Source organism: Cucumis melo, chromosome 3 (assembly GCF_025177605.1).
Source record: "Cucumis melo cultivar AY chromosome 3, USDA_Cmelo_AY_1.0, whole genome shotgun sequence".
Lineage (NCBI taxonomy): Eukaryota > Viridiplantae > Streptophyta > Magnoliopsida > Cucurbitales > Cucurbitaceae > Cucumis > Cucumis melo.
This window is the reverse complement of record NC_066859.1, coordinates 8087987-8160075: the sequence shown is the minus strand read 5'-3', so window position 1 is coordinate 8160075 and position 72089 is coordinate 8087987. Positions and strand designations below refer to the sequence as shown.

The window sequence follows — 72089 nt, the reverse complement described above, 5'->3', positions numbered from 1 at the left end:
GGCCTTCAATACTAGAAGAGTAAGATTTACACTGACAACTGGTGAAAAGTTTTTATCAACTTTATTTTTCTTCGTTAATTTCAACTGTTGAAATATATTTGATCAGGTAAGTGTACAACGTAATACGAGATCAATGATGACAGTACAAAAGTTCGATTCATCTGAAGAATGGGAAGAATTCAAGGAACCAATACCTAACTTTGAGGATACCGAATTAAGAGCAAACAAATTATTAGAGCATATGGGTACAACAAAAGACAGATCAGACTATCTTTGGTACACTTTTAGGTAAGTTATTAATGATAAATCAAGCAGCTGATTATGCTTGAATTCAATAAAGTATAGTTGGAAGTCAATGAATTAGTTCAATTGTGTGTCTTGATTGGAATGCAGGGTTCAACAAGATTCACCTGACTCTCAACAAACATTTGAAGTGGATTCTCGAGCTCATGCCTTGCATGCATTTGTCAATGGGGATTATGCAGGCTAGTCTTATCTTTCTTTTTATGGTTGAAAATTGAAACTCGAAGAAACCACAATATCGAGCATTTTAAAATGGATGTTTTATAGGCTCTGCGCATGGAACTTACAAAGAAAAAGGTTTCTCTCTTGTGAATACTATTACATTGAGAAATGGCATCAACAATATCTCATTGCTCAGTGTAATGGTTGGGTTACCGGTATGAATCTTTTAATCTTCCCTTCCATAGTTGATGTCTTAACGCTGATAGGTAATGCACCCCACATCTTAGTGAATTCTGATAGTTTTAATGTGAAAGGACTCTGGAGCATTTCTTGAGACCAGAGTTGCTGGACTGCGAAGAGTGGGAATTCAAGGCGTGGATTTCTCAGAACAACCATGGGGATACAAGGTTCATTAATTGTTCATATACACTTGAAACTGATGTAATATGCAAAAAAGTACACAGCCGCAAGCAAACACTTAAAACTAACCTCTTGTTAATATTTTTGCAAACAATTTTGCAAAGGTTGGCCTATCAGGAGAGCAATCGCAAATATTTTTAGACACTGGGTCAAGCAATGTTCAGTGGAGCAGGTTAGGAAACTCTTCTCAGCCGCTCACATGGTACAAGGTACTACCAATAATCAATAGCAACTATCTTGAATTCAAATGTTCACGAACTGACCTTTGTTATTGTCATTCATTGCTAATCGGGCAGACTCGGTTTGATGCACCTCCTGGTGATGATCCAATTGCACTGAACCTTGGTTCCATGGGGAAGGGTGCAGCTTGGGTTAACGGCCGGGGCATTGGCCGGTACTGGGTCTCCTTCCTTACCCCAAAAGGGGAGCCTTCACAGAAATGGTAAATAGTTTACTCACCTTGATATTTAGTGTTTATATCATACCTTATGTCTCAAATTTCCTACCCCTAGTTTCCTCATTTTTGATACAATTCTGTCTCTCGTTCAATCCAGGTATAATGTACCGCGTTCCTTCCTCAAGCCAACTGACAACCAGTTGGTTATTCTCGAAGAAGAAACAGGAAACCCAGTTGAGATATCTTTGGATTCCGTTTTGATTACCAAAACATGTGGGCAAGTGTCTGAATCACATTATCCTTTAGTAGCTTCGTGGATGGGTGCAAAGAAACAAAAGGTAAGAAGTGCGAAGAACAGAACCAGAAGGCCTAAGGTCCAATTAAGCTGCCCTAGTAAAAAGAAAATCTCCAACATCTTATTTGCAAGCTTTGGTACCCCATCTGGTGATTGTCAAAGCTATGCTATTGGAATGTGTCACTCGCCAAACTCCAGACCCATTGTAGAACATGTGAGTTTTCTCCTGAAACACATTAGCATTCTATAAAGAAAGTGGTATCTTGAAATTGGATTCTGGAGCATTTTTTGAAAATCTTGCTAATAAAAGGCAATCAAGACAATAGCTCACATGAAAATTGCATTGTGATGATTCAGGCGTGTCTGGGGAGGGTCAAATGCTCAATTCCAATCTCAAGTCTGAACTTTCAAGGCGATCCATGTCCACACGTCACGAAAACATTGTTGGTCGATGCACAATGCACGTAAATGATTGAATACGCCTAGCATGAAGTACATGGCATGATAATTCACAGTACCTTTCAATATATAAATAGCTTTAGCAATAATCTTTTCTCCATTACCACAGCTTATTTCATTCTTTTTGGAGTCCTAGAAACATTTACACAATAATTCAGTTATTAATTGATTCAGTCAAGTCTCAACAATGAAATATAACCACAGTTCTCTTGTCACAGAAAATCAGAACTTTTTGCAACTGAACATTCCTAACATATTAGGATTGAAATGCTGCAAAGAGAATGGAATGTGAGACTTCCCCAAAACTGGCGATTAAATTCTGAGTTCTTCCTTAAGGAGGAAACGCCATCAATGAGCCAAAGCAAACCAAAAGATTTAAGTACTATATTCCTATCGAAAACTTTGCTCGTAAAGAAGCAAGCAAAACTCAGCATTAATCACATCAATCATCTTTTAGTATCCCACATTTACTAGTAGTTTGTACTTTGAACAAACCTCTCGCATCTTCATCTTTGATCTGTAACAACTATAGATCTTGCTCTACAAGAGAAACAGGATTTACGTCAACCTGGAAATCCTGAGACCAACTAAATATAGCTATTCACATTGATCTATGTTACCAGCATGTGCCATATCTTTCTGCTGCTTTGTAGATCTTTTCCTTTTGGTATTCTCAAGAGTTGCTGGTAAAAGGGCCTTCTGTTGAGGCAACTCAGCGACGAAAAGCAGAGTTTGAGCCCATCCAGCGTATTTTCCATACTTGCTGACAAATGCCTCAGCCACACGATTGCAAAGCTTTGGTGTTAGGCGTGCACCAGCAAGCTCAGGAACAAGGTACCTTGTAGCAATCTTTTCATCCCAAACAAGAAAAAAGCCTTACAATCAACTTCCAACAGAACCAAAATCGACATAACTAAAACTCATCCAATAATGCCTACAATCCCAAATCTATATCCACTTCTATTTATTTGAACACAGACTTCTCCCTGTAAGCAACATCTTTCTTTTTTTCAGCCCCCACAGAAGAGAATGATGAAAGTTCTCAAGTTCAGACAAGCAAAGCCCCTTGGGTTTATAAGAATGAAACTTATATCATTTTAGTTCACATGAAAAGGGAGATACTACCTGCCAGACATGTGTGTCAACAGGAATGGCGTGGTGCTGGTCAAGAGAGAAGAGAGCGACACAAGCTGCTACCTTTGGACCCACGCCCGGTAAAGTAGAAAGGGCTCCAATCACCTCTTCAAGATCTGAATCACGAAGGGACAGAAGCCATTCTGCACCTCCACCAGGTTTTGCTTTCAGTGCATTCACAGTGCCAATTATGTATTTAGCCCTGCTTATTCACATTAAGCTATCAATAAAACCACCCATACAGCATACTGCCTATTCAATGATCACGGGCAACAATCATTTTGTTTTTATTTTTATGTATTCAAAAACTAAGCTTATAAAAACTATAACTACCTATATAGGTTCCTTGCATTATGACGAAGCCAAAATTTTTAAACTTAAAAAAGCCTATAGGTTTCTTACTTTATTTTCTTCTTCCTACCAATATTTTCAAGAATCAAGGCATGTTTTGAAAACTAAGGAAAGTAGTTTTTAAAAATTTGTTTCTGTTTCCTGAATTTGGCTTAAACCTCAACATTTTACTTAAATATATGAAAAACATAAGAAATTGAGAGGAAATAGGCTTAAAAAACAAATGGTTAACAAATGAAGCATAAAGTTTTGATTTTGGTTTTGATACTTTGGCTCAGAAATCCAATGTGCTCCGAAGTCTGAAGTGATGAGAAAAAGTTCATAAATATCCGAGAAAACAACCAAAAGCAGAAAACCAAAAAGAAATTTTTAAGATTGATGATAGTGTGTGCACAATGGAGCTCTCTTACTTTCCCTAATGAAATGATATTTTTAACATTTATCCTATGCTGACATAACTTGTACTTTTGGTTTCACTTTAGTGTCCTATATCATCTCAAAGTCATAGACTCATAGATATTTTCCTTCCTACAATGTGGGAAGCGTTCCCATCCTCACAGATAGAGCTAATGAAATAGAGAGATTAACCTGTAACCAAAGCCTGCCTCTCTAAGCTCAGCCTCAGAGACCAAGGACAGCCTCTCCAAAGAAGGGAATTCATGGAAATCAAAACCTCCAACATTACCCAAATAATTCCCGAGTGATGAGATGTAATCCACCATTTTAGTGATTCTCCCAATATTATTATTGGAAGAACACAAAAACTGAATCAAACATTCAAGTGGGTCTTGCCTGAGAACTCGAGCCCCCTCCAAATGGCGAGCCAACGCATCGAATCCCGGATCAGCCGCCGAGAATACCTCCCAAATGGAACTCAGGGAGATGCCGGCGTTAAGGAAATCAAGTAATGCCAATCTGGCGGCGGCGGAGGAGGAGGTGGATGTAGAAGAAAAGTGAAGGCAATATGAAACTTCGCCGTTTGGAAGATGGTTGAGAGAGATGAGATGAGAGCCAACGACGCCGGTGAACTCAAGGGGGTTGGTTTGTTTCCAGCGGAAGGTTTGGCCGGTGGGGAAAGTGAGAGGCAAAGAGAGGTCTGATCTGGTGAGATTTAGAGAGACCCAGTTGGAGGATGATGGGGATTGGGGGGATTTGAGGAGGGTTAGGGTTTTGTTTGGGTTTTTGGATGAGTGGTGGATGGAGACAGTGGTTGGTTTTGAATGGGAGAGTTGAGGGGTAGGGGGAGACGGCGGCGGTGGCGATGGCTTTGTGGAGGGAGTGGAGGGTGGAGTGGGTTTGAATCTCTTCGTCATTAGAAGGAGGGGTTTGAATGACAATGAAGGCATTTGGAGGGTTATGAGTGGTGGTTTCCCTTCAAATACTGACCATCAACGACCAAACTGGCTCTTGAAATATGTGAAAATTGAAAAATGTTGAAAACGTCGGATGTTTCTATATGGAAAAACGTAATGATGATTTTTAAAAAATTAAAAAATAAGCAATTTACACGTTTGTTAATGAGTTAGAATGTTTGATAATTGTATTTTATCTACAGCAATGATGGTTATTTTCTTTTCTTATGTTTCATCGATTTTTTAAGATAGGATAAAATTGTTAGATTCACTAATTGATATGTTGAAATATCAACATGTCAACATTTATCTAATACTATAAATACAAAATCATAATTTCAAAAGGCAATGATCAGAATATGCTCTTGTTGACAATGTTAAATAGTTTGAATTTCCCTACTGAACTAATCTTTTTTTTTTTTTTTTTTTTGAGGTGGCATCAATATCTCATCAAACTCTTTGATGGTCACTTTTTGTTCCAAATGTTACAAGGTCGGTCATTTTTTTTTATAAAGATATTGAATTGCTTAATGTTACTAAACAATTTGATAACGATATCTATTTTACTTCTATTTTATCTTATCTTCATCGTTAATGATATTTATTTGTTATATGATTGTTGTATAATTATTATTTGATATATTAATAGTTACTTGATTGTCAATAATATTGATTATTATCTTGTTGCAATTTGATTACCATGTGATTGTTGTTTGATTATTGTTGTTGGTGGATTAGAATTATTGATGAAAAATTTATTGACTGTTAAACGTTACAAAATTAAATTTTTGACCGATATAACATTACGAATTAACTTTTTTACCGTTAAAAGTTACAAAATTAATTTTTTGACCGTTAAAAGTTTATTATAATAAATTTATGACGTCTCGCAATTAAATTCTTTTGACCGTTACTGATCCTCCACCACTATATATACATCCTTCAGTTTTCATTTCTAGACACAACAAACAATCTTCTCTCAAATTCTCATTCTCTTAAAAGTTTTCCGAGTTTTTCTTTTTTTAGTGTTTCGGTTTCGATTAATTTCTGTGCAAAACTAATTGACGAAAAATAGTTGTTTTATCTTGGGGACGATGAGACATAATTCTATTTGCACGATTCAGAGTAAAGCCGCGAAACGTCTTAAAGAGAGCGTGTTCCGCGACTCAGCCTTTCACTAATCCAGTTTTTGTTTTGCAATCTTTGTTTCTTTTAACAATCTGTTCAGTTGCTGCCTCATTTCTTTCATCATTATTTGCTGGACTTGGACGATTTTTTGCATTGAAGACCAAAGTGCAACAACAATTTTAAGACGATTCTTTTCTGCTGTGATGGCCGGACAAATCCAATCCGGCTTGATGTCTTCTAATCTCAACCGTCCATTCTATTTTGAAGGAGCACACTTCAAAAGGTGGAAACAAAAGATGTTATTTTTTCTCACGCTGAAGAAGGTGGCCACTGCTTGTACTATTGAAAAGCCGAAGGTTTCAGAAAAAGATCCTACAGAAGAACAACTAAAGAACCTCACCACCTGGATAAAACTGACTTCATCTGTAAGAACCTAATTCTTAATGGTCTTATTGATGAACTATATGATTATTATAATACCATGACTACTGCAAAAGAAGTACGATACTGAGGAAGCGGGGTCGAATAAGTACACTGTCAGCTGATACCTAAGATATCAAATGACTGATGAAAAATCTGTAGAGGCACAGTCACATGAAATCCAGAAAATAGCCCACAAGATTATCAGTGAAGATATGTCACTCGATGATCAATTTCAAGTTGCTGTTATTATTGATAAATTACCTCCACTGTGGAAGGATTTCAAGAACACTCTAAGGCACAAAACCAAGGAGTTCTCACTGGAAAGTCTAATCACGAGGCTAAGGATAGAGGAGGAAGCAAGGAAACATGATAATAAAGAAAAGGTGAATGCTATCCCTAGAAAGAAGCTCACTACAGTTCTAAAACTGAACCTAAAGCCGAAAGAAAACAAGATGAAATGAGGATCCAACAAACAAAACAACCCACAGTCCAGAAGTATGGTACAAATTGTTTGTTATAATTGTAATAAGTCTGGTCATTTAACTAGAAATTGTAGAAATTGGAGTCATCCTGCTGCGTAGGCAAACCTAATAAAAGATGAATTAGTAGATATGATATTTGAAATTAATGTGATTGGGGGTATGAAGGTTGGTGGCTAGACACCGGTGCATCCCGCCATGTCTGCCACGTCCTCAGTCTTTTTAGATAATATAATGAAGTTAAGGATAAGAATATCCTTGTAGGAGATCATCACACAATCAAGGTGGCCGATATTAGAGAAGTAGAACTGAAATTCACATCCGGCAAGACGCTTTTGCTGAAGGAAGTTCTGCATACTTCAGAAATTCAAAAGAATTTGGTCTCCGGATATCTCCTCAACAAGACTGGATTCACACAAACCATATGATCATACTGTTGGGAATGACTATCATTGTACTATTTTATAAGAGTTGAAAATTAATAATTGTTATTATTTAATATATTTTATAACTAAAAAACAATAATTCTTGTATATATATATATATTTTTTTTTTCATTTATTTATTTATTTATTTATATATATATTTAAAGAAAAGTTTTACAGTAATCTCTTTCTCTTCACAAAACAAAACCCTAATTTCTTTCTCTGAGCGTTTTTCATTCTGATTCTATTCCCAACTCTTACGAGTGCACGCTAGAGTTTGGAAGTTGTGTAAACCTTGGGGAGCAATCCGGCATATGCGATTTAGCACCGAGGTCGGGCCGAATTTTTCTTTCAAAGCAGTGGTTCGACATGGCACAACAACGATGATCAATGTTTGTTTTTCCAACAATTTGAAAACAAAATTCTCAAATGTTGATCAAATCTGGAAAATTAGGGTTTGCTAAATATGGAGACAACAAATGGCACTTCTGTAATTAAGTCCATCGTTCTCTTTAGGTCTTTTTTATGGAGAAAAAGAAGGGGGGAAGAGGTAGCCACAACGCAAAATAGAAAAAGAGAGAGAGAGGGAAAGCAACCAGAAAAATACACTTCGATTGATGGCGTCCGATATTGAGCCAACGGAGAGGAAGATGTTGGCATTGACAGTGTTTAACGGCAACCAGGTTGTCGACGGTAATCTATGTACAGAGAGTTTATGGCATTGAACGGCTATTGGACGAAATATTAACATTGAACGGCGGTGAGTTCAGCTGTGACGTTGGTGAGTACCGATGTGTCGTTTTTTCGGCGTGTTTATCACGGTGAAGGGGGCTATTCTGCCGTGGCTTCTTTAGTTGTGCGGTGGTCGTTCGACAGTTGATCGACAGAAGCAGTTTTTTGGATTGATTCATCCAAGAGATCGGTACAATTATGTTGTTCAAAAGAAATTTTGCTGAATCGTAGCATGCCAATATATTTACCAGAATCTTCAACTCACCAGGTTTTCATTTCTTCTTTATTATATCAACATATTTTTTTCTCTATTTCTTATTGATCTGTGATGAATTGACTTATTTTCTGGTTATTTTGCTTAAATTGGTCATACTCTGATGGTTACTATTTGAAGATGTATATTGTTTATTGAGAATTTTGATGATTAAGGTATGTTTTAATAGGCTTTTTAAGTTCTCAAAAAGTGCTTTTAGGTGCAAAGACAATAATCCTTTCAAGCATCAAATAATCCTTAGTTTCTCAACCCTACCTTAGTTGCGAAAAAGATATGAGTTATGGATGTAATTGCAGTTCTTGTCGCCTTTGTGGTCTATGATCTTGGTCCTGCTGAATTTTATTTTTAGAATGGTTTATTAGAAAAGAATTTAAAAGAGATAGATGAAACTGTTTATATTCAAGAGATATGTTAATCATTTATATTGATCGATACAAAATTTGGAGAGATAAATATTGGTCTAATTAACATAACATATTAAGCTGAAATTGTTTGTTTAATGGTTATGAAATGATGGAAAGTCGATAATGCATGTGTTGGACCAAATAATTTAAAAGAAAAATGTCCTAAATTTATATATGTGATATACATATTGATGGTCGGGTTCATAAATGGAATTTTATGATTTCATTTCACATTTAGATCTTTGTGTTGTATATTTTTGTGTTTTATAATTCATAAAAGACTTTCCACTCTCATTCTCTTTATTTTCAATGTTGTCTTTAATGTGGTATGTTTTAATAGATTTTGTTATTTTGAATTTATTCTAGAATGATTTGTTGGCTAAGAGTCATTCAATTGCAGGCATGATTTAAGAGGCTTGGAAAGAAAACTCAAATGAGTAAATTGATGGACTAAATTTAGGTTGTTTGTCATTTAATGTTTGTGATAGAGAGTCTAAAACCTACTAATTACATGATTGTGATAAAATATAATTTGGTTTTGATGGCCTTGTTACATAAATAGTTCCAATATGGACAATCATGATTTGATTGGTAATTTATTCCATAAATTTAATTTTTACATATAGTATAAGAATTAGCTAGTTTACTTCTAAGCTATAATTGAGGATGACATTTTGTATGTATATTTGATGAGGATATACTATAGTATTCTGTATAGTTTGACAAATTTATGTTGTAGTAATGAGTGCTATTGTGATGATTTGAATATTCTATGCACTCTTGGATGAAAATAATGTATGACATGAATCATGCATAACATTAATTAGAAATAGAAATTCAATTAAACAAAAGGATCATGAATACCTTAGAATAGATTTTTGTGAATTAAATGGATTTGTTCATGAAATTTATTCCCCTCAACAAAATAGTATTGTTGAACTTTAAATATATTCTGCATTTAAATATTTAGAAGTGTGGGGGAGTCTAACTAAGGTAGCATATCTTGTGTTCAAGAAATCTTCAGCATGATTGAAAACCCTTGACTATTGTTTACTGATTATATTCATAATAGTGTTGCATATAGATTTATATATTTAAATCAGTTTGTGAATGTTGAGACGTTGTTGTGATCTACTTGAGCATGTCAATTAGCATGTTAGCATGGGTAGAAATGTATGTCGTATGTGACAGAGTTATGCATGACTTACTTCGTGAATTGTTGATTAATTTGGTTGTTAATTTTCATGAAATTGAAAGTATTACTATTAATTGTAATCAACTTTGGTTGTACAACATTATTTGCATATTACTATAGTTTGCTAGTAGTATGAAAATATGCAAATTCATTCTTTATGAATCTCATTGGATCTTATGAAAACTTAAGATATTGTCTAAACTATTGAATATGTAATATCTTATAAGGATACATGGGAGACTTATACCCTAAGGTGTCTCCAAATTAAAGTGGTACCAGAGTCGTGTTGTTATAGTTTAGCCTTGTTGATATAATTCTAGGTCGAACAAAGGTATAGTGGAACCTTAAAAGTAGTCACAGTTTTATCCATGGTTGAGCTCTATTGAATAGGCAATATGCTCTAGCTAGATAGAAGTTAGCCTAGATAAAAGTTTAATGGATGGATGTCTACTTTAGGGGAGGTTCAGTTGGAACTTTGTTCGAGGGGAGGATCGTTGGGAATGCGACCAAAGTCTCACATTAGATAAAGAAACTGATCATAAGTACATAGGTGTAACTTTAGACTAATGAAAAATATTTTGAATCAAACGTGGAATTTAGAATGTTTTGATTCTTATTCTCGTACGACCAAATTAGCCACTATAGAGCCTTAAAAGGTTTTGTAGCTGTATGTGGTCTTCTAATACATCAAATGTATATAAAGATGATATCCCTCAATGGTAACTTGGTATAGTCAAATTTCTTTGTGGTCTTAAACTAGTTTCTGAAAGTTTGATGAGGAAAAAACATTAACAACACTGTAAACAATGTCTCGAGTAGTGAATTGTTGATATATGGAGTTTATTGTGTGATTATATGTTTGTATGTTGATGTGAAAGATTTATGTGATACAAACATAAATGTTAGTAATGCTATAAAGTTATCACATCTTGAAGTCATGAAAGATTTATGTGAGACTAATGTGATGAGTTTAGTATTATTGAGAATGGTTTGATTTATTTCAATCACACACTGAATACTATTAAAGAGATTTTAATAGTTTGATAGTGCTCTTATGATGCTAGTAATGAGCCTTAAGGAAAGTAAATGAGATAGTATTTCTCAATCTGAATATGCAAAGATTAACTGTACAAGACATGTTGTTGCATATGTTGTGAGAAGATTGAGTATATATAGACATAATCCTGATTAAGATTATTTTATTGCTCTTCGTCATTTATTAAGATATCTTAAGGTTATAATAGATTTTGGTTTGCATTGTAATTATTGTTTACCATACTAAATAGGTAGACAATAATAGTGTATGCAGACCGGGTAACTTAGAATGGCGAAGTAAGCTTTACTAGTGGATATGTGTTCTTAATAAAAAAAATTGTACCATTATATGGGTCCATTAATATGAATGACATAGAAGCCTAGTGGGAGATGTACCATTGTGAGGGGGCCTCTATACCAGTATATCTGTATTAAGATTCATACACAGTTATAGGGTATTGCCAAAAATAGTGTATTATGGTAAAAGAAGACAAATTCATCTGAAATATGGAGTTATGAGATGATGGTTGAATGAAAGAATTATCTTCTTGAAGTATGTGAGGTCTGAGGAAACTTGTAGATCATCTCTCCAAAGGCCTAACAAGGAGAGAGTAATTCTAGAATTTTCAAGTATGAGACTCAAACATTTAATGGTCCATAGCCCTTTATTTGGGTGGTCTATTGCGATAAGCTTGATGGTCCATAGCCCTTTTCTGGGTGGTTTGCTGCGGTAGACTTGATGGTCTATAGCCACGTATGGGTAGTCCTTAGAAATTGGATTGTTGCCCCACCTCACCACGCATCAATTCGAATCGAAAGATATTGATGTTTAAGTTTATACTTCTTTCTTTGTTCAGAGAAAATGCTTTATTATTGTTTTAACTAGATTACAATGGTAGCCATTCGTGGGGGGTTGTTGGGAATGACTATCATTGTACTATTTTATAAGAGTTGAAAATTAATAACTTTTATTATTTAATATATTTTATAACTCAAAAACAATAATTCTTTTATATATATATATATATATATTTAAAGAAAAGTTTTACAGTAATCTCTCTCTTCACAAAACAAAACCCTAATTTCTTTATCAGAGTGTTTTATCAAAGTGTTTTTCATTCTGATTCTATTCACAACTCTTACGAGTGCACGCTAGAGTTTGGAAGTTGCGTAAACCTTGGGGAGCAATCCGGCATATGTGATTTAGCACCGAGGGCGCGCCGAATTTTGCTTTCAAGGCAGTGGTTCGACACGGCACAACAACGATGATCAATGTTTGTTTTTCCAATACATACTTGTTTACTTTAACTAAAAATAATGTATTTGTTGGGAAGGGTTACGCTACTAATGGCATGTTCAAATTGAATCTAGAAATTAATAAGATTGCATCTTCTGCTTACATGTTAACTTCTTTTAATGTTTGGCATGCTAGACTTTGTCATGTTAATAAAAGATTAATTAGTAACATGAGTAGGTTAAATCTTATATCTAAGTTATCTCTGCATGATTTTGAGAAATGTGCATGTTGTAATCAAGCTAAGAGAACTAAAACCTCGCATAAGTTTGTAACTAGAGTAACAGAGCCTTTAGAACTAATTCATTCTGACTTATATGAATTTGATGAGACTTTAACTAGAAACAGTAAAAGGTATGTAATTACCTTTGTAGATGATAGTTCTAACTACACTTTTATTTATCTGCTTAAAAATAAAAGTGATGCCTATAAAATGTTCAAAGTCTTTGTAACTGAAATAGAGAACCAGTTTAATGAAATAATTAAGAGACTTCGTAGTGATAGAGGAACTGAATATGATTTAGTTGCTTTCAATGAGTTTTATAACTCAAACGGAATAATACATGAAATTATTACGCCTTATTCTCCTGAAATGAATGGAAAAGCAGAAAGAAATAATATAACTCTAACTGAACTTGTCTTATCTTAGAACTTGAGGCTATCTAGCTTATGTTAGAATACCTGATCCAAAAAGAAAGAAATTAGCAAGTAGAGCATATGAATGTGTCTTCATAGGATACGCTGAAAATAGTAAAGCCTATAGATATTATGACTTAGAAAACAAAGTAATCATAGAATCAAATGACGTAGATTTTTTCGAGGATAGATTTCCTTTTAAATCTAGAAATAGTGGGGCCCTATATAGTCAAACTAGTGGGGGCTCAAGTTCCAGTAGTCTACCTTCAATTAGGATCCAAACCCTAGACAAGGAAGTAGATCATGAACCTAGAAGAAGCAAGAGAGCTAGAACAATAAAAGACTTTGGAGAAGACTTCGAAATGTACAATGTAGAAGATCCAAAAGATCTAACAGAAGCATTATCCTCAATAGATGCCAATTTATGGCAAGAAGCTATCAATAATGAAATGGACTCTCTTGAATCCAATAAAACTTGACACCTAGTTGACTTAACCCCTGGATGTAAAGCTATAGACTGCAAATGGGTTTTAAGGAAGAAACTCAAACTTGATGGATCAGTAGATAAGTATAAGGCTAGATTAGTAGCAAAAGGACTTCTTTGATACTTTTTCCCTGGCCACTAGAATCACCTCTATTAGAGTGTTGATATCTATAACTGCCCTGAACAATCTCTTAATCCATCAGATGGATGTTAAAACTGTTTTCCTAAATGGTGATTTAGAAGAAGAGATTTATATGGAACAACCTGAAGGTTTCATAGTTCACTGTCAAGAATCCAAAGTTTCAAACTAGATAAATCCCTCTATGTACTAAAACAAGCTCCCAAGCAATGACACGAAAAATTTGACAACTTACTCGTGTCAAAAGGATTCAAAGTAAATGAAAGTGACAAATGTATCTACTATAAGACTGAAGGTAGGTTATGTATTATCATATGCCTATACGTAGATGACATGTTAATCTTTGGATCAAACTTGCACGTCATAAATGATGTAAAATCTATGTTGATTGCAAATTTTGACATGAAAGACCTAGGTGAAGCTGATGTAATCTTAGGCATCAAAATTACAAGAACTGAAAATGGAATTTTCTTAGATCAATCTCATGACATAGAAAAGATTCTAAAGAAGTACAACTACTTCGATAGTAAACCAGCTTGTATACCTTATGACTCTAGTGTAAAATTATTCAAGAACATTGGTGACAGTGTTAACCAATCCGAGTACGCTAGTATCATAGGTAGTTTGAAGTATGCTGCTGATTGCACTAGACCAGAAATAGCTTACGCTGTAGGATTACTATGTAGGTTTAATAGCAGACCTAGTCTAGAACATTGGAATGCAATAGAGAGAATAATGAGATACCTTAAGAAAATTCAAAACCTAGGATTACATTATAACAAGTTTCCCGCTGTACTTGAAGGTTATAGCGATGCTGATTGGAACTCCCTCTCAGATGACTCAAAGCCTACAAGTGGCTATATTTTTAATATAGCAGGAGGAGCTGAGACTTGAAAATCCAAGAAACAGACAATCTTAGTCTAGTCAACGATGGACTCAGAGATGATAGCATTAGCTGCTGCTAGTAAAGAAGAAAGCTGGTTTAGAAGCTTGCTATCAGAAATTCCCACATGGGAAAGACCGATACCAGCCATACTAATCCATTGTGATAGTACTGCAGCTATCGCAAAAGTTCAAAATCGTTACTATAATGGTAAGAGACGACAGATACATCGTAAGCACAGTACCATTAGAGAATTGATCACTATTGGTGCAGTGATAGTGGATTATGTACTATCAGACGATAACTTAGCTGATCCTTTGACGAAAGGACTCGCTAGAGAAAAGGTTTTTAAAACCTCAGAAAGAATGGGACTCAGTCCTATTAAAACTTGAATTACTGTGAGGTAAACCTAACTTGAAAGACTGGAGATCCCAAGAAACAAGTTCAATGGGTAATAACTGATCACAAGCAATATGATAAGAATCATGCTAAATATTTAAAAGTCTCATTCTTATGGTTTAGTGATTAACATGACATTTTGAAGCGTATGATGAGGCTAAACTTTGTTCTTAATGAAATCTATACTTAATATCAAGTAGGGTACCTAGCTACAAGAGTACTCTTGATAGATTCACCTTTGTGAATGTGAAAGTGAGAGTCGCTTCCTATGGAATTCTGGATAGATTCCTAGAGCATTTACTAAACTAGGATATACGTTCAAGGCCATAAAGCACGGGCTATTTTATAACTTCACTCAAATAATATTGTGTGTGCGATAACGTTAGAAGTAAAGTTCAAAACAACGAGTTACTTTACAATACTCTAAACTATTGTCACTACGTAAAGGTTCAAGTCATCAGACACCTTTACTTAAGCACAACATTATAGAGACAGATACTGCTCGATGAAAATGTTTTTAAAATTTTTCAAGTGGAGGACTGATAGTAAAAAAATTTCAAGTGGGGGATTATTGGATGAAAAATTTATTACCGTTAAATGTTACAAAATTAATTTTTTAACCGTTAAAAGTTTTATTATAATAAATTTGTGACGTTTCACAATTAAATTCTTTTGACCGTTACTGATCCTCCACCACTATATATACATCACTCAGTTTTCATTTCTAGACACAACAAACAATCTTTTCTCAAATTCTCATTCTCTTAAAAGTTTTTCTAGTTGTTCTTTTTTTAATGTTTCGGTTCCAATTAGTTTCTGTGCAAAACTAATTGACGAAAAAGGGCTATTTTATTCTGGAGACGACGAGACATAATTCTATTTGCACGATTCAGAGTAGAGCCAAGAAACGTCTTAAAGAAAGCGTGTTCCGCGACTCAGCCTTTCACTAATCCAATTTTTGTTTTGCAATATTTGTTTCTTTTAACAATCTGTTCAGTTGCTGCCTCGTTTCTTTCATCATTATTTGCTGGACTTGGATGATTTTTTGCATTGAAGGCCGAAGTGCAACAACAGGAATAAAGGTTCGCAGAGTCAAAAAATAGGAGAAGAAGACTGAAGGAATGAGCTCAAAAATAGATTGGGCCTGATCGGCCTTGGCCTAGCATCCTTAGCCTTAAAGTATGAAACCCCAGCACGCTTAGCAAGAATGTTGGGTCGATCGATCTTGACCTAAAGAAAATATACCTGTAATTTGTCCAATATAAGATAAGGAAAGAGAAATCATGGATGAAAGTTGACTTAAGGAAAAGAGCAATGGAACTTTGAGCCAAAATAGCCCAATTAGCCTCACCCTCAGCCAAGGATGAGTCCATGGTCAACTTTCTCTATTTAATGATCAGGGTATACTAAGACCTATTTGGGTCGTGAAAAGCTAATGGTAAGGTTTGAAAGTCCAAACCGGCCTGTTTATCCTTACCCTTGTCGAAAGATGAGCCTGGATGAGGTCGAGGCTGACCTTCTCCATTTAGCATGTCATTGTCCATTCAAATTAAGAGATATATATCTTATTTAGGATTAGGAAACTCATATCATAATTTTAGTTGAACAAAGATAAATTTCAACTCTAATTTCTTATAAATACACCATTTATGACTCCATATGAGGTAACTTAGACATCCGACTTATTCTATATTCTATAATTTTTTTTACTAACTTAGGCATTAGAACTTTTTTTTACAGGTCCTCTCTTCCCCAAATTACAAATTCAATTGTTGGCATCACATAAGGGTTGGGTGCATTTTTCCTTTACCAAAATGTGACATCAACAGTTTGGTGTTGTCTATAAGGACGAGAGTGATCAACTAAAAAAATTGAGAATCTATGCAAAATCAAGAAAATAAAGGCCACGGTTGTTTTCTTCCGATAGAAATATTAGAGAAGAAACTCTTAAGGCGAAAGTCATGAGTGAATTTAGGCAAAAGTCATGGGTGAATTGGATCCCCATAACTAAAATCAAAGGAAACCATGGATGAATGAGTTCCACATAGTCAAATCAAATGTAAGCCAATGAGTTGAAAAGTCGAAGTCAAATTCTGTTAAAACAACGAAAGTGTTAACAACTGTAACTGGAGATATGTTATGTACTTAACAACAGAAGATACAACAAGAGACGCAATAAGTAGAGACAGTAGTAACACAGGACATTGGTAACCCAGTTCGATGACACAACATCTACATCTAGAGGATCCATGACCTGAGCTATGAGATTTTATTACTTTGAGAAATAAATCATGGGTTTAAATGTTAGTTTACTAAAGACAAATGTATTGGCACAAATGATTTTAATGCACTTGTTATGACATGTACATGATTTTTCAGATAATTGTTAATTGTGAAAACCTAACAATGTTTTGCAGGTCTATCATCTCATGTGGTAGAAATGTCTATCATATTAGTATTAAAAAAATCCAAAAAACCTTGGCAAAAATCGTTATGTTTGGTATTTTCTTTTTATCCTCTACAACATGGATTATTTGTGGTGATTGTTAATCAGGTAAATAGATCCATTATCAACATAAACAGTCTCCTCACTCTGGTTCAATGTGCATCTTGGAACTTCTTCATATGGACCTTATGGTTTCTATGCAATCAGAAAGCCTGAGAAGTAAATGGGATATTTTAGTCGTGGTTGACGACTTCTCAAGATACACTTGAGTGAGGTTTCTCCAAGAGAAATCAAATGTTTTTTTTTTCAGTTTTTTGAGCTTTCTGTCTTCGAGTTTAGTGTGAGAAAGATCTGAATGTGTGCGGATTCAAAACGATCATGGAAGAGGATTTAAGAATGCTCAGTTTGTAGTATTTTGTAGTTGGAATCCATCATGACTTTTCTACCTCAGTCACCACCACTATAGGGTTTTTGAAATAAAGAATAAAACTTCAAATTGGCTCGTGCAATGTTACATGCTTAACACACACCATTTCATTTATTGGGCAGAAGCTTTCATCGCTAGGTGCCTATTTAAGACAGGTAGTGTTGAAAGCTTATGCCTACCATTTCACTTGGTGTGACAGTATAAGCTCACCAAGACTCTTTATTGTCTTAAATAGGCACCTAGCGATGGTATAACTCAAGAAAAGCTAGTTGACGACATTGTATATGTGGGAGCAGGCAAGACCTTATTCTTTATGAAATCTCAAGAACAACTAGTTGAAGACATTGTCTTTCGAGGGATGTCATAGGAGATGGTAGAACTCTTTGTGAAACAAATGCAGAAGGAATTTGAAATGAATTGTCACATCCTGTCCTAATACCGCTTCTTGCGATCAGATGGGGGCGTGTCGCCTAAATACTCATCGCGTACCTCTCCACAAGATGATGTGTTGAACGCCTAGTAAGCGGAACATCTTACTCAACTTGTCATTTCGCAAAGACTTTGCCTTGAATTTGAACTTTCTTATTTTAGCAAAAATTTACAACTTTTGAACTTTGCTCCGTCACCTAGTACGGTTACATAACATAACTCAATTTTAAATATTAAAGGACAACCTCAAGAGATATTAATAAAACAATGGAATACATAACTTCTTCTCTTTATTAACTTAACACCTTTATAAGGTTATGCGTTAAAATTATATTCTTTTTTCTCGTGGAACATAAAACTAAAACTAAACCTTGACCCACTTTTCTTCCTCCCTGCCAACATTGCTTCTTGAGGTGGAGTACTTATAGGTGTAAGGGCCCCTTCTCATCCTTCTCTTTGATCGTTCAACAATCTATCTCAAGGACAAGCTTCAGAGCTTCCTTTCCCTGACTCGTAGTTCTTTGACTCTTTTGTTGACTCTTGCCTTACCAACCTAGGTAGCACTCCCATTTCTTCTAAACTGAGCTTTGGGCATTAAGGAGTGATGACTTACCAACCGCCTCCTTAAATGTAAAATAGGATGAAACGGCTCACACGCCGTACAAGTCTACACAACCATCTCCTTTCTTACTTGGCTTCCACACCTAACTTTCATTCCTTACTTGGCTTCAACACCTAACAAACCTGGGGAGAGAAAAAATTTAAAATGTAAATCAAAGACATATAGTGTATTTGGATTACATTTTCAAGTGTTTAGTTTAAAAAATAAATTATTTTGAAAAAAAATTAGAGTGTTTGGAACCTATTTAAAACTATATTTTTAGTGTATTTTAAACAATTTTCATAAAAATGAGTTTCTTGAAAAACATTTTTTTTAAGTCAATCCAAATGGACCCTTAGTGAGTGGTGAGTTTAGGAAACACTCTTTTGGGGGATACAACAATTTGGATATAAGTAATATCAAAGTCCAAAAGGTAAGTATATATATAACAAATATATATAATCTCATCATTTCACAATCACAGGTTTTTCTCGCATCAAACATGGTCACAACTATTACAAGGATTCCGCATGATTCACATTATCGAGCCATCTTTTCTCATCATTGGAACCTGGGATTCTCTCCTCGCCTGGATCTGGGATACAATTCAAACAGTGTCTCGCGAGTTTCCTGGAATTTCGATCAGTGTCTCATAATTCATTTCTCGCCATATGGACCTAGGATTCTCCCTTCGCCTAGACTTGGGATACAAGTCAACCAGCATCTCACTAGTTTCCTAGGATACCCATTTGGCAATCATTTTCTCGCCACAAGGGTTTGGGATTCTCTCCTCGACTAGAGTTGGGACACAACTCAACCAATGTCTTATTAGTTTCTTGAGATACCCACCCATATCTCGGATTGATCTCATCACCACACAATACACTAACACCATCATAACAAATGTTAGTTCCATAACATAGAATGACATATCATCATAATACCACTTAGATCACAAGATTAAGAAGAGATATAACAACACAATACTCAAAAGATACTTCCTACAAATGTAAGGAACATAATATAACATTTGACATATACATGAAAATCATCTGCATAGATATCTATTGTTCATACGAAAACCATTTGCTGAAATACAAGTTTATGAGAATCATTCACAAATAGTCATTTATTTGAAAGGATCGTTTCAAAACAATCATTAGTTTAGAACCATTCAGAAACAAACATTCGTTTAGAAGAATCATTCACAAACACTTAGGACTCCACTTTTCCTATTTACTTTCAATTTCTTCTCTACCGTTCAACTCTCAAAATTTCCTTTTTGATGAGTTATTAGAGCGGTAGCATCTTATGTTCCCTTTTTCTTTCGACATTTGGTCCTATTTATAGTGACCTTTCACATCCATTGGTCATTTCCATGCTTTATTTGTGTCACCCTTTCAATTCGTCGCGTTTTGCAGCCAACCCGAACTTGACACATAAGTCCAGCGTCAGTTACAAATAGACACTTTCCTTGAGACACCTACCTTATCTCTTTGGAAAGCCAAACTTCTTGTCTTCTAACTTCCTTCTTGAAAATTTATAAAAACATTAACTTCGCCTCAGTGAATTGTCCAATTATTTGCTCGACATCCATTTTTTCAACAGTATGCCTATCTTATCGGGACTACACTTAGGTGTAGGCATTTATTCCCAGATAATTACACTCTTTGACTAACCTTTAGCTTTTGTTGCATGCTTCTTCATCGCTAACTAAGTCTCATCGTGTAGCTTTCTTTAATGTGATAGCACTTGGGCTTACACGCTTCTTTTTGCATCGTCTCTTCTCCAATCGCATCCCTCCTCACAGAATGCCTCTCTTTTACACTTAGTTAAACTTTCCTTTCTTAGTGGAGCTCTTCTTCAACAAGATTTCCTTTTGGATCAGGGCCTCACATGAATAGGGTTGGAGAATTGTCTTACATTATGGGATTTCAGATAAAAGAGCTAGATGATGGTATGTTTTGTTGGAATTTGTATCCTAAAACTCATACTTTGTTATTTGATTTAATAAAATGTATTATTGAATGCTATAATCTTAAAACCAATAAATTAAGATCCTGAGGCTATTTTAATGAGTTTTTCATATATACTTGAACTTTATGTAGAGACATAAACATGGATTAAGTTCAAGTTAGTAGCCCAAATGGTCTATAGTGTATGAATAAGGTTGGGCACCTTATTCTGAAAAAACACTATGAGTACGACCCGCTCCATAGTAAATACAAACAATGTAATCTTGAATCGTTCATGTAGAGACATGGGAGTAGGGGCATCCTATGTAAATGGTTTACATAAGACTGGAACCACGAAATAGTCACTTTAAGTTATAACTTCATAAACTATAAACTGACTATTTCATTTATGATGACCCCGGTAACTTGATCTTAATCTTGAGCTAACTATGAACTTCTGTTCATTCGGTAGTATCCTTAATCTGCATAGGTGAGGGCAGCTCAACATCACTGGACCAATAAGCCTCTCATTTCAGGGGTAAGTCCGAGTGGATAGCTAGGGACATAGGGTGCAAGATGGAATTCACTCCTACCCACTTCTGGGATAGTAGATAGGTTGTTCCCTTAAGGACTGAATCCAAGTCTTGAACAAGAGGCCCCACCTTGTTATATCAGGTGGACAGAAATATATCTATAGTGAGGGAAGTGCAACTAAGAGTCTTTAGTGGAATGACTCTTTAGTTAACGAATGTTGATTAAGCTTGGTCTAAAAGAGTTTAGCCAGTTAATCTCGAATCGTTGGAGCCCATGAGATAGGTCCATTAGGTTCCCCTACTAGCTCATATGGATTCAACTAAGAACAAATATGTTGAAGTAATTCGAATTGTTCGAATTAAGAAAAAGAGAGAAACCGACAAATATATAAGATATAAGTCGGAAGATATAAACTTTAAGCTTTGTATTTAAATATGATTTAAATAAATATGAATATAGATTCATATTTAGATGCTTGGAAAGTTTTGAAGCGGTCAAAGTTGTAAAAGTCAACATGTTGACTTATGACTTTGAAAAGAAAACTTTGACCGGATTTATATTCAAATATGATTTAAATTTTAGAAAAATAAATGTGGTTTCATACTTGGGGGGTTAGAATTAGTCAAGATGGGTAATATAGTAAAAAGTCAAAAAGTTGACTTTTGACTATAAAAAATCAAAGTTTGACTTTGACTTAATTGGTCAAATGACTAAAATGCTCCTTTGACTAATTACTTTACTAATTAAAGGTTAATAGGAAATGTGGCAGATTATTGTGAATTTGAAGCCATTAATTCCATTAAGAGTTAATGAATTGATTAGGTGTTGAACATATATGAAATAAAATTGCATGTAATTTGCATGGATTTTTCATATAAAACTTCTCATTACCGAATGAGAAAGATGGATGATCTTTTTTCTGAAAGAAAAGGAACACCTAAACGATACGCTTCCATCTCTCTCTAAATTTCTCTTCACATAACCGAGTCCCACAACTTCGTTCTTAGAGCATAGTAGGTCAGCTTGGTGGTTGTCCTTGTTCGTGATTTTCAGGCAGAGAGGAAGCGTTGGATCAAAGAAGAAGTTCAGAACTATAAAAGATAAGTTCACTTTTTACCTTTTATCCCTTTCGTTTAGGTCCATCGCATAGCATGTGCATGTTGCCTTCTAAATCGTTTAGATGCATATAGAGTAAAGCATGATCTATTTCTTCCGCTGCTGCATGCCTCTTGTGTTTTTTTTTCCATCATGTTTATCTCCCAGAGTAATTATACTAAAAGCACTGTCAAAAAGCTTGGTCTTAGAAAGGTCATTGTTAAACGAACTCCAGGTCCCATTCATGCTAAAATCTTCAAAGAATTTAGGTAGAACTTAGGTTGATGAAAAGTTCTACAGAAGTATCTTTGGTAATTTATCGCATCTAACATCTGGCTGACAGAATTTCCTTCGTAATTGGTTTATGTGTTAAATATCAGTCATGTACCAAATTTAGTCCTTGATCAGTGTAAAGAGGATCATCAAATATATAAATGGCACAAATGATTATGTTGTTGGATTTTGCGTCCTAAATCAAGTAGTTTGTACTTTGTAAAAACATAATTGTTTTCTTTAATGAAATAAGAAGTATTTTATTTGATCGACACTAAATGCAATCCAATAAACTAAGATACAATGTTATATGATGTGACTTGAATAGTATGTGGTAGACATATGAGTGATTCATGCTCAAATTATAACCTAAAAGGTCTACAATAAACAAATAAGGTTGAGTGCTTTATTCTAATAACATTGCGGATACAACCCACATTACTAGAAAAATAGACTTTTTTTTTTGTTTGCAATTTTAAGTACTTGACGTTTTGTAGAGAAAAAAACATTAGTTAATTGGTTATTTTAAGGAAAAAAAGTCAAGAATTTAAAAAAAAAAAACCCCCAAGGTTGGGGCGCTTTTTCAAAAAAAAAAGTCATATTGACACATCGCTTAATGTTTTAAAAAAGTCAAGTTGAATCTAGTTTTTTTATCATTTCTTAGATATCAATAATATTATGTAAATATAAATGATTTAATAGGTTCCTAAACTCTAAATCAATTATTTATTTTCCATTCACTCTCTCCCCTCATTTTCAAACTAGTCGAATGCCATTTCCCTCCCTCTTCTAAAAGGACATTTAAAAGATAAATGATCTCTAACAATTCCATCAACTCACCAAACACATCACTTGAAATATAATAACACAACCATTCAAATTTAGAAACAAGCTATGTTTATTGATTGAAAATACACATCTCAACTACTTAAACTACATTCGAGTCAGGAATCTATATACACAGAATAAATAGGCCACAAAAAATTTAGATTTTGTAAAAATTAGTTGGAAGCGCATTATACATAAGTATTAAACTCAACAACGACCTTGTTACTTTCTTGTAAACCTATTCTATCAAGAAAAATTTAGAGAAAAGACATAACATGGCTATGATTTTACACAAATGTCTTAAATTCTCATTTAATTTCATTAACAAGATTTGTCATTTTTTTAAAAATATTACATATTTTCAAAAAAAAAATATTGTTGCCATAAATATTTTATTCTACATTTATTATTTATATTAAAACTTACATATTTAGTCTATTAATTATTTAATATATTTCTTCTCATTTAATGTTAAGGTAGTCATTATTAGTTATCATATGTAAATATGTTACATATTGAATACAATTATGGTAAGATTTCAATCATCTTTCTCTCCCCCCATTTCTTTTCCTAGTGATTATAGTCAAAATTTCTTCCAATAATCTCTCTCTACGTCCGTTTCTCTCTGTCCATTCTTCCTTATTCCATTCATCTCCTTCAAGTTTTTCGATGAGTGCGTACATATTTCATATTATTAATTTGTTTCTCAAAATTGTGAATTATACTATGCCAATAAAATTTTCCGTTGAAGTTTTTCGATGAAGCAAATTTACAATCACTCAAGTATATATATCACATCCTTTCCTTCCGTTTCACATTGTTTTTCATATATACTATGTACTTTACTAATTTCTGATTTATACTTATTATATTACATTCATTTTGCATTTTTTCACATACATTGAAAGTTAATTTGACAATTTTTTACAGTGTCTGAAACTGTTTTCGATTTAAAAAGATCATTATATGCTCATATATATTTTAAATAATACTGAATGATATATATATATTTAAATTTTTTTATCAGGTATGACCAACATTATAATATATTATGAATGTTTTTTCATTTATTTTGACAACTACCTTAACTATAGTGTATCAAAAATTTTAGTGAATGAATATATATCTTTTTAAGACTTACACAATAGTCTTCTATCCAATTTGGAAGTTTTGTTGATATATATGGATAATCTGGATATATACCTCTACTTAGGTCCTATAGAATGTCTTAAGAAGAACTTGCCTATTATCAAAGACAACGATGTTAAATGGGTTTACCACATAATAACATCAAATGTGGAGCAACACATTGCTCTCGTTATGAGTGTTCAAAATCAAGTTAAAAACCAAATTGATTAACTAATCGAACTGAAACCGAATGCATACGTTTCAGTTCGGTTTCTATTTTAAGTAAACTGATTTATATGCGATTCCGTTTAGTTTAAGAGGTTAAAATCGATTCTAAAATCGAACCAAACCATTTTATTTAAAATAATTAGATATATATATATATATATATATATATATATATAATATATATATAGCTTAGGGTAAAAGTCAAGCTTGAAACACGTATACAATAGCACAAGACGTCAAGATGAGGCATATGATAAAAACGAAGAGACACAGACGTGTAAGTTCTCCCTTTCGATAAGAAAACGTGCGACCTAAGCGTTCCCTCCCTTCGACGAGCGTTCTTCTCTCTCCGACGAGCGTTTTTCTCCTTCCGGCGAGCATTCTTGTACCTTCTCGCGAGCTTTCTTCTCCCTTTTGGCGAGCAATCTTAACATCAATCAACGTGTGGTGTGGAGGCATGATTGTGAACAGTGGAGGTGTGGAGGCGTGATTGTGAACACTGAATACGTAAGGTGTGGAACTAGGTTTCGTTGGTACTGTTTCGTTGGTACTCAATCGTAAGAAGTTTGTATTTTTCATGCTAATTAAAGACTTTTTTTTATCCCTATGCGCTAGGTAGAATGTCAACAAGTTTGGCCAATAACAATGGTAAAGCAGACACCAAATCGACCATCAGAAGCAAGAGTGTTGTTGAGATTATCATGCCACCACCAGAACTCCACCCATCTCGAAAGATATGGATGAACAGGATGTCTTAAGCGTGAATAATTAATATTATGTCTATGGTATGAGATCATTTTACTAAATGCTCTAAATATAGTGATGATGATCCACATGCTAAATGCTATTATTGTGATGTGGTGTATGCATGTCATCCAGAAACAAATGGAAATTCAACTATGAGAATGCATCTTGAACATTACTGTAAAAAAAAAAATCTTTATCAATTGAAAGGAAATAAAGTAGATATGAGTTAAACAAAGTTAGTATTTCAAAATAAAGACAATGATGGAGACAGTAAAAAAGTTAATTATAAGATATTTACCTTGAAAATGTTCGAAGACTAATTGCTGAGATGATCATAATTGATGAGTTGTCCTTTAGATTTGTGGAGAATGAGGGATTTAGGAGGTTTGTGAAAGAGACTTTGATGTTAGTAGAACCAAGATTTGTTATTCCTTCTCGAACTATAATTGCTAGAGATATTTTATGAATATATGCTAACTTAGGAGAACAACTAAGGGATATTTTTGTGAATGAAGAACATAGAGTCTCACTTACAACTGATACTTGGACATCGATTCAAAACGTTAATTATATGGTTTTGACTATACACTTTGTTGATAGAAATTGGAAGCTTCATAAGAGAATAATTAATTTCTCTTATATTGAAAATCATAAAGGGAAAACAATAGGAAAAGAGGTAGAAAAATGTTTGAAACATTGGGGTATTGATAGGGTTTTGACCTTAACCGTTGATAATGCTTCATCAAATGATATAGCTATTATTTATGTAAAGAAATGTTTTAAACATGCATTTCTGTTGGATGGGGTTTTCGTGCATGTTAGGTATTGTGCACATATATCGAATTTAATTGTATGTGATGGTCTAAAAGATGTGAATGATACATTGATTCGAATTCGAAATGCCGTTAGGTTTGTTAGATCTTCTCCTGCTAGACTTGCTAAATTTAAGAAGTGCATTGAGGAGGAGAACATATCTTGCAAGAGTATGTTGTGCCTTGATGTTCAGATCAGATGGAATTCCACATACTTTATGCTTGATGCAGCCGAAAAGTTTGAAAAGACATTTGAGAGGTTAGAAGACTATGATACGGTCTATATAAATGATGAGTGTAAACCAACTTCTAAAGATTGAGAAATTGCAAAAGTATTTACCAAACTTTTGCCTGTTTTCTATGAAGTAACTACTAGGCTTTCAGGCTCTCTTTATATTACTATTAGGCTTCCATGAGATTACTATTGTTCAGAATTGCATAAAAAAATATGCAAGTATAAATGGTCATGATAATAAGTTATTGCATGACATGACTTTGAAAATGCAAGAGAAGTATGATAAGTATTTGGGGAAGAACACAAAAACAAATTTCTTTTTGTATGTTGCTTTTGTTTTGGATCCACATTACAAGATGAAATCTCTCATATATTCTTTGACTCAATTATTTGACATGCATACAACAAAAGAAGTGGGGAATAAGGTGGAGTCTGTTTTGAGAAGATTGTTTGGTGAATATTCTTTAAACTATCATACTCATGTATCATCTTCAAGCTCGATTGCATCATCTCAACTTCAATTGTTTAAGGATTGTACAAGAGTCAACCTTCGGTTTGTAGTAGTAGTAGTAGTAGCTCTTCGACTACATTTATAACTACTTCTTCCACTACATCTAGAACTTCTTCTTCCACTTTAGACATTCTTCGTATCCATTTTGAAGATATGGATGAAGAGGATGTCTTAAGCGTGGATACAAAAGTTGATATTTACTTATTAGAGCATCGTATTGCACGTGAGGCAAACTTTGATATCTTAGAGTGGTGGAAAGAAAATTCTTCAAGATATAAGATTCTTAGTTAAAGAGATATTTTAGCGATTCTGGTATCTATAGTTGCTTATAAGTTTGCATTTAGTACTAGTGGCAGAGTGATTGATCCATTTCGTTCCACATTAGCTCCAACCACAGTTGAGACACTCGTATGTGCACTAATTTGACTACGTTCAAAAGTAATTAATATTGAATCTGTTGATCTTAAAAAAATAGTTGGAGGACATTGCAACGGTTGAAGAAGGTTCGTATATGTAGAGCATTCTTTCTAATTAATTTGTATACTTCAAAATTCAAATATATTGATTATGTCATTACTATGTTAATAATAAGATTTTTTTAGACTTCTAAGTGGATATAAAGGCAAAAATCAAGGAGAGAAATGAGAAGGAGAAGAACGAGAACAATAAGAGCGTAAAGGAGAATTTGTCTTGATGAAGTTTACATGACAATAGGATTTTTATTTATGTTAGGTGGACTTTGAAACTTCTATGTTTGTAACTTTGTAGGAGTTAATTTAATCTACGTTTGAAATTTTGTAGAACTTTTATTTAGTTATGTTTATGCATAAGTGGTTCAGTTTTGATTTGGTTTCATTTATGCATAAGTGGTTCAGTTTCTATTCGGTTCGACACAAATGATCGGTTCGATTTGGTTTCAAATGAGTTTTTTTTTTCATTTTTCGGTTTGGTGCAGTTTTAGCTTCAAACCGAACCAAACTGAACCACACACACCCTTAGCTCTCATTGTTCATTATGTTGGCTATTTTTCTATTATTTTAGATTCTAGAGCTTCCATTTCATTGCCAACAGACATCTATGCAGATGAGCGCCACTTTTTTTTTTTTTTTAATATTGAAATGTCAAAGATTTCTTCCACTTTTGAAGTAAAAAAACATGATATGTTTTCAACTAAAGCTTCGTTGAAACAATCCTCGCAAGCTATTGCCATTAGAGACAATTTTCAATACTATACAATTAAATCAAATAAGTAAGTTTTGATTTTGTAGTGCGTATTTGAAGAATGTTTATGGTCAGTACGTACTTCATGTTGTTTCATGGTGACAGATCTTTATGGGTTGTTACTAGATTGGATGGTGAACATACATATTATGTAGATGTTTCTTTAACATATCACAAGCAAGCTACTTTTTATGTTATCAAGGACCTAATAAAGAAGAAAATAAGTATAGTTGGTTTGAAGTTGAGCAATTCTAAAGATATAGTCCATTATATTCGTTTTGAGCATGGTTTGAACATTAGTTACCAAAAAGCTGGGCACGAATGTGAAGCTACACTAAATGAAGTTAGAGGATCTCCTGAGAACTCATATTAAATGTTACTAGCATTTGCGTGCATGTTGAATATGAACAACCCAGTGATGGAAACTAAGACATGCATGACAGAAGAAAGAATCGAAATTTACTTTATATGCATCTAACTAATTAGAGATTAACACGTATAAAAGCTACCATAATTAACCGAAATTAGGGTTGAAAGAACAACATACCTCCATAGCTTTTCGAATCCTCGTAATCTCCTCACAAACTCGAATCGGGACCACCACTAGCATTGACTTGCTATTCTCCGGAGTTAGAATCTGGTTGTGAGACCCGATTAAGTGAAGGAAATGAGATAATGATGGAAATTGGAGGTTAAATTTAAGGATGAGATTTATTTATTTTTTGAGAGAGAAAAATATTTTAAATTTAAAAATAGAAAAATGGCCAGAAGTCTTCATCAGTTTGAAAAGAGGCCTATTTTTAAACAAATTACATGCAAAAATGCACGTAATTTGTTCACAAAGACTCGAACACCTAATAATCCGCTAACCATTAGTGGAACTTAGTAGGCTAGGTGTTTACATCTTAAGTAGTCACCTATCTCATTAAGTGTTAGTGGAATTATCTAACAAAATGTTGGATTTTCCCACTAAGTAGTCCAAGAGTGATATAGTCTTTTGACCATTATGTCAAAGTCAAACTTTGACTTTTTCAAGTCAAAAGTCAATATTTTTACTTTTTACTATTTTATCCATCTTGACTAATTTCAACCTCCCGAATATGAATCCACATTCATTTTTCTAAAATTCAAATCACATTTGAATATAAAGCCGGTCAAAGTTTGACTTTTCAAAGTTAAAAGTCAATGTTTTGGCTTTTACAACTTTGACCATTTCTATGAATTCCAAGCTTCTGAATATGAATCCGTATTCATATTTTTAATATTTAAATCAGATTTAAACATAAAGCTTTATCAAGCATATATAACCGACGGCTATATCAAATATATTTATCGATTTCTCTCTATTTACCTAATTTGAACAATTCGAATTATTCCAACAAATTGTTCTAGGTTAATTCCGTATGAGCTAGTAGGGGAACCTAATGGACCTGTAGATCACGGGCTTCAACGATTCAAGATTAACTGGCCAAACCCTTTTAGACCAAGCTAATCAACATTCGTTAACTAACGGGTCATTTCACTAAAGTCTCGTACTTGCACTCTTCTCACTATAGATATAGTTTATCCATTTGATATAACCATGATCAACAAGTTAATCCTTCATAGGTTATTTGTAACCTCGATTGGATCAAAATACTATTTTACCCCCGAGATTACATCTTGTTCCTTAAGTCCCACTGATCCACTATTGAACAATTGGATTAAGGTCCAACCTATAAACCAAATCCCTCTTGGGCCAATTAAAGGGCGGGACCCCTTATTCAAGACTTGGATTCAGTCCTTAAGGGAACAATCTATCTACTAACCCTAAAAACGAGTAGGAGGGAATTCCATCTTGCACCCTATATCCCTAGCTATCCACCCAATCTTACCCCTGAAATAAGAGGCTTTTTAGGCCAACACCATTGAGCTGCCCTTACCCATGCAGATCTTAGGATAATACCATTTGATTAGAAGTTCATAGTTAGCTCAGAATTAAGATTATGTTACCTAGGTTATTTAAAATTGAAATAGTCAGTTTTATATAGTCAACGGTGTTATAACTTAAAAGTGACTATTTCATGGTTCAGTCTTATGTAAACTCTTTACATAGGATGCCCCTACTTTCATGTCTCTACATGAACGATTTAAGATCACATCGTTTGTAATAACTACAAAGTGGACCAAATCCATTGTGTTTTCAGAATAAGGCATCCAACTTTATTCATACACTATAGACCGTTTGAGCTATATACTTGAACTTGATCCACATTTATGTCTCTACATGAAGTTCAAGTCTACACTAGATAGCCTCTAGACCTTAGTTTATTGGATTCAAGATTATAGTATTCTAATTTTACTAATAAGTCCGCAATAACCAATTTATTGAATAGAATATTATTTAAACTACAAACTACGAGTTTTAAGACATAAATTCTAACACCCAAGTATCTTCCTAATATATACCTGTACATAAATAATATATACTTATTATGTCACGCCTTATACATTATTTGTTGTATCAATATACCCAATTTTCATATCCACAGGTTCTGTTGTTGAATACAAAGGTTGGTGCTGAAGGTAGATTCCTCTATTTCTTTATGACATTATCTACTTGAGATTCCAGTTGGCAGCATTATCGTCCTATTATCTCTATTGATGGTACAAGTCTAAAAAAAAAAGTACGGTGGTGCTCTTTTAACTACTTCGACACCTAATGCTAATGGTCAAATTTTTTCTTTAGCTTTTTATGTTGTTGATTATGAGAATGATTTTATGGACGTGGTTTTGCAACCAGTTGAAGAAAATAATAGGTGGAATGAATGATGTTGTGATAGTATCTAACATGCATAAAAGTATACGCATGTGCATGGTTCATTTACTAAGGAACGTCAAGTTGAAATATAAGAGAATAATTTTGATATGTATTTCATGCATGTAGCAAAGCTTATAATCTAGGTCAATAGATAATATTGTAATAAAAGACAATAGATAATATTGTATTTATCTATTAATCTAGGTCAATCCCGTTAACAATATGAAATACCAGGTGATTGATAGGAAAGCTCAATATGTTGTGTACTTGCCTTCGAAGATTTGTAGTTGTGGTATGTGAGATATATTGCAAATACCATGTTTGCACACTAGTGTTGTTTTGACCATCAAGCATTCATCAATAAAGTCATATGTCTCTTCTTTTTATTTGAATAGCACTTTGAGTTCAATATGTAGAAGATTAATAAATCCATAGTATATATGTTTATCAAGTATTAATGATGCACATAACAACCTATATACTTCACCTCTGCATTGTAGATTAAAATAAGATCATCTTTGTTTGATTTTTTTGGCCTAGAACTTAAACCAAGTACTCTTTTGCTTTTACGAACTATACCTGTAATTTCATATAAACATATAGTACCAATATCACAATTGATTTTTGGTATATAAGCCCATGATTTTTAAAATCAGTAATACATGAATATAAACCCAGAAATGTTAAAATTAACATTGCATATAAGAAATATAACACAACATATCTATGAAATATAGAGAAAACCACATGCATGTTGATTTCATATGAAACAAAAAGTACATTTAAAATACATAATATACGTAATCTAATATACTCGATAAACCCTAACAATTTTTCACAACACAAATCACACATTTCTTACTAATACGACATTTCATGGCTAAATATGAAATTTGTACCCGTCCACTTGCAACGAAATCCTAACTTCTGCACAAACTCACTGAAGTTTGGGAAGAAGTTCGAAATCGATTTCAGAATATTGCAATGTGTGAAATATATAGAATATACCCTAACAAATATTTTATATAACCATCAAGCATGGCTTACCGAAATAGATTGAAACTATTCCTAACTTAGCGTCTTCTTTCGTCGAAACACAAGCTTCCTTACACAAAAGAGAAAAAGGTGGTTGTGTAGTTAGTTTGTGAAGGAATAAGAGCAGTAGTTGAAAGTTTCTTCAAGAAGGAAAGATTTCGGCAAATTTTGAATACCAATCCATTCGTCACAATACCCCTTTCCTTATGCACGTCTTTCCACTTTCCTTATTTTCTTTTTTACCACTAATATTAATATTAAATGTGGGTAGTTTTGTCATTTGGACTCAACATTTATGTAAATTTTTAGCCCATTAGGACTTTTGTGAAAATTATGGCACTCTTGGGTCCAACATGTAAATAGAGATCCTTATTTAGGCTATTCTAGTTAAAAACCCTTCTATCAATGGTGATTCGAAAAGGTGGCTCATTGATTACATTTTTTGTTGTTTACTAATGTTACGTAATTGTACTAAAATGTGCGACTCATTGCCAAATCCATAATCAATAAGTGCAATCCAATTACAGAGCTAATGGTGATCAATCCTAAATGTGTTTGAAAATTACGTGAAATTTCCTAACTTTTTCATATACTTAACGATTTTTCTAATTTTGCTCTTCGTTTTTGTTACCATTACCTTTACAGTAAGAGAGTTATGAATCTTTTATAGGTATTATTATCATTACAGATAGCTTTACTGATTGACCCTAAATAGTAACAAAATTAATAATTGATTGATGTCACTTGAATGATACATCATCGGAAGATTTTGAAAGTAGATGCACGCACAAGCAAATAAAAAAACAGTGGGCCATGACGGCACTAAAGCCCATATTAGGTCTTCTACTCTGGTAGTGGAATATGGGCCAAATCCTCTCTGAAAGGCACTGGAGTGATGTCACCAGGCCCAAAAGAATTATTAAGCCCAATTTCCAAATGGGCTTGCGCTATAGCATCATCCTTCTCGGGTTCAATGTAAGTGACAACCCTGTCTTTTCGAAACATTAGGTAAATAACAGCACCAATGTAGGCAGCCATTAACGGAAACACAGCGATCCCGATGAAAACATTTGCAACTTTACGTAAATTATTGTGAATTAGCCAGTCCACGAAGGCCGTACTAAGATAATAGATGTTGATGCCGATGATTGCGAGGCCCAATATCCATGAGATTACAATGATCTGGAGAAAGCCCAAATTAGTATAAAATGGGTTAATGGGCCGGCCCAGTCATAGGAAAGATGAAAAAGGGAGAAGATTAGGCTTACGTATATGGAGTTCTTGTGGGGGCCCATCTTGGTGCTGCTGCTACTGAATTTGAGTAGCGGAATTAGAGCAAACGGAAGCTCGAAGGAAAGGATCATCTGATGCAAATTACGCATTAAATTAATTCTTCAAAATTAATATTTATAAAAGAAAATTTATAGGTAGAAAAAATAAACCTATAATCTTCGGGAGTCGTTATTACCAATCTATGCAAGCTCATTTTGATTTTATACTTTTTGTTTTGAGAATATGTTTTTTATTTCAATCATCATATTATTTTTTTCTTTTTTGAAGAATGGAGATCGACTCTTCTACTTTTAAAATGAAAATTTATGTTCATTATCATTTAACTAAAGACTTTTTTAAATTGACTTATGAAAATAAACCATTTTTATTTAAACACTTTCGATGAAAATGTTTAAAATAACTTCAAAACTACTTTAAATGTTATACTCTAATTTTTTTTCGAAATGACTTATTTTATTAAATTAAATAATCATAATTGTATTCCAAACAATCATGAATTCACGAGTGTTTGTATTTGTTTGAAAGTTTGATTTTCATACTTACAAAAAAAATGCAAGAATGAAATTGCAGAACCCAACAACAATTCAAGATATTCTTGGCGGACCCATTTCATTTTCTTTCGTCTTCTAAATTCTCATCAATCGAATTTTCCTTTCTTATTCCTTTTATAGTACTCAGTTTTTTTCCATTAATTACTACGCATCATGTAGTTCATAAACATAAGGTCTACTGTTAAGTAAATTTGTTAGTTGTTCTATCCTAGTATTTTGGAGTCTGTTATTCATATAATCACTTTTCTATTTGTTAGGTACCATATTTCTATTAGTTGTTTATTTTCAACTTTTATCTATTACATGTATTGTCTATTTAAAAGACTTCTTAGCTGAATAAAATTGGTTTGTTAATCCCCACTTCCTCTAATCCCTTCTGTTATTATTCTAAAATCTACTATCAAAGCGAGGTTAATTTATAAAGCAACAGATGACAGTTTCAGCTTAACCACAATGGCCTCTGAAAACTTTGTCCAACCAGCAATTCCTCGTTTCGATGGTCATTACGATCATTGAAAAATGTTGATGGAGAATTTTCTGAGATCAAAAGAATATTGGCAAGTTGTGTCTGATGGAATGTCAGAATTACCAGAAACAATGCAGACGCACAAAAGATTGAAGGATCTAAAGGCCAAAAATTACTTGTTTCAAGCTATTAACCGTTCAATCTTAGAGACAATTCTTTGCAAAGATACCTCCAAGCATATTTGGGATTCAATGAAGAAAAAATATGAAGGCTCGGCAAAAGCAAAGAGGTAGTAGCTTCAAACACTACGTATCGAGTTTGAAAACCTTAAGATAAAGTTGGGTGAGTCAATTGCTGTTTTTTTCTCACGAGTCATGGCAATCACCAACAAAATGCTGATGTTAGGGGACAAGTCAGAGGATATCATCATCATTGAGAAGATACTTATATCCTTAACACCAAAATTCAATTTTGTTGTTTGTGCAATTGAGGAGTCTAAGAATATTGATGATCTCTCACTTGATGAGCTGCATAGTTCTTTACTGGTACATGAACAGAAGCTTAAGCAACAAGACAACGAGGAGCAAGCTTTGAAAGCTTCAATAGAAACTCTATCATCGTCAAAAGAAGTTAGAGGCAGAGGTAAAAAGAAGAGAAGCAACAACCAATTGAATTAGCAGCAACATCAGCCACAGTACAGTCAATCTCAAGGAAGAGGAAGAGGACGGGGACGAGGAGGCCATAACTTAGAAAGTCATCAACGGAGGTCGGTAGACAAGTCAAATATTGAATGTTGGTGCCACAGGTATGGTCATTATCAATAAGAATATCGAACTAATTTGAATAAGCATAATAGGGAAGAATCAACTAATTTTGCATAACAAGAGAAAGAGGTTTCTCTTTTGATGGTGTGTTATGTGAATGAAGAAACACAACCAAATTTCTGGTACTTAGACACTGGCTGCAGTAATCACATGTGTGGTGATGAGTTTTTTCCAAACTAGACGAAACCTTTCGCAACATTGTCAAGTTCAGTAATAACTCCATGGTATCTGTTATGGGGAAAGGAAAAATCACTCTCCAAAACAAAGGTGATATCATCCATACTATTTCAAATGTCCTCCAACTTAGTAAGTGTGGGTCAGTTGCAAGAGAAGGGGTATGAGATCTTCATAAAAAAATGGTGTATGCAAAGCTCATGATAAAAAATTAGGCTTGATCGCTCAGTGAACATGATATCAAACCAAATGTTTTCGCTTTATCTCCAAAGCCTCACTCATTCATGTTTTTTAGCAAAGGTGAAGGATGAGGCATGGCTATGGTATTTACGCTATGGGCATCTAAATTTTAGTGGACTCAAAACATTGTAGCAGAAAAATATGGTGACGGGTTTACCACAAATTAAAAATCATTCTGAGATTTGTGAAGATTGTGTGGTTGGGAAACAACATAGAGATAGTTTTCCAACTGGAAAATCATGGAGAGCAAAGCATGTTTTGGAGCTTATTCACTCTGATCTTTGTGGATCTATAAATCTGACATCAAATGGTGGTAAATGTTACTTTGTAACATTCATTGATGATTATAGTCGGAAAACTTGGGTTTACTTTTTGCAGAAAAAATCTCTGAAACTTTTTCAGTTTTTAAAAACTTCAAAGCAAGGGTTGAAAAGGAAGCAGGCATGCCAATAAAGATTCTTCGTAGTGATCGTGGAGGTGAATACAACTTGTAAGAATTTGAAAATTTTTGTGAGGAGCATGACATTAAAAGGAAACTTATAGCAGCATATACACTACAGCAAAATGGCATTTTAGAGAGGAAAAATCGCACAATTGTAAACATGGTGCGGTGTCTATTAAAGAGTAGTGGAGTTCAGAAAACTTATTGGCTTGAAGTTGTCAATTAGAGTATCCATTGCTGAATAGAAGTCCCACATTTATTGTTCAGAATTAGACACCAGAAGAAGCTTTAAGTGGACAAAAACCGTATATTGATCGTTTTAGAATTTTTGGCTGCATTGCATATGCACATGTTCCAGACACAAGAGGAGTAAACTTGACGGCAAAGGAGAAAAATACATTTTTCTCGATGTTTTTGAGCAATCAAAGGCGTACAAACTGTACAATCCAATCACCAAAAAAATTGTCATCGCGATGTTGTTTTCAATGAAGCAGAATTTTGGAGTCATGAAGAATGCAAGCCTGACCAGCGAATCCAGGTTGATTTTAAAAATGGAGATGAAGCGACAAGGCAACAGATTGAAACAAATGATGAAGCAACTATCACTTAAAAAATTCCAACTGTTAGTAGGGTAGAAAGAGCTCAGCAAATCAAAAGAAGGTTTGCTTGGATTGAAGACTATGTGGTAACTGGAATGGAAAAATCTGATGATCCAGTTGTTCATTTTGCTTTGTTTGCAGATTGTGATCCAGTAACCTTTGAAGAAGTTGTCAAAAAATTGAAATGGCAAGAGGCAATGAATGATGAGATAGCAGCAATTGAAAGAAACAACACTTAGGAATTAACTGAACTTCCAAAGGGGCAGAAGACTATTGATCTGAAGTGGGTCTACAAGACTAAATTAAATGAAAAATGCAAAGTTGTCAAATATAAAACGCGTTTGGTCGCTAAAGGCTACAAGCAAGAATTTGATGTTGATTATAAGGAAGTCTGCGCTCCGGTAACTCGACATAACACAATCAGATTGGTGATAGCATTGGCAGCACAAAATTCTTGCCCCATTTTTCAACTGGACGTAAAATCAACATTCTTGCATGGTGATCTTCAAGAAAAGGTATTCGTCAAAAAACCTCCTAGTTATGTGAAGCTTGATTGTGAAAATAAAGTTTATAAATTGAAAAGGGCATTATACGGGCTAAAGCAAGCTCCTCGCGCTTGGTATAGTCATATTGGAGTCTATTTCTTACATACTCTTTTTGTTAAGCTTGGAGGAGATGGAAAGATATTGATTGTATGCGTGTATGTTGACGATTTGATTTATACTGGAAATGATGTATCCATGTTTGAGAAATTCAAACAGTTAATGATGTTTGAGTTTGACCTGTCTGATCTAGGAAAGATGCATTATTTTCTTGGACTTGAAGTGGTGCAATCTCCATTTGGTATTTTTATTTCACAGAGAAAGTATGTGCAGAATGTTTTGATGAGATTTCAAATGAGTGAATGCAATTCAGTTAGTACACTGACTGAATTTGGATTAAAATTGCATAAGGATCAGGAAGGAAAAAAGGTAGACAGCACTCTGTATAAACAAATTGTTGGTAGTTTGATGTATATAACAACAACAAGGCCTGACATTAAGTACATACATGGAGAATCCAACAGAGATGCATCTTTTTGCTGCCAAAAGAATTTTTCCGTACTTGCAAGGAACAAAAGATTATGGATTGTTTTACAAGAATGTGGTGAAGTCAGATTTTGTTGGGTTTACTATTATGAAGGTGATATAGATGATAGGAAAAGCACTTTAGGCTATGTTGTTATGCTTTGTTCAGGGGCTGTTTCATGGTCATCGGAAAAACAATCTATTGTTACTTTGTTAACAATTGAAGCTGAGTTCATAGCAGCAACTTCATGTGCGTGTCAAGCCATTTGGTTAAAGAAAATTCTTGAAGAATTGTAGTTCAAACAAGAAGGATCCATTGCAATTTATTGCGACAACAGCTCAGCGATTAAACTTTCAAAAAATCCAATTCTACACGGATCAAGAAGCAAGCATATAGGTGTGAAGTTTCATTTCCTACGGGATCTTACAAAGGATGGAACAATAGATGTTTTCTATTATAAAAGTGAAGATCAAATTGCTGACATAATGACCAAGCCACTGAAGTTGTTGACGGGAGTCTGCTCATTGGATGAACCTAAGTAAACTGAATGTTTGAGAACTTTCAGTTTAAGGGAGGAAATGTTAAGTAAATTTTAGTTGTCCTAGTATTTTGGAGTCTGTTATTCGCGTAATCACTTACTATTTTTTAGGTAGCATATTTTTATTAGTTGCTTATTTTCAGCTTTTATTATTGTCTATTTAAAAGACTTAAAAGCTAAATAAAATTGGTGCGTTAATCCCCACTTCATCTCTTAAATTTTACTGTTATGCTATTTTTCTAACATCTATAACCTTTTTATTAAAGACTATTTCACAATTTTATATTTTTCTTATTTGCATTATTAATATTTTCTTTCTACAATTTTTTATACTATTGATAGTTTTATCATAATAATAAAAGTATATAAGTTATTTGATTACATTTAATTTTTAATTATCTTAGCTAAAATAAAATACTTGTATAATTAGTCTATCTTCTTTCAATAAGGAAGATACTTGAATCCATTTTTAGTTGATGAAGTCTATTTCATTAGATTTTTTAATATTAAATAAATTATAAAAAATTTATGTTGATTTTTTTTAAAAAAAAAAGTTAGCCTGGCAAATAGTTCTTTTAGAAAAAAAACTTAATTCAAACCAATATTTAGTTGGTTGTTATATAGTTTATAAATATATTATAAACAAATTCTAAATAATTTTTAAAATTGAAATCCAAATAGTGAATCCATAGAAACTATTTTTACCAAACATATCTTAATTAATTGTAAAATTTGAAGGAAGAAAAAAAAAGAAGAAGAAATTACCGATGCAATAATGATGAGACGGCCAGCTCCTTGAGGACCGCCGATGATGGATACGATAAGACTTGGCGTTATTGCAATGGACCTTGTCATTAGATTTCTTGCCCATGTTTTCATTTTCAAGTCCAAAAATCCCTTCAACCAAAATTATATATTAAACAAAATTAGCATTCATAATAATTATTATTATTATCAAATTAAGGATAATTTAAATGAAATTAAATACCTGCATAATGAACTGACCGGCATAAGTGCCGGTGATGCTGGAGCTTTGTCCCGATGCAAATAACGCTATGGCGTAAATAGTGGAGCTTGATTTTCCCAATACATTCTGAATCAATATATTCAAGATTTATTTAAATATATGTATATAATTATGCAAATTAATATAGTTAAAAGAATTAAATAATAATAAACCTGGAGGAGGAAGGAGGCGGAGTTGAGAGTTATGTCGGAGCATTGATCGGCGGTAGTTTGGGCGACATTTCCGACGGTACAGACGGTGCCGGAAACAGAAACAACGGCGACGTTTATTAAAAATGCTATGAACAATGCAATTCCGCTCTCTATTAGGAAGTACCTACAAGCGTCCTGCATGCCGCATCAAACCCAAATATATTTTATTTTTATTAAACCATGTTTATAATTTTAATTCTAGTATAATAAAAAAAAACCAATGTGTGATGTGATCATAATGGGGCTTATTTATTACATACGTTGATACCGCTAACAGAATTGGGGACTTTTCTTGAGAGCACAAGAGCGGAATGAAGAAACAGGTTATGCCTGCGCATTTCCATTAATTCCACATACAAATAATTATATAGAATTAGTAAAATAATATAATAATAAATAAAGAAAAAAAAAATGAATAGCTATAGGTAGTAGTAGTACGGCATAACGAGGGCGCCCAGAAGAGCAATGGCGTCGGCGGTGGCTCCTTCGCCTTTGAGCTTTGGAACAAACATTCCTTTCAAAACACCGCTCGCTGGAGGCTTCACGTAGCTCATTTCTCCGAAGAAACACGCCGCCATTACGAACACTAATATTGCTATCAACAATTCCAGCTTCCTCGCCTACGTTCAATATATATTTTTTGATTAATTTATTTATTTCTTCCTAAAAACAACAAAAAATTAAACCACCAAATATAATTTAAATAAATGAATGAGTTTACCCCATATCTTTGAAGACCAAGAAGCAAAATGGTACTTAAACCAGTGAGGAGAACTCCAGCCCAAACAGGAATATGGAATAGAATATTCAGAGCGAAGGCTGTTCCTACCACTGCAACCAACACACTCAATATAAAATTAAATTTAATTAATTTAGAGTGTATATAAAATGAAATGAAATGAAATACAATACAATACCTTCTGGAATATCGGCTGCTATTACAGCAACTTCAGCTAACAACCATAGACAATACTTCACAAATATTGGATATTCGGATTTGCACACTTCTGATAGATGTTTTCCTTAAATAAAATAACAATAATAATAATAATCATTAGTGTTAATGAATGAAGTAATCTTTAAATATTCTGGTTAATCCTATTCTCAAATTATTATTTTTAACATTGAAAAGGAGTTACAAGGGGAGAAATATTTGTTTAATGATTTGTTGTAGAGTTAAAAAGGAATTTAAAAAAAAAAATTATAGTTTCACGTAAGTATTTTTGTTTAAATATTGATCATTTGGGAGCGAGATAAAGTTATAATAAATCAAATTCTTTTTTTTTTCTTTTTCTTTTTTAATTATATTGGCTATAGGACTGTATAACCTAATTTATTAGAATTATAAAGGGAATATTTGTATAGATTTTATTAGTTTAAAGTTAGGATAAAATTTACCATTAAAAATTTACAGATAAATTATTTATAGTACATGTGAAATTTCCGATAGACTTATTGATTTAGAATTTAGTTATATCTGATATATGATTTCTAAAAATTTATCTTTAAAATTATTTTCAAATAAATTATTTATAGTGTAATTGCTAATGATTTAGTTATCTCTAGTAAATTTGATTTAAGAAAAACAATATTCACTCTCAAAATATAAAATCAAATTAAAATTAAAATAAATTAAATTTTGAATCTTAAATTTCTACAGATAAATTTAAATTTTGAATCTTAAATTTTTACAGATAGATTAAGTTATGCTTTAGAATCTTTAGAGATATGATTCTCTTCTTTCTTTTCTTTCTACTTTTATGTTTTTTTGGCACATTAGAACATGACATTTCTTTATTTATCCGATCTCTCTCTATCTTTCTAATTTTTGTTTACGGATCTCTTTATCCCTTTGGTTTTGTCAACATATAGAATTCTGACGAAGGTAATTTTCATATAAACTATATTTTGAATAATATTATTAAGATTTAGTAAAATTTCTTACCCATATCTAACTAATAAAATGATCAAAGAATCAAATTTATCTATAATTTATAAGTAGTACTAAGTCATATGACAAAGTTGATACTTAATTTTGATGGAACTTGACCTAATAAAGTGTACATGAATGCTAAATTATTAAAAAATTGAAAATATATTCAATTTATAAACTAAATTATAAATATTAGCAACTAGAGTAGATTTTTAATATCATTACTATTATCTAGATCTTAATATATTAAATGAAGCAATGAAAAGAAAATCTTTGTCCTCCTTTTTTTTTTTTTTTTTTTTTTTCTATATTCTACCTTTTCTATAATTATCCTTGTATGTTTTAGTATATCTTTTAACTTATATTTTAAGTTTGAATGAGATGTACTTTTTATATATATATATAAATATATTATTAGATTAGATTACTTACCGGTGCTTACGCCAAGATTTGCAGAAAGGGATTGGATTATGAGCGCAAATATTAATCCGATAAGCACCACCCATAGAAGCTGCCCATCAATTCACCAATTTTATTTTATTAAAATGAAATATATTATATATAAATAACTTTCTTATAAAACCATCTGCACTTATTTATTTATACTATTAAACTATAATAATACAGAAATCTTTTAAATTTATATATAAAATTCCTAAACTTTTAAATTTACATCAAACATTATTATTATTATTATTATTATTATGATTATGATCATCATCATCATTATTAAGAAGGAGTGGAAACTTGGTTGAATAAGTTAGTTCAGTAACAATAATTGACACCCATAATTAAACTAACTCTGTATATAAAGAAAGTAATTGTTTTTGGAAGTTTTACAAAATGTTGATTTTGTTTACCTCGAACCCGTGATTAGCTCCTGCCTGCAAGTCCGTTTCCACTGCAAAAGAAAAATAAAAGACACGATATAGTTTGTCAAGTTACAACTTTGTTAAAAATATATATGATAAGTAAATAAATAAATAAATAAATAAAAACAAAACTTTGCTTGCCCACTAGCTACTTATGTATGTATACTTTATCTATTAAAGTTTATTTTATTGTCTAATTCTCTTGGAATTTTTGAACCATTAGAAATACTGGGAAGTCAAATTTAAAAAAAAAAACAAATATTTATGAGTTGGACGTTTATATATTCCATTCCATTTATTTATAATTATTTTGCTGGAGATGCATTAAGTATTCTTGAATTTGTTTATGAAAAGAACAATAAACTTACGGTTGCCAGGATCAAGGTAAGCTAATGAGACGAGAAAACCAGGCCCAACATATGCTACAAACTTTCTCCATCCAGGTTTCTGAACAATTAACATTCAAATCAAATTTAATAAAATAATTAATAATGTAAATGACAAATTTTTTCAAAATATTTTCTACATTTTATAAATATTTTTATTTATTTTGGTATATTTGAAAATAATCTTTAACAAAAAGATAAATTAATACATTAAATTAAAAAGAAAAAATATTTCAAAAGATAATAAAAAAAAGTTGAAATTATTTACAAAAGGTAAAAGAATTTATCAAATTTTCTCAAGCAAATTTTAGTCCTAAGTCTTTTCAATTTTATTCTATTAATAGATATTTCTCTTAAAAATATGCATTTTACAATTTTGGTAAATAAATATTTTGTTTTTATTTTAGAGATCATCAAAAGACCTGATGGGTGGTGTTTTTTTCTTCCGGATGATTCTGTGTCATGCGGTTGCTATCACCACCAAAAGATGGTGTTATTGCCGTATTCATCTGTGCTTCCATATGTAGACTTCTCCTTTCTTTTTTATTCAGGTGCCGACTTGATGATTTAACATAATTTGCAGTTTACTTATTTATAACGAGGGGTTAGTCAATTCAGTTCCATGTGATCACATTTTTTATTTTTTAATTACGAACATCAAAAGATTTAAATATTATTCTGATTTACACTACATTTAAAAAAAGATATTATTGTTAATTTAAAAATAAAAAAAAAATTATTTCAAATAAAAAAGATTTTAAAAATATTTATAAACTAAAATAGAATTTTATAATATTTTATAAATAATTTTATTTATTTGAAAGTAGTGGAAAGTTAAAAAAAAAAAATAATAAAGTAGACTCGTTGACCAAAGGTTTATCTGTATCTAATTATATCCAAACCTATTATTGCTATTTTTCTTCTCTTTTTGTCTTTTCGAGAGAAATTACCTTTTATGATCCATGCATTTTGATTCCATATTTCCTTTTTTAAGTCAGTTTTTGTATTTTAAAATGTTACAGTTTTTTATATCATTCAGATTTAGATTTGAATTTGATTTTAATTTTCGATTCGGTTTCCATATTTACATTTTTAAAATCTTCAAATGTATCTATTTTCAGTCTTGACATTCATGCTTATTAATTAACTTAAACTATGAAAAATTTCAGACTTAATTTTAATAGTGAAACTTTTATCAATTATATGTCTTTTAAAAAATAATTAATAGACAACGACCACAAAATGATTATTTAATGAAAAATTTAAGTTAAAAATGGTAAAATTTTAAAACTTAGAAGACTTAAATTAAATCAAAACTCAGATATTAGTGAAAGTGAAATCGTAATCTTTTAAATTAAATTAAACCAAAACTTAAAACTAATTAATTATTGCATTGTTTTTGTCGTTATTTTAGGATGTATTATAATTCCAAAATTTAAAAAATGAAGATTTGAATATCTTTTTCGTTAATTTCTTATTTTTTAGGATAATAAATAATTACTGTATACTTTTGAATCTATAATTATTGTATTAAAAAATTAAATATTTGACGTAAAAATTGAAATAATCAGTGATATTGAAAATCAATTGAATATGTTTAGGGATCTCACGAAAGAATATAATAATTTTTTGATTTAGTTAATAATTATCATAATTGGGTGGGTTTACAAATACAACGTATTTTATTTGCTACGTTCTTCGTTCAAATTTAGGTTTTTGTGGCCATGCGCGTTCCGGTCTTCAGGCGAATATTTTAATTTCGTTTCCCTTAATTCCACATTTTTTCCTTAGATAATTAACATTTGCATTGTATTTGACATGATTTTAGGAAGGGTTGAGATTTGAATCTAAACTTAACTATATGCATTATATTTGCCATAATTTTTAGGAATGTTTGGTATTTACGTGAGATTTAAAATTTGAATCTTTTAAATGATTTGTTGTTACTTTTTAAATGTTTTTGTTAATAATTAATTGTGGTATTATCTTTGGCATTATTTAGGACATATTCACTCGAATGTATAATTCCAAAATTTCAAAAATGAAGATTTGAATATCTTTTTCGTTAATTTCTTATTTTTTTTTATAATAATAAATAATTACTGCATTATATAGTTTTGAATCTATAATAGTTTGAATATGTTTAGTAACTCTGAAAAAATATATTAATTTTTTGATTTAGTTAATAATTATTATAAGTGAGTGTGTTTACAAATACATTGCAATCGATATGTGATATTTTATTTGATTTTTCAATATGCACTATTTGTATCTAGACAGTTCTCATCCGTGGAGGGGTAATTTCGGTCCAAAGAAGTGGAAAAATATTTAAGGCAGTTAGTTTTGCCATAAATAAATAAATAAAAAAACGGTTTGCTATTTTTCTTTTTTCTATTCTTATACTTGTCATTTTCACGAATTCCCTTATTTTTAAAATATTTAAAAATTTAAAGGTATTTTCAAAAGTTCAGTGTCTTAATAGTCCCATACATTTTTTATTTCACAGTATGATTTAAGAAGAAATTTTTTGTGAGATTTTGTGTAATTTTATGTTTTTGGTTTTTATTTTGTTTAGTGAGAACATTGATCTTTATTGTTTTGTCCATGTTTGTGACTGAAAAAACTATCATCCTATTCGGATAAAAGGCTCGAGATCTTGATTTTACCAAAATATCAATATAAATAAAAATTTCTAAAATTTATATAACAAAATTTAAAGAAAAATATGATAAACAAATTAAATTGTTTGAGTAAGTTAAAAAGATTTATTATTTATAGAGAGAAATATGTATTTAGATCCTTGGTTTTGGGTTTTGATTTCTATTTATATCATAAGTTTGAAGATTAATCGTTCAACTTCTTTTTAGTATCAATTTTATTTTTAGAATTTAAAATGTTATGCACGAGAATTAAGTTTTATTTCAATTTGGTTAATAGATTAGAATTCTATTTCATAATTAGTTTAAATTAATCAACTGACATAGACAAATAAACACTAAAAAAAAGTAAGTTTTAGTGAAAAATGAGTTAGAAAAGAAAAAATCTAAGAAATAAATTAAAATCAAACTTAAAATGTATATTTCAAAACCTAAGGACGAAATGAAAATTAGACCAAAAAGATTTATTAGAACCAAAATAATAATTTTACTTTATTTTTATATTATATTCGAATCAACTAGTAACATCGCCATATCTCCTAGTTACTTTTTATGTTACATGAATCTATCATGTTCATGTCAAACCCGTAAATATATAAAAATATCTACAAAAATATCTATAATATCAATTTCGTGATTGGTACTTATATTTCAAAATTTTGTAACGTTAGCTTTTTAGTAGATTATGATGGTTTTTTTTTTTATAGTGAAACATAAATCTATTGATTTTAACTTCGTTCTCTATTTTTATCTTGAATTTTTTAGTTGTGAGTGTCTAAAGAGGTCGATTTAGGCACAACTAGGTTAATCTTATAAAACGCAACTAACCTGATCCTACTATATTTAGATGCGAAAAATATTTATAGGATACTAAATTATAGGTAGATTGATAATCAATAAAAATACGTTAGTGAAAAGAATTGCATGATACCCAACTTTGATTTCTGGTTCTACACTCACGAAAATGCTTCTAATACTATTTGATCACAAAAACGTTTTCGTCCATGCTACATATATTATTCTAAGTGAATGATGTTTAAATTAGCATATTATATTATTTATTATTGTTAATATTTTTACTATATTATTAGTATTAGACTACATCAACCTTGCTTTGGCGACAAGCTTAATAAAATTTGAAAAGGGTATATGTAAATGATTAAGTGACAAGTTCAAATGTTGCGACATTATTTATTTTAATATTAGAAAAAATCACTTAAACATGCTTGATGCCTCCCATATACTTGAAATAGAAGTTGTCATTATTCTCTAGAGAATAGGTATATATATAGGTTTCTAAATTTGTTTGAACTTTGTTAGTGTATGGAACTAAAAGAGTGAGTTGATAAAATACGTAGGTTTAATGAGATTTTGCTTTCATTTAGATTTCTTCTTTCCTGTCAAAGCAATGGTCACCTTAGGTTCATTCCCATGCAATGCCTACACAAATGTGTATTTTTCTAAACTCCAAAGGAAAATAAAAGTGCTCTTTTGGACTTTTTTTTTTTCTTTCATTAAATCACTTCTGATATTTTAAAAATTTCAAATTAGATGTTAAATTAAATTTAAATAAAGTATGTTTTAAATTTACATGATTTTAAGCGCTTCAAAATTACGCTCAAATAAATATAAATATCCTTTTGATCGAAAGATTTTAGGTTTAGCCTATATTTTAAGATTTATGCTTTTTATTATCAACATTGCTCTAGAAATATAATTTATTTTTATAGAATATGGGATGTTTAATTTTATGATATTGAGATATTCGATTTCAAAATAACTTAGGAGACATGAGACCTAAATTTAGTATATAATTAATGTTTCTAATATTCTTTCAGACCTCACAAAGAGGCACAACACTCGGTGCTATTTCTAGTTAAATTGGTGTGTGATGTAACAAATAGAAAAAAAGAAGAGAGGGCCCTTCTATTTTCTAATTGTTTTTACACGCATAAATTAATAAGAGGATGCAATAATGGCCTCTTTCATTTATTTCTTTATCCTTCTTTATTTATTTATTTTTATTTAAAATCAAAAGAGAAAACAAAAGCCACAACTTCACTTCCGTAAAAAGATAGAAATATCTTCGAAGAGGAGAATCGTACAAACTGAATTCTAGAAAATCCCATTTAAACAAGGGTATGAACAACTAAATTCTTAGCAATTCCCAAGAAGAGCATAAGGCAGAACGACCAAGGGTGCAAGCCTATACTCTTCTAAGATATTCCAAATTAACCTCCAATATTCAAGTGTAAAATTTTAAAATTAAATACTAAACAAAAAGAAAATGTTGTATTAACATAGTCTTGTTATCACAAACAGAACTTCTCAAAAGTAAAATTTTACATTCCTGTACCTGATGCACAATACTAGACCTGAGGAACAACCAGCATTAGATCCCCATTTTAGGAAAGCAAATCTTTCCTTGTTCCTTGGAAATTCAAGCTCCATTTAGCCTGAACTGCATTTTTTGATCTAGCTACATCAACTTGAACTTAATGATCAATCACAAGGTCTATAGGAATCTACGTAACAGAAGAAGTAACTTGCATGGCATATATAAATTGCAACAGAAGAATTGATAATTTGGAAAAGGATATAGTAACTACAACATATATTCCCTTTGAGCTTTCAAGAAAAAATTATGAATTATGATCACAGTCAAGAATAAAAGAGTAGCAAAAGTCAACAAAGCATGAATAAGCCAAAACTTAAACACCAATGACGATGATGAGAGTAGGGGGGAGTGAAAGCCATTTGTAATAAACTTGTGCATTCAATCTAGTTGTTGTCAAAAAATGTTTTTGGAATGTCATTCAATCTAACAAATAGTTTGAACGTTACTCTAAAGTTTAATGTTAACAATTATATGAAATAACAAACTAAAGCATGTTACAGTCGAGAAGAAACCAACATTGGCAAAGAAATTTCTAATCTTGTATGCTCGACTTCTTGGTGTATGAAATTAGATTGGTACATGTTAATATGTTGTGACCTATTTCTTTACATCAGCCACACTTACACAATTTTGAAGCTTCACCAATGCTTGGAATCCTCTTTTTCTTCGATCGGCCAACTCTTTTGACTACTTTCGGAGGTAAGACAGCCATATGCACGTAGTCTTCACTTGTCTTCCAATCTAACTGATTCCCAACTGGGTAGACGACCTTCGAATATGCTGCCAACAAACATTCATTAGTGTAATAATTTAGCGCATAAACTATAAACATTTATATTGCAATCTCATATTACAGCAATGACATGTGAGCATGGTAGTTGCTAAGCTTGAAACTTATTACAAGTGTACTCTTGAGTGTGAAGATTTACGACCTCCTCCTTATCTAAACTTTGACATGAAATTGGTAACAAACAATTGGGTTGACCTTCATTGTCAAAGCTTGTTCTTGTTTCTTTTGTACAACTAACTTTGCCCATTTAGTCAATGTAGACGTCACTTTAATGCCTTCTTCTCGATACTCCCAAAACCAACGCTGTAGCAAAGCTCGAACATGTTCAAGGAATGAAGCAATAGAAAAATCTCTAGGTTCTTTCAATATAGAATTCATGGACTCTACTATATTTGTTGTCATCATATTATATCATCTTCCTATGTAGTGAACACGAGACCATCGTGCTATTCCAATGTCGTTTGAAGCTATAAGATGTTTCGAGATTGGAAGATGCAAAAATCAATAGCTAAAAGCACCCTAAATCTAATAAGCACAAGTATATAATTCATTTGAGATTAAGCATTTGAACTCAAGAACTTGTGAGATGCCCGTGAGATGTTTGCGAAATGAGAAAAAATAACAAATAATTTGCTGACATGCTTTGAAACAACTCTAAAACAGCCCTAAATCAACTTGAAACAATTTAAAATTATATTATGTTTATACATATAAGATTCAAATGTTCCACCAAGAGAAGAGGGAAAAAACTATATATAACACATCACAATTCAGTGGAAAAAAATAACAAAAAAATTAAAAAATCTAAAAAACTTACAGGACAGCACGAGAACTTGATGGAGCGACGAACAACACTGGAGTTGCACAAATGCACGGGAGTAGAACCTAGATTAGAGAAGAATGCAAATGGGTTTGGTTTTTTGTTCTTCTTTTTTATGAATGAATGAGATATTACGTGAATAAGATTTTTTTAGGTGTTTTTCTTTAGGAAGGTAAAATTCAATGAAGGGTATTTTTGGCAATTCACCTTCAAATGGTCCTAAAAATCAACTTTGAAAATAAATCCCAAAATTCTTTTAACCTTCCTTTTTGGCCTATTTTTGACAATTTCTCGAAAACCAATTAGGACTCTACTCACTTCACAACAAACTGTTTTTTCTTCCATTTAAAATTGACGGTAAGTTACATAACCGCTCTTCCTCTTCTAATCAAAGACAAAACTAATACAGAAGTTAGTTTTTCATTCCATTTTCCTCTTCCAATCTCTTTCCTTCCTCCAATCTTTGTTCTTTCCGACCTTCCTCTTTTTGCGTTACTTTTCGTGCCTTCTTGTAGAAAGATGGCTTCAACTACAAGATTTTTCGTTCTATTGTTATTTTTTGTTCTTTGTCTACATTAGGTTACGAAAAAAAACCATCTTTCTTCAATAATTTCTCTGCAAAGATTTATGAGTTTATTGCATATGTGTTTCAAGTTTGAAAAGATGGATTTTTTCGAGTTAATTACAAAAAATCTTGCTTGTTTTTAGGTTTATTGCAGCTAAAATTTTAGGGTTTATTGAAGATTATTTCCTTCCTTTTTCAATATACCCAAATTTGGGTTTCAATATTGAACATGATTGTATACTAAATAGTACTAGTTTTGTTTATTCCTTGTTTTCATGTTTATAGCAGCAAAATTTGAGGATTTTTTAAAGATCATTTCCTTCCTTTTTAATACACCAAAATTTGGGTTTCAATATAAAAAATCCCAACTCGAAAAAAAAAAACAAGATATTTTTGCAAAATTTAGGTTTCGAATGCAACGACATAACTAGAAGGCGTTGCAAATATGCACTAATATTTAGTTAGGGATAGACATTAAAAATTTTGTGTTGTAATAGTCTACTTGTTCGAATTTATGTCCTAAAACTCGTAGTTTGTAGTTAAAACTATATATATATATATATATATATATATATATATATACTCTTCAATAAAGTGGTTATTGAGGATTTATTAGTGAAAATAGAATACTATAATCTTGAATCCAATAAACTAACGTCCAAAGGCTATCTAGTGTAGGCTTGAACTTTATGTAGTGACAGAAACTTAGATCAAGTTCGAGTATATAGTTCAAATGGTCTATAGTGAATGAATAAGGTTGGGCGCCTTATTCTGAAAATGCTATGGATGCGGCCCGCTTTGTAATTAGTACAAACAAAGTGATCTTAAATCATTCATGTAGAGACATGGAAGTGGAGGCATCCTATGTAAAGATTTTACATAAGACTGGAACCAAGAAATGTCACTTTTAAGTTATAACACCGTTGACTATATAAACTGACTATTTCGATTTTGATGACCTTGGTAACTTAATCTTAATTCTGAGCTAACTATGAACTTCTGTTCAAATGGTATTATCCTTAGATCTGCATGGATGAGGGCAGCTCAATGGCACAGGTCCAAAAGGCCTCCCATTTCAAGGGTAAGACCGGGTGAATGGTTAGGGACATAGGGTACAAGATGGAATTCACTCCTACCTGCTTTAGGGTTAGTAGATAGGTTGTTCCCTTAAGGACTGAATCCAATTCTAGAACAAGGGATCTCGCCCTCTGATTGGCCCGAGAGGGATTCAGTTTATAGGTTGGACCTTAAACTAAATGTTCAATAGTGGATGAGTGGGACTTAAGGAACAAGATGTAGTCTTGGAGGTAAAATAGTATTTTGACTAAGCCGAGGTTACGAGCAACCTGTGAAGAATTAACTTACTGATCATGGTTATATCAAATAGATACAAATATATCTATAGTGAGAGGAGTGCAACTACGGAACTTTAGTGGAATGACCCATTAGTAACGAATTTTGACTAGCTCGATCTAAAAGGGTTTAGCCAGTTAATCTCAGATCATTGGAGCCCATGATCTATAGGTCCATTAAGTTCCCCTGCTAGCTCATAGGGAATTAACTTTGAATAACATGTTGAAATAATTCGAATTAGGTAGAGAGAGAGAAACCGACAAATATATGTGATATAGCCATCGGTTATAGGGCTTTATGTTTAAGTGTGATTTAAATGTTAAAAATATGAATATTGATTCATATTTGGCAGTTCGAAATTGATGGAAATGGTCAAAGTTGTGAAAAGTCAAAATGGTAACTTTTGACTTTGAAAAGTCAAACTTTGATCGGCTTTATATTCAAATGTGATTTGAATTTCAGAAAAATAAATGCGGACTCATGCTCGGGAGGTCGAAATTAGTCAAGATGGATAAAATGGTAAAAAGTCAAAATGTTGACTTTTAACTTGAAAAGTCAAAGTTTGAATTTGACTAGAATGGTCAAATGACCATTTTGCCCCTTGACCAAAGTTAGTGGAAAAATCCAATATTTATTTGGATAATGGAATGGTGAATCAATCCACTGATGGTTAGTGGATTGTGAGGTGTTGGACTTTGGTGATTTAATTACATGCAAATTTTGCATGTAATTAATCTATTTAAGGGGCAAATTTCATTTTGAAGAAGATTTTGCTATTTTTTAAATTTAGAATTACAAAAATAAACCTATTTCTCTCCCAAATCTCACACCAAAATCCACCTCCAAATCCAATCTCTTTCTCAAATTTCCTACTTTGAACGGATCCCACAACCCAATTCCAAGTTCGGAAAATAGCGAGTCAACACTAGTGGTGGTCCGGTTCGAGTTTGGGAAGCTAAAAAGGTAAAGATTTTCTTTTAACCCTAATTAGTGTTAGGGTAGTCTTAACATGTTAATCACTAAATTAAGTTTAGTTGCATATAGAGTTATTTTATTGATTCTGTTTTCCGCTGCGTTTGTATGCTATCCAGTACTACTGTTTGTTGTTAGTGTTAGAATAAAATACTTTAAATCTATATAATAGATTAACCCTAGATCATTCATTCCAAATTATCAAGAATAAGTTTCATTCCAGATTCCATTGTCAAGAATAAGTTGCATACCAGGTTCCATCTCCGAGTAATCAATGATGGTGGTATGATAATTATTGTCTTCCTCAACCAAAACCCAGTGGGATCTTTCTCTTGATGTGATAGAAGAAAGACTGAGTGCTTATTATTTTGGTATATTGGGGACCATAGCCCAAAGGTTCTTTACATATTAGTTCAATTATGATCTCCATTAAATCATAATCAATCTAGGAATAGGCTTCTGCCTCTTTAGTCCATACTCAATTAGGAATCCTGGACCTTAATTAAATAAATCATATAATAGACCCAATTAAATAAAATAACCCAATGTGATAAATTTTTAGTTTACATACATAGCCTACATTTTAATTATCACTACTACAAAAACAGACTCTCTTGACGGTTTTAAATTGTCAAGAATGATTATTCTTGATGGTTTTAAAATCGTCATTGAATCCAGTGTCAAGAAAGACAAAGTTCTTGACGGTTGCTAAAAACGTCAAGAATGATGGACGTTGACAGTTTATAACCGTCAAGTATTCAATTTTTCATGACAGTTTAGAACCGCCAAGAGTATAAGTGTTAATGACAGTTTAGAATCGTCAAGAATGTGAGTATGCATTACAGAAACCATCAAGAATACGAATATTTATGACATTTTAAAACCGTCAAGAGAACAGTTTTTATGACATTTATTAACCGTCAAGAAAGTGATTGTTTATGACATTTTGTAACCATCAAGAGTGTGCTTTTTCATGATATTTAGGAACCGTCAAGAATGTCGTTGTTTATGACATTTTAAAACCGTCAAGAAATTTTTCATTTTTTTAATTGTAATTTGTTTATATTATTGTTCCTGTATTATGCACCCATTGGTCCTATATAGTAGTCCAACAATTGTTCCATTTTAAATACATATAAACGACAAATATTCATTAAATGGCAACTCAACATCATCTATTCATATCATTTCCAAAGCTTTGCATCATATTCATATAATTTACAAAACCAATATAAACAATTTCATCGGATTTCCAAGAATTCAATTAAACATCATTTAATTAACTAACTTAGCCCAAAAGTATACCATCTCCAATACATAAAGTTTCATAATGGCAATCCCCTTACATATGAACAATTCACCTATACCACAACAAAGTCTCAAAAGTATATCAATCAACCTCTCTCTCTCTCTCTCCCCCCCCCCCTCCATAGGAACAATTCAAAAAATAAATCAGCCACAAAAATAAGTTTCCTGCTTCAGAATCACAAATAAGTTGTAGATCATATGTACGAACCCAAAAACTTAGCCAACTCAACCCGCACCTTATCTAGCTCGGCCTGTGAGTATGGTTTTAGTGTATCAATCTGTAAACATGCAAAATCAATGAATTTGTATATATGAAAATTATTATACCCACAAAAGAAATAGTTTGATATATAACATACTGAATCCGAGATGACAATACTTCCCCTATTTACAATTTCTCTCATAAACTTCATGACATAGTATCCACACTCGGTACTTCCGATTTCTAGTGGACACTATAAAAACAACAAATTAGAATAACGGACTAATCCTAATTGCTAGTAGTCTACAAAATAAAATGAAATTAAATATTTATACTTGCCTTTACTGTTCGCCATAAGGTTTGTTTCCTGCTTTTATTAATGTTCTACTACGAGTGAAATATCGCTATTGCTCTGGTTTGTCAAGATAAGATTGTACGTATTTTAGAAAACATGGAGTTCAAGTGGAAAACATATTAGTTTGTATTCCATTTTAGCTATATTGCTACTGATTCCAGAAATAGAATCAAAACAAGAAAAAGTTTGTTTTTTAAAAAAATGTAAACAGCAACAGCAACTTGCTAAACAATAGCCCTTCTATGGAGACATGGTATGTTCATAACCATTTTCAGAAACCAGCCATGTATATCTATACAAAATCCATGTATCTCTATACAAAATTCACTCAAGTTCAGTATATCCTTCAAGTAACAGTCTAATTAATCAAAACAAATCAAATAGAACTCTAAAGCTAGTATAGAATGTGAGAAAGGATGAAGGAGAGAAGTAAAAAAGTCATCAGCTCATTGTCATTCAAAATCTGAAGTCATTTCCTAGGATTTTAGGTTGTTAAGGTGCCAACATAAGACATTTTTCTTTCATTTGTCCTTTTTCAGCTGAAGTTAATGGTTCAAAAGTGAACTTAAAGCTAAAACACTACCATATGAACCATATAAAAGTGCAGAACTCATATACATATACATAAACACATGTACTAAAGTGCAGAACTCATATCAACTTCATAAACTTAAATATCTAAACATTTTCAACACAACAACAATCATCCTTAAACATCTAAACACCTAAACATACTACATAAACATCTAAACATCTAAACATACTGCATAAACATCCTTTATAATATGCATAAAAATCCATAAAAATTCTCTCACCATTTCTTCCTTAAGATTGACATACCCTTTCCTTAAGATTCTATGATTGTATTTGTTCTTCGATCGTCTATCTTGTTGCAATTGTCTTTTTTCCTATATCCAAATCTAACACCTTGTTGCATACAGAATTGAAAAAGATGCACAACCTAGTTATAGCATAACGAACATGTTTCAGTAGCACCAATCTTATTGAAATGGAAAACAACTCTTGTATGAGCACATGACAATCATAAGATTTTAAACTATTAAGTTTTAAATTTGTCATTGACACAAAGTTTCTAACATTGGAAGAGTAACCTTTCAGGAACCTTTATTTTTTACAAAGTCTTCAAAACACATCGTTTTTCTTCCTTTGTAAGAGTATAACACGCAGGAGGAATGAATATTTTCTTCTCACTACTAATAGGGGCAAGCTTTGGTCGAAGTTTTAGATCAACTAAATCATATCCAGTATTCATCACATCCTTACTTTTACCAGGAATATCAAGAAGCGTACCTAAGATATTCATGCAAACATTTTTTCAATGTGCATCACATCTAAACAATGTCTAACATGAAAATCTTTCCAGTATGACAACTCAAAAAAGGAAGATAACCTATTCCAACAAATCTTTTCACTTATGTTCATCGATAGCTTCTTATGGATCTTCTTTCCTCTAGGAAATTCAAGATCTTTCAATTTTAAGTACACATCCTCCCCAGAAAGTGGTTCTGGAATTGTACCAAGTTCTTTTTTATCGTTGAATGACTTTTTTTTGTCGTCGGTACGGATGATCGCATGCTAGAAATCTTCGATGTCCTAGGTATATTATTTTCTTCTCATGTCGTACCCTTATAGAATTTGTATTATCGCAAAAAATTGGGCATGCCTTATACCCTTTAACACAACATCCACTGAGGTTACCATATGCAGGAAAATCATTGATTGTCCACAACAAAACCGACCTTAAGTTGAATACTTCTTCTTGATAAACATCATAACATTCAACACCATTTTTCCAAAGTTTTAAGTCTTCAATTAGTGGTGCTAAGTATGTGCCTATATCATCCCCCGATTGTTTTGACCTTGAAATTAGCATTGATAGCATCATGTACTTTCTTTTCATACACAACCATGGTGGAAGATTATAAATAACCATCACTATCGGCCAACAACTGTATTTAGAACTCATGTCACCATGAGGATTTACTCCATTGGTTGACAATGCTAAACAAAGATTTCTAGGTTCAGAACCAAAGTTTGGCCATTTAATGTCTACTAACTTCCATGCTAGAGAGTCTGTTGGATGTCGTAACTTACCATCCTCAATCCTTTCATTAGCATGCCAAGTCAGGTTATCAACATATTCAATACTTCTAAATAGCCTTTTGAATCGTGGAATGGGTGGGAAGTACCATATCACTTTTGAGGGAATTTGCTTTCTCTCTTCATTTCTATCCTTAACATTTTTCCACCTCGATTGACCACATTCAGAACATTCAGTTGCATTAGCAAATTCTTTCCTATAGAGACAACAATTATTAGAGCACGCATGAATCTTTTTATATTCCATTCATAATGCACCTAATGTTTTCTTTGCTTCGTACAATGAATTTGGGAGTTCATTGGTAGTTGGCAGAATTTCCTTCAAAGTTTTAAGTAATTCTGAAAAACTGGTATCACTCCATCCATATCTAACATTTAAATTATACAATTTAACTAAAGTAGACAACTTTGTATATTTTTTGCATCCTTTGTACAATGGTTTTTCAGCATCAATAAGAAACTTCTCAAATCCATTTGGATCTTTCGAATACTCGTTGTGAGCAACTTCAATAATTTCTTTTACATTTCCAACTTCATTCTCTTCACATGTATGTGTGTCAAACTTTAAAGATTATCCATAGAAATATGAGTTAGGAAGTTCTTCACCATGCCAAAATCAAATTTTATAACTTTCATCAATACCACTAACATATAAATGATCTCTAGCATCCTTTCGACTATGCTTTTCACAATTCCCACATTTCAAACAAGGACAACGAATGTAGGAGGTACTTTTGTCCAAATTTGATGAAAATTTCCACACCCAACTCATATTCTTTGGATAATTTACTTTTGTGCATCCAAGATTTAGTTGAAAAGGTCTTGTTGAGATAATTAAAAGAGAAAACAAATATGGATATTGAACAACATTCGCTTAACAAGACTAAAACAAACGATAGTCCCTAAACTATCGTGACAATATATAAATTATGTTCTCCAACTATTACTTTGTAATTTATTTTTCCTATGTAAATAATCTATATACATAACTGTGGTAACAAAAAAGGTTAATTAATAGGAATAATGGGTACAAACACAACTAAATCATAAGGATGAACAAACTAATTCTACCATTTAAGTAGTTCCTTTCCTAATAGATACACCAAGGATAACAATTCAAACACTTTACCTGAGAAAATACTTAAGTAAATCTAAGACATGTATCTAAAGGAGAAATAAATCAAATTCATATTATGATTCTATCAAGCCTCAATTGGTATTGATCCTGATAACGATCTGATAGGAACTACTGAGGTATTCTTTATTGAATTCACAGAGAATGCTAGTAAGCAAATTACAAAAACACTTCCACTCTATAAAGAAACCCATTAGACATACTAAAACTTCTCTATCCTCTTCTGACCTTTCCCAATATTTAGATGACTATCCTAAACTAAGTAAGTTTGCACATATTTAATTTATTCAAGCATATATTAGTGCATCCAAGTTTTACCTTTGCATTAGAAACAATGAGATAAATATCTTGAATAAGTGTGTTGTACATTTAAATATACTGCCTAGAGCCAACACATTGAAGCAAAGCAAATGTACATCATTCTTCTTTAGTAGGGTATCAATCAAATTAAAACTCAAATGCACAACCTATAATATATATATGATAAATTACCAGAATCCGGCGACGTTGGCTAAGCTTTTTAGGTGGGACTGTGGATGTGCAAGGGGTCGTGGGTTGTGAAGATTCGACGGATTCGACGTTCTTCGACAGAGGGGTTCTTCGGCGAAGGGGTCGTGGGTCGACAACGTTCTTCGAGTTCTTCGACAGAGGGGTCATGGTTCTTCGAGTTCTTCGGTGGAGGGGTCGTGGGTCGACGACGTTCTTCAGTAGAGGGGTTCTTCGGCAAAGAGGTAATTTGGCGCAGGCATTGGGTCGTTAATCGTTGTGAGAGAGATGGGAGTGTGGGGGCGCACGAGGGAGGAGGTGTCATGGGGTTTAGGTTGTGAAGAAAGGGAAATTGGGGTTTATGTTTTTTTTTAAAAAAAAGAAATTAGTTTTTTATTTAAAAAGTAAAAAGAAATGAGGTTTTTTCTAAAAAAAGGAAATTAGTTTTTTTTATTTTTTTCAATTATTTAGTAATTCTTGACGTTTATGAAACGTCAAGGAAAATTATCTTACTTGACGTTTTAAAAATGCCAATAAATTTTAAAATTACTCCCCTCCGCCTTTTCATAAAAATTCTTGACGTTTTAAAACGTCAATAATTTAATCGATATTACTTGACGTTTTTAAAATATCAAAGATAACTACATATCATTTACGTCGAATTCATAAAAATTCTTAACGTTTTTAAAATGTCAAGAATTTAGTAGATAATCCTTGACAGTTTAAAACCGTCAAGAAAAAGTTCATATTTCTTGACGGTTTAAGCTGAAAATTGACTATCCTCCGTCTTTTCATAAAAATTTTTGACGGTTTTCCTTTTAAACACCCCTTTCTTGACGATTTTTTCGAAAATCGTCAAGAAATTAAAAATATAACTTTCAAGAAAGACTCTTTTTCTAGTAGTGTATACATATTATTTAAATACATCTAACAGTTGGATACTGATGTTTAGTATAATTACGTATTGATGTTTAGTATAATTCAAAATTAAGAATATGCATTCAAATATGCACTGATGTTTTAGTATATGGATCCTAAACAAATATTTACTGGTGATTAGTATTCATAAACTACAATGGGAATAATTTGTAATTAAGCATGAAAGAAGGATTATGAAACCATGTTTAGTATTGATAAACAACAATCGAAATAACTTAAGATTGGTTTTTGTTTATTAAAAAGTTACCTAGTTTATTTTGTATAATATATGTCGTTGTAATATATATACCTAAAGGTGGACAATGACGTATGTGAAATTTACGAACCAAACTTTAAACAGAAGGAGAGATGATAGGCTTTTGGCATCTACAAGTCGAATGGGACCAAGTCCAAACTAAGAAAAGTTATCCTCAACGTTTCATCTATAGAAGTATCTTAATAATATATGTCAATTTATGGATTTCCTATAACAATTAGGGGTTGTTTGGGCCACTGGGTTGAGATAGAATTCGTGGAGTCTATATGTTCAAGGACTTCATATGTTTGGGAAGTTCATATGGAGTAATTGTTTTGTCTGAGTTCTTATGTTTGTGTTTGATGTACAAATTTTAGTTCATATGTTTCAGTGGTGTCTAGTACAACTTGTTGAATTTAAATAATATGTTTTTTATATTTATTTTTGTTTTTAAATCTTTTATTCAATAATTCTACCTATCTTTGTATAAATGTAAATTATACTATGCAATTAGGAGTAATTACATCATTTTCCTTATTTCTTGTATTGATTTATGTATTTATCTTCTCTTACTTCTCATGTAAAATATAGATTAAAAGATATTAATAAAATATTCTTCAAATGGTGTCAGAGCCTAAAAATTTAACCTAACTTCTCCCTTGACGTCATCAACCCTATAACAGTCGCCATCGACCAACACTAGACCAAATCCCGTCGACTAGTCCAGCCTCAGACATTGTCGGCCAGTCTTCTCCCAAATCTGTCAGGCACCACCCAGTTCGGATTTGTTCTTCGCAGTAGCCAAAATTTAGCTTTTAAGTCATAAATCACCAAGACAGCTCTAGCTTTAATGGAGAAAGACCATATTATTCGTCCTATTAGCACAGTCCTTGTTGGGACTAATTATCTCATTGGAAAAATCAAATGAAAAGCTTTCTAATTGGACGAAAACTATAGCATATTGTCACCGGCAATATTATCAAAACAACCAAATAGGACAAGGAGAATGGTAGTAAATTTATCAAACGCCTCAAAGAATGGGACAATAAAAATCACTAGATTATCACCTAATTTGGTAACACATCTATCCTTGCTATTCCTACACAATTGATGTCTTTGATAATGCTAAAAAAGTTGAGGGATTTTTTGTTTACACACTTTAAATTTATCGGATTAGCTCATTACTACAAGACAAAAAGTTTACAATAGTTTCAAAAAAACGCTATAAGAAATTTATTATAGCATTTCATGAAAAGTCGTGATAGCCCACACTATTAAAATATGGAGCTTTTAATAGTATTGTTAACACGCTATAAAAAGACCAACCTCTTTTAGCATTTAGTTACATGCTATATAATGTTCAACTTTTTATAGCATTTTGTTGTTAGTAAAATATAAAATAGCACTTCCAAAAAGTTTTTAATATATTTTTATAGCCAAAATGTAATGTTATTATTTATATTTTATAGCGTTTGTTTGCAATTATAATCATTATTTAATAAAAGCTATAATGAGTCTTTAAATGATAAAAAATAAATATTTTTATTATAAATATTAAATGAATATATAGATGCCCATTATCTAATCATGTCATGTGTCTTATTATTGTAGACATCTAGCATCCAAATAAGATCACTCCCTTAATCCATGTGTCGAGCAAACACAGTCTCTTAGTGGCTACGTGATGTCACATCCTACTTGTCGAGTGTCTATAAATAGTAACATTTGGGGGAGTTGTGAGAAACACCAACATTGGAGAGAAATCCAAAATACTTGGAGAAAGTGGTGAAATTTTAATTTTTCTAATTTTCTTAATTTTCTAATTTTTATATTTATTTATTTATTTATTTATTTTATTATTTTTATATTTTTTTTCTGGATTTCCATAATCAAGTTGTGCCTACTTTTTACAACACGTTATCAACACGAGCTCCGGTAACATCTTCCGTCAAAGGTAGGGTCCTAACTATATGTAAGTTTTTTCCTACTTGTTATAATTAATAAAATAAATATTATTTTGAATATTTAATATATATTAAATTCCTAATATAACTATAATATTTTATGATAGTATTACCATGAAAAATCTTATGAAACTGGAATTTACTGCTTTTTACATTAACGGTATCAATTATTTGTCATGGTTTCTTAATGCTAAAATGTATTTAGATGCCATGAATCTAAAAAATACAATTAAAGAAGGAAATGCAACGACCAGTCAAGAGGAAGCGAAAACCATGATTTTCCATCATCGTCACATTCATAAGGATTTTAAAGTCATAATATTTTGACTATGAAATATTCTCATACGTCATGGAATAAATTGAGCGAAAGGTATGATCATTTAAAATTAGTTATCTTTCTTAAGCTCGTTATGATTGGATACATTTGAGGCTACAAGATTTTAAAGTAAGTGATTAAAATTCTGAATTATTCAGACTTAGTTAAAAATTATTGTTATGTGGAGAAAAAAATTACTGATATGGACATGTTGGAAAAAATATTTTCTACTTTTCATATCTCGAATATGCTCCTGCAACAGAAATATCGAGAGAGATTTTACAAAATATTCTAAACTCATCTAATGTCTTCTTATTGTCGAACAAAATAACGAGTTGTTAACAAAAAATCATGAATCACGACCAACTAGAACAACACCATTTCCTGAAGCGAATGTTGTGAATTTTAATTGTGGACGAGGTCGTGGTCATGGTCGTAGTAGAGATCGTTGAAGAGGAAGAAATAATTATTATGTAATGTCCCTAAAATTAAGAGAATTTTGGAGTTAATTATCATGGTTTTATTGAATTAGATTTAATTTATTGGACGTTATTTTTTAATTCATTTAATTAAAATTATTTGATTTTATGGGAGTTGAAATTAATTAAATATTTGTTGGATGAATATTTAATTAATTAGAGGTTTTGGCATGCAGTCTTTGTTGAGATTTTGATTAAATTGTTTGTTAAGATGTTTATGTAAAGTTATGGATTTTTTGTATTGTTGAAATTGAATTAAATAACATTGGAATGCTTAAGTTGAAAAGAAAAAGAAAAGGTAATTATTATTATTATTATTATTATTATTATTATTATTTGAGTTTATAAATAGCCATAGAAGGCTTAAGTTGAAAAGAAAAGAAAAAAGAAAAAGGTTATTCATCTTGTTCACTAAGATAACTCTATATCACCATCACCTCATCAGTTTTGGTTATGATTTTTTCCTTTGACAAAGCTTGAATATTTAATTGATGAATTTTTTCATCAAGGTTAAGAGAATTTTTCAACCTCCATTTGAGTAACCTTGGTAAGCTAAGGAAATTAAATTAATAATTTGTTAATTTAATTTTGGATCTAATTGGGATTTCGTTAAAAGTTCAATTGACTAATTTTTTAATATTTAATCTTGTATTTTTTCTAATCAAGATTGAATTGGTTTCAACCCCATTTTTTTAGGAAGTTAATTAATTTGGGAGAATTTTTGGATGATAGCCAATTGCTAATTTTATTAATAAGATACTGAAATTTTCTTTTATGATTAATGATCAAATTAATTGGAGAATTTTTACTGTCAGCTATGAAGTACTTTATTTGGCTAAAATCTCCATGTAAGAGATTCTCCAACTAGACATTCGAACTGAAGTTTAGAGCTTGCATGCAAATTTTCATTATGCATTGATGTTGCTAAGATGCATAATGTATTGATGTTGATGACTGATGATGATGACTGATATTATGTTTATGATAGGTAGTATATTGATGATGATGACTGATTTACGTTTTTTATGATGAGTGATATATAAATCACATGATTAAGGATGTTATGATTAATATTCATGACATGTTTATTATGTTTATGATATGCTACATGCTATGGATGGGAGTTCTGTTAACTTTGTCTATTAGGATCGTACCCATATGGGTGTCTCTCGAGATCACCATCTTTTTAAGATTATGTGGTTCGGTGGAACCACCAGTCTGTCATGATATGTTTATGAGTGGTCCAACAAGGTCACTTACAGCTTGATTGTGTTAAGTGTTCCTTCGGGCTCACTTTAGACCAATTTGTCCTAGGTGTTCTTTCGAGTTCACCGAAGACCAGTTCTGTCCTCGGTGTTCCTTTTAGTTCACCGAAGACCAGATGTCTTCCTACGGGATCATTAGTTTGCGTGTGCTCGGAAACGCACCAGTTTAGGGATACTTCTTTACAGGACCCTAATGGAAAGTTAACAGACACCTAGCGGGACTAGTAGTAGGTCCTTTACTGAGTATATGTTTATACTCACTCTTTCTATCTTTAAAATTTCAGACAAAGGTAGAGGTAGAGGAAAGCTGGCGAGTGATAGAGAAGGATCCATGACATGCCATATGGGGACTCAGTTTTACTTCCGCATCTATGTATTAATATTTTAGCATTCTGTATTTAATAAAAATTTAGTTTTCCTCTTTTTGAGAAAGTGTCTCTCATTATTGTTTCTTTTTAGTAGTGACCTCAACTTAGTCTAAAGAGTTTGATCGTTACATATTATTTTCGTGGTGGTTGTTCTTATAATCTAAATTTCAAAATTACCACACGAAATGATGATCATAAAGGGAAAGTTCTACAAAATAAGAATTCAAAAAGTGATGAAGAAATAGGCTACTGATGAATAACTGGACATTGGCCATGTTTTTACCGTACATCGAAACACGCTATATTCAATCCATCCAACATGACTAATTTAGATGTGATAGATTTCTTTGAAACTCTTGAATAGAAAATATACACAATTGGTGGAACAAGTGTTTCTTTTGTTATTTTTCTTCATATTTTGTTTTTGTATACAAGTATGTTTTACTTATTGTAATTATTTCCTTTTAAATGAAGAAATATAAATCATTTTCATACGTTGTGTGATTAAGAAATGAAGAAAGAAGAGCTATGTCTGACAAATAGTGCAACTACACACACAATGCTTACAAGCAAAAAATAATTTTCCAAACTAAGAATGTTGAAAGCAAAAGTCAATATAATATCAGGTTTGAACCTGATTGAAGGGTTTGGAAAAGCAAATATTATTTTGCCTAAAGGAAAAATTTCACAATTGATAATGCATTGTTCTTTAGTCAATTAAAGAGAAATGTTTTGAGTTTTAAAGATAAACATTGCAATTGTTATCATATTGGGATGGATAGAAAGAATAGATAGAATATCTTTATATTATATCTACTATCTCAAATGAAAAACTTATATTAGAAAGGTTATCTACTTTATCTTCTAGATTATATTATACTCATTAAAGAGTAATTAAAATATATGCAACAATGAACCTGAAGTTCATAAATCCAGACATATTTACAATTTGACATAATCGATTGGATCATCTAGGATTTATAATGATGAAAATAATTATTGAAAATTCACATGAACATCCATTGAAGAACCAGAAGATTCTTCAATATAATGAACTATCATGTAATGCTTGCTCTCAAGGAAAATTAATAATTATCAACGATTAAAGTGGGAATCAAATCACCTACATTTTTTGGACGAATTCATTGTGATATTTGTGGATTGATTAACCCATTAAGTGGACCGTTTAAGTATTTTATGGTCTTAATAGACGCATCCGACAAATCGTTGCATGTGTGCTTATTATCAAGTCGAAATTTTGTATTTGTAAAATTACTTGCTCAAATAATTAAGTTAAGAGCACAATTTCCTAATTATACTTAATTATACAATTAAGAATATTCGACTTGATAATGTTGGTGAATTTACATCCCAAACATTTGAAAATTATTGTATGTCTATTGGGATAAGTGTTGAACATCATATAACTCATGTTCATACACAAAATGGTTTAATAGAATCATTTATAAAACGTTTGCAATTAATTGCTAAACCATTGCTTATGAGAGCTAAATTTCCGACATCTATATGGGCATATGCAATTTTACATGCTGCATCACTTATTTGTATTAGGCCAGAAGCTTATCACAAGTACTCATCATTACAATTAGCATATGATCATAAGCCAAATACTTCTCATTTGAGAATTTTTTAATGTGCAGTATATGTTCCACTTGTTTCACCACAACATACTAAGATGGGTCCTCAAAGGAGGCTAGAAATATATGTTGGATTTGATTCCCTATCAATTATACAATATTCTTATTGTCATTTTAATTAGACAAATTTTGCATTATTAGGGAGAGGAATTAAAAAATTAAAAAAATAAATTACATGGAATGTATCGTTATTGTCTCATTTAGATCTTTGTACAAATCAATGTGAACTTGAATTTCATAAAATAATTCATTTGCAAAGCATACAAATCAGTTACCAGATGCATTTGTAGATGCAAAGAAAGTAACTAATCACATATAGCAGCTGCAAATGTCCCTGTTCATAGGAGAAATTTGATTTGTGGAGTTGAACTTGTGCTGATGATGTATTTATGTTCATTTGATGCATATGGTTCGATCTCTAGTACTTGATTCTTTGATTCTCTCTCGATTGAATGTTTACGCTTGATTTAAGGAAGCGAGCAAATGATGTTCTTAAAGTTGGAGTCTTGTATCTTCAAAGCAACTTCAATCTTGGAGATGGTCAGTCGACTTCAGGAGTTATGGAGTCTTTTGGCTCTTGGGAGAATTCTCTCTAGACCTTCAAGAGTAAAAAAATTCCAACCTCTACAAATGAAGAGAACTTCTCTATTAATAGAGTTCTCTTGTGGGTTTTTATGAACTTGGGCGTAGTTGATTCATGGACTAGACCCATGCGCTCAACCACATGGATTTAGGTCCTATTTAATCAAGTAAATAATATTTAATTTGACCAAAATAATTAACTTCATCCAACGATCATAATAAGGACATGTGGCATATCAGAATGGCCTAATTTACGTCTTTAATTTTAATTTGGGACACATGCCAATTTTTAATTAATCTCAAATTCAATTAATTTAGTAAATGACGTGGCAATTTGATTGGTTTAAAAATTTATTATTCAACAGATTTTTCCCTTTTCGAGATTTATGCATGTATATGGGTGGATAAATCTCGAAAAACATAAATTTGAAGTTAAAATACGAGCATTTTTTTCTTTTTGCTCAATTGAACATATTAGATTAATCAAATTATGGATTTAGTACATGAGTTTGAATTAAATTTAAAATAAGGGTTGGAATAATGACCAAACCTTAATTTGAGAAAAACGTTAGGTTTTATCCGCAGCTTACACTGATTTGAGAGTAAAAATTGAAATTTGATTTTTGGGATAAAATTTGACAACGATGAGGTTTTTACCATATCCTAATTTGTCTTGAGGATGCACAAGAGTTTGGAATGACCAATTGTAATTTTGAGATAAAATGACCAATTTTAATTTTTGAAATAAATATGTGACCTCAATATTGAAATAAAGTTAAATTTATGACTCCAATTTAAAATTGATATAAAAATTGGGTCATATGTGCAAGTTAATTTGACATGGATTTTGAATCCAAATTTTAATTTTGAAATTGGGGATAAAATCTAAATTTTGAAATATTTAAATATGCTTAATCATCTCAAAAAGTGGAGTTCAAGATTTATCTCGAAATAAAATAACATAAGATAATTGAATTTTAATTTTATTTTATTATTAAAAAATTAAAAAATGTTTAATTATCTCAAAAGGTAGAATTTGATATTTATCCTAAAATAAAATAACATAAGATAATTGAATTTTAATTTAATCTTATTATTAAAAAAATTTAAAATATTTAAATATGCTTAATTATGTCAAAAGTGAAATTTTAGATTTATTCAAAAATAAAATATCATAAGATAATTAGATTTAATTTAACTTTATTATTAAAAAAATATTTAAAATCATTCTAAATTCTATTAGGAATTGGACTTATTGGTCTTATAAATAGACTCAGAACTTGATCATTCTTTCCATATCAAGCAGAACAAAAATATGAGAGAAAAAAACTTCTCTTCTCCCTTTTTTTTTTCTATTCCTTATCTTCTTTTCTAATTTTTTTTAAACTTTCTAACCTCCTTTTTTGTTTTACCTCTTTACAGGAACTAAAATTGTTGCGTCTCTTGTTGCTTCCAAACATATTTTCAAAAGGTGAGATTTTTCTATCTTCTTTTTTTTTCTTTATTCTTTTCTTTCTTTTTCTTTATTCTTTTTTTTTTCTTTTGCAATCATTTGCAGGGGCGACTTCACCGTTAGCGATCCAATTTCTACTAGGTCGATTAGGCATTTCGCACTGTTTCTTGGCTTGTTGGCTTCTTGGTTTTGTTCATAATAGACCATGCAACTTTATTCATGACATTCCTTGATGTCTTGCCCCACTTCTTCATGGCTTTTTGGTGACAAACGCGATTGTTGTTGTGTTGATTTTATGATTGGGACTTGTTTGGTTCATAATGTGTCATTGATTCAAGATTATTGCATATAAAATGCTCCTTATGAATGTCTTCATTATGGATTCAGACATGATCATTCCATGCTAAATGCTCCCAATGTCTCTATGCAACACATTAAAGCTAAGTCCTTGTCGTGTATAAGTTTTCCTATTGCTTACCCAAGTATAAGCAGAACAATAGGTTTATCCAGATGATCCAAAGTCGAACATAGAAAACTGATATCAAAGATTAGTTTTAGGATTTACTCATCAATTAGGTTGTATAAAACAATAATGAATAAATGAATGTGAACTAAAATAAAACTACTTATGTACTCTAGAGATTCTGTGAAGGGGAACTAGATGGATGCGAGATGAAGATGGAAACTAACTTGTATGAGAAATGGTGAATGAATGTCTATTCATGACTAGGCGATTAGACCATGAAAGGCTTGATGCGATAAGGCTCTCATAACTAGTTTATGATTAAGGCGATCTCCTCTCAAAGTCTTTATACGCCACACTTGCCTACCTTTCAGAGTACAAATGACTCGACCTAGTTATGCGAGGTATATCTAGAAGAATTTACTTATAAAACATATAGAGCTTCGCAATTAAGGACAACCAACCTCTCAGAACCTATTGCCCACACTTGTCCTCCTTTCGAGGTATAAATGATGGAAGTTATCTTGCCAAGGTAGAGTTTGTCTTCGAACTCCTTCGGGTGCACGTTAGCCATATCCTTGCTACTTGCCCTCTTGGGTAGTTGGCAATAAGCACTGGCCAGGTGATGAAAATAGCTTAACTAACGCGATAAGAGTTATAAGCAAAGCAACTTATCAAGAACTTATCACAAGACTAAACTACAAATAACACATTAACAGATGAACAGTAAAGAGATATATGGATAGAAATGGTATAAATATGTAATATATAGTAAGGAATGTAGGCTTTCGGTCATTGTACAATATGAACAACATATATTACAAGGAATACAAAAATGGGAAGAAAAGAGAATGAAAAATGTTTACAAGTTAGGGGAAGTAGGAAATGGACTTTCTTTCCTTCAAACTCTAAGCTCTCACTCACAGCTTGGTCGGAGAAGAAGAAGATGACTTTCATAGACGGCGAAAAGTCTACTCCTTTCCATCACCTTCTAGACTTTGGCCCACTCAGGCACTTTGGTCGAAGACTAACATACGACTTTTACACATAGTCAACTCTTTGGCCTCTCCAGGCCTCCTTTGCTTGATGGTAATGAGGTCCTTTATATAAATAATTTTCAGTGAGAAACTTCTATTCTTCTGATCATGTCAGTGTCAAAAGCTACTATTATCAAGTCAGATCATCCCCAACTACCATTCTTGTCTAGTGAACTATCCTCGCATACTGATGGAGCTTCTCACCTAGCATTTGTTCTTGCTACACGGGCTTTTCTCGTATAGCTCTTGAGAGATATCCTCTGCGAGTCACTAATCTCTCCTGTTGCTTTTATCTTGCGTTAAGACACTGAAATGCGATAAAATAAACATGCATGCTAATGTAAAGTGTATTTCTCTTATGCTTTTTCAACACAATCATGACGTTTTGATATACTTCTTCTACATTTTGGCCTTGTTATTCTATAAAAGAGGCTACAATAACTTGTATTTCTATAAGTCATCAGTTGGCTTCTTGGTTTTCTTCATGATAGACCATGTAACTCTATTCATGACATTCCTCGATGTCTTGCCCTGTTTCTTGGCTTGTTGGCTTCTTAGTTTTGTTCATGACAGATCATGCAACTCAATTCATGACATTTCTCGATGTTCTACCCTGCTTCTTGACTTGTTGGCTTCTTAGTCCTGTTTTGTCGTCAACGATCTAACTTCTACTATAGACAATCGTACATTTACCGTCAGATCTAACTCCTAGTAGTAACAATTAGGCATCTCTACTCTGTTTTTTCGTAAATGATCCAACTTCTACTAAAGATGATCAGATATTTGCCATTAGATCCAACTCTTAGTAGGAACGATCGGGTATCTTTGCTCTACTTTGTCATCAGCGATCCAACTTCTACTAGAAACGATCTAGCATCTACCGTCAGATCCAACTTCTAGTAGGAACGATCAGGCATCTTCCTGCTGCTATCCTGTTAGTGATCCAACTTCTGCTAGGAACGATTAGACATTTATTGTCAGATCCAACTCATAGTAGGAATGATCTTATATCTTCATTTTTCTTTGTCATCAGTGATCCAACTTCTACTAGAGACGATCAGGAATCTACCATCAGATCCAACTTCCAGTAGAAACAATCAGACATCTTTGCTCTGTTTTCCAATTAATGATCCAACTTCTACTAGGAACAATAGGACATTTGTGGTCAAATCCAACTCATAGTAGGAATAATCTAACATCTTTGTTTTGTTTTGTCATTACCGATCCAACTTCTGCTAGGCATGAACAGACATTTGCTGTCAGATCCAACTCCTAGTAGAAACAAACGGACATCTTCTCTCTGCTTTTTCGTCGGTGACCCAACTTCTAATAGAGACGATCATACATTTATCGTCAGATCCACCTCCTAGTAGGAATGATCGAACATCTTCGCTCTACTTTGTCGTTATTCTGAAGTGGCAAAACTACACGTTCTTCATCTTAGAGAGGTGGAGGTAGAGTTGCACCATCATCATCTTCTTGGAGAGGTAGAGGCGAAGTTGCACCATCGTCGTCTTCTTGGATAGGTAGAGGCAGAGCTGTACCGTCGCTGTCTTCTTGGATAAAACTTGAAGATGGAACAAACAAAGCAACCCTCAGACTGTAACATGGAAAACAAGTAGTGCAATGCTCGAAGTTGGAGCTGAAAAAGCATTGGTGAAGTCTCCAACTTTGCATTTAAATGAGCCGTGATGAAATCTTTGAACTTGAATGTCATGAAACATCAATAGAGTCTCAAATTTAGATTATGAGGAACTTCTAAACTTGTTTGAACTCAAATTTCAAGAAACATCAACAAAGCCTCAGAATCAATTCTGAGGAACTTTTAAACTTATTTGAACTTGAATTTCAAGAAACATCAACAGAGCCTCATAATTTGATTCTAGGGAACTTCTAAACTTAATGACTAAGTGTTGATCTTCAAAGGAGCAATGCCCCTTATAAGCATTTAACTTTGCAGCATCTTGCTCCTAGTACAACACCTTTTTGATTTGTTATATTGTCCAAACATGACATCTTCAACTTTAAGTTTATATTCTTTAATGAGAATGAACACCATCAATTGCTAGTGTCATGCTTTATGTGGTCATGATACCACTCTTGTTTATGTGTGACTAAACTTAAGATTTATTTTAAATTGACTACATACCTTACAGGGACCATGTCATAACGTATTTCAAATAAGTTTTTTTCTTTTATTGGACTAAACTTATAGTTTCCTTTAAGATGTCTACGTACCCTTTATAATATAGGAATCAAGTCATAACATAGTTCAACTAAGTATTTTTTTTTACTAGACTGAACTTAAAGTTTCCTTTAGGCTGGCTACGTATTCTTTATAATATAGAAAATCAAGTCATAACGTAGTTCAATTGAGTTTTTTTTTTTACTAGACTGAACTTGAAGTTTTCTTTAAGCTGCCTACGTACCCTTTATAATACAGCGATCAAGTCATAACGTAGTTCAATTGATTTCATTTTACATAATGACGTTAAGCATAAAATTTCTTGAGAAACTTATCATTGATTGTGCATTTTTCTAATCCATCTCAATCAACAATCTTGTATGAGTCATTTGTGCAAACTTCTTTGACGATATAGGGTCCATCCCATTTAGGTGTGAACTTATTCATTGTATGTCTGTTCGTGATGATCGATCTTCTTACAGTAAGTACTAGATCATCAATATGAAAGGGGAGAGGTTTAACATGCTTATCAAAAGCTTTAGACATTCTCGCTTGGTAATATTTCAATGCTTGTTAAGCTTCTAATCGTTTTTCATCAAGTTTTTCTAACTCCAGAAGACGTAACTTGACATTATCTTCAGTAGTCAACCCTTCTTGTACTGTCATTCTTAATGGAAGAATTTCTCTTTCAAAGGGAATGACAACCTTGATGGAATACGGTACATGCGCAACGAAATAAGAATCGAATTTTACCCTAATTGCAACTAACTAATTAGTGATTAACATGCACTAACTAAAATGAAATTATGGTTGATGAAAAAACTCACCTTCGGAGCCTTTCGATCCTCGCAACCTCCTCCATACTAGAGTCGGGACCACCACTAGTATTGACCTGCTATTCTTCGGACTTAGAATTAGGTTGTGGGACTCGTTCAACGAAGGAAGTAAAGAGAGATGGATGAAAATTAGATGGGAAAAAAAGGAAAAACTTTGGTGATTTTATTTTATTTTTAAGTAAAAATCAAAGTGGCAAAAGTTTTTGACATTTTGAAAAGACCATCATTTTATAAGCAAATTACATGCAAATTTTGCACATAACTTAATCACGAAAGCCCAACATCTCACAGTCCACTAACCATTAGTGGATTTATTCTCCATTCTATTTTCTCTTAGTGGGCTTGGAGTTATCACCATGAGCTTCCACTTAGCCCACTAAGAGTTAGTGGGATTATTTAACAAAATGTTGGATTTTCCCACTAACTTTGGTCAAG

At 32.2% G+C, this 72089-nt stretch overlaps 3 protein-coding genes across 14 annotated transcripts in view; 1 reads left to right on the top strand and 2 right to left on the bottom strand.

The window, feature by feature from the left end:
* LOC103504084 (beta-galactosidase 16) overlaps positions 1 to 2175 on the top strand; it is a 7199-nt gene extending 5024 nt beyond the window's left edge. Inside the window, exons 11-19 of one of the 2 annotated variants that reach the window (XM_008468520.3) lie at positions 1 to 19; positions 107 to 288; positions 394 to 485; positions 571 to 680; positions 780 to 872; positions 990 to 1094; positions 1182 to 1327; positions 1440 to 1791; positions 1935 to 2175. The exon at positions 1 to 19 is cut by the window's left edge and continues 143 nt beyond it. In XM_008468520.3, the coding sequence (XP_008466742.2) occupies positions 1 to 19; positions 107 to 288; positions 394 to 485; positions 571 to 680; positions 780 to 872; positions 990 to 1094; positions 1182 to 1327; positions 1440 to 1791; positions 1935 to 2045 (1210 nt within the window). In that variant the 3' untranslated portion in view covers positions 2046 to 2175. Of the gene's footprint in view, positions 20 to 106; positions 289 to 393; positions 486 to 570; positions 681 to 779; positions 873 to 989; positions 1328 to 1439; positions 1792 to 1934 lie in introns of both variants that reach the window. The other variant, XM_008468519.3, reaches the window with a different exon arrangement.
* LOC103504082 (N-glycosylase/DNA lyase OGG1) lies at positions 823 to 4941 on the bottom strand. Of its 11 annotated transcripts, none has more exons than XR_007819802.1 (7): positions 4110 to 4941; positions 3162 to 3372; positions 2657 to 2885; positions 2532 to 2576; positions 2096 to 2168; positions 1909 to 1976; positions 823 to 1803 (listed from the first exon to the last, which is right to left on the bottom strand). XR_007819802.1 is itself a non-coding variant. In XM_017048132.2 (4 exons), exons 1-4 carry the CDS (start codon positions 4865 to 4867, stop codon positions 2563 to 2565), a joined length of 1212 nt encoding a protein of 403 aa, XP_016903621.2. In that variant the 5' UTR covers positions 4868 to 4941; the 3' UTR covers positions 2446 to 2562. The 11 variants fall into 11 exon arrangements, 2 of the variants coding, with proteins under 2 accessions (XP_016903621.2, XP_008466739.2); XR_007819795.1 differs by lacking the exon at positions 2096 to 2168 and having other exon boundaries at positions 823 to 1029; positions 1149 to 1314; positions 1392 to 1803; ... (1 more) ...; positions 2532 to 2885; positions 4110 to 4940; XR_007819799.1 differs by having other exon boundaries at positions 1909 to 2168.
* A 27927-nt stretch (positions 4942 to 32868) lies between these two features.
* Positions 32869 to 42788, bottom strand: LOC103504113 (metal transporter Nramp5-like). The gene is made up of 12 exons (XM_017048125.2): positions 42695 to 42788; positions 42315 to 42355; positions 41887 to 41965; positions 40439 to 40543; positions 40243 to 40352; positions 39960 to 40141; positions 39782 to 39851; positions 39483 to 39656; positions 39292 to 39396; positions 39069 to 39200; positions 33377 to 33472; positions 32869 to 33290 (listed from the first exon to the last, which is right to left on the bottom strand). Exons 1-12 carry the CDS (start codon positions 42786 to 42788, stop codon positions 32952 to 32954), a joined length of 1527 nt encoding a protein of 508 aa, XP_016903614.2. The 3' UTR covers positions 32869 to 32951.
* Between the last annotated feature and the right edge of the window lie 29301 nt (positions 42789 to 72089).

Coding starts and splice junctions, on each gene's coding strand:
- LOC103504113 (XM_017048125.2), bottom strand. CDS start 42,788: ATGTTAATTGTTCAGAAACCTGGATGGAGAAAGTTTGTAGCATATGTT. Junction 40,544..41,886: donor AAATCTTGGCGTAAGCACCG/GTAAGTAATCTA, acceptor ATTTTATTTAAG/GAAAACATCTATCAGAAGTG. Junction 33,291..33,376: donor CCCACAAGAACTCCATATAC/GTAAGCCTAATC, acceptor GGCTTTCTCCAG/ATCATTGTAATCTCATGGAT.
- LOC103504082 (XM_008468517.3), bottom strand. CDS start 4,867: ATGCCTTCATTGTCATTCAAACCCCTCCTTCTAATGACGAAGAGATTC. Junction 3,373..4,109: donor GAGGCAGGCTTTGGTTACAG/GTTAATCTCTCT, acceptor GTGAATAAGCAG/GGCTAAATACATAATTGGCA. Junction 2,886..3,161: donor TTGACACACATGTCTGGCAG/GTAGTATCTCCC, acceptor TGGGATGAAAAG/ATTGCTACAAGGTACCTTGT.